Source organism: Nothoprocta perdicaria, unplaced genomic scaffold (genome assembly GCF_003342845.1).
Source record: "Nothoprocta perdicaria isolate Ctin4 unplaced genomic scaffold, notPer1 scaffold_15, whole genome shotgun sequence".
Taxonomy (NCBI): domain Eukaryota; kingdom Metazoa; phylum Chordata; class Aves; order Tinamiformes; family Tinamidae; genus Nothoprocta; species Nothoprocta perdicaria.
The window spans coordinates 6,018,740-6,090,585 of NW_020454649.1; the positions used below are offsets into that span (position 1 = coordinate 6,018,740).

At 38.2% G+C, this 71,846-nt stretch overlaps 2 protein-coding genes, 2 long non-coding RNA genes and 1 other non-coding gene across 6 annotated transcripts; 2 read left to right on the plus strand and 3 right to left on the minus strand.

The window, feature by feature from the left end:
* The first annotated feature begins 13,081 nt into the window (after positions 1-13,081).
* Positions 13,082-32,792, plus strand: CTR9 (CTR9 homolog, Paf1/RNA polymerase II complex component). Its single transcript, XM_026034690.1, has 25 exons — positions 13,082-13,160; positions 14,958-15,056; positions 15,839-16,078; positions 16,619-16,736; positions 17,358-17,447; positions 18,753-18,901; positions 20,991-21,098; positions 21,492-21,599; positions 21,723-21,959; positions 22,704-22,793; positions 22,896-23,024; positions 23,131-23,314; positions 24,293-24,381; positions 24,648-24,833; positions 24,998-25,085; positions 25,341-25,489; positions 26,094-26,210; positions 26,392-26,537; positions 27,926-27,997; positions 29,127-29,262; positions 29,765-29,911; positions 30,348-30,505; positions 30,773-30,869; positions 31,176-31,288; positions 31,953-32,792. The coding sequence occupies exons 1-25, from the start codon at positions 13,116-13,118 to the stop codon at positions 32,359-32,361; spliced, it is 3,504 nt and encodes a 1,167-aa protein (XP_025890475.1). The 5' UTR covers positions 13,082-13,115; the 3' UTR covers positions 32,362-32,792.
* Positions 32,793-42,626: 9,834 nt separating this feature from the next.
* Positions 42,627-53,379, minus strand: EIF4G2 (eukaryotic translation initiation factor 4 gamma 2; the record flags this gene model as incomplete). The annotated part of the gene is made up of 20 exons (XM_026034784.1): positions 42,627-45,184; positions 45,507-45,628; positions 45,816-46,027; positions 46,372-46,576; positions 46,715-46,973; positions 47,297-47,512; positions 47,597-47,701; positions 47,990-48,115; positions 48,909-49,022; positions 49,454-49,614; positions 49,705-49,846; positions 50,107-50,205; positions 50,287-50,370; positions 50,685-50,795; positions 51,174-51,325; positions 51,407-51,473; positions 51,571-51,702; positions 52,327-52,429; positions 52,723-52,848; positions 53,285-53,379. Coding segments are annotated over 20 exons (2,697 nt in total), but the record flags the coding sequence as incomplete, so codon positions are not given.
* LOC112943603 lies at positions 48,709-48,867 on the minus strand. The gene has a single exon (XR_003248636.1). It is a non-coding gene; the product is annotated as a small nucleolar RNA SNORD97 (small nucleolar RNA).
* Positions 53,380-53,497: 118 nt separating the features above from the next.
* LOC112943511 lies at positions 53,498-55,495 on the minus strand. Its single transcript, XR_003248605.1, has 2 exons — positions 55,253-55,495; positions 53,498-53,603 (listed from the first exon to the last, which is right to left on the minus strand). It is a non-coding gene; the product is annotated as an uncharacterized LOC112943511 (long non-coding RNA).
* Positions 55,496-58,110: 2,615 nt separating this feature from the next.
* Positions 58,111-59,925, plus strand: LOC112943471. 2 transcript variants are annotated; one of them, XR_003248597.1, is made up of 2 exons: positions 58,111-58,196; positions 59,900-59,913. It is a non-coding gene; the product is annotated as an uncharacterized LOC112943471 (long non-coding RNA). The 2 variants fall into 2 exon arrangements; XR_003248598.1 differs by lacking the exon at positions 58,111-58,196 and adding an exon at positions 59,315-59,383 and having other exon boundaries at positions 59,900-59,925.
* Positions 59,926-71,846: the final 11,921 nt, after the last annotated feature.

The window sequence follows — 71,846 nt, forward strand, 5'->3', positions numbered from 1 at the left end:
AAAGAGCTCAAGTCTTCCTTGAAATCTGCTACAGAAGCATACGGATTATTTCAAAGTGTCACAAACCACAGCTCTAGAGAGGAAAGTAAAAAATAAACAATATCCTCTCTACTCACTCATCCCTTTAGAATGGTAACAGAATATAACAGAACACATACCGAGCCAAAGTACAACCATTCAGCCTCATGCTGCAACATTTGCACAGTTGCAACAAGAGTTGCAACTACACTTGATTGTATTAATATTAAAAACATGACACATCTGTCTCTAAATTGCCATGAAGCTGAAAAAAGCTTGTCATGTAAAAGCAGGCAATGATATTCAGTAATCTTTCAGAATATACCAAAGTAATCTTAACCAAGTACAATACTGCTCGACAGTCATGAGGACAACATGTTAAAAGTACTGATTTCAGGTGGCAGAAACACCAAAAAAAAGGAGGTTGCACAGAGAATTTGTAGTATCTTACATGCTTGTCTCTGGTCAATTGGAATAATTTGATCAAGGGCATAACTAAAATAAGTTTTTTGTATATTTAGTACCCAACTCTGAAAGCACTAGATACACACTCTATTTGCAGTGTAACAAGTATAATTCAGCTAATTTCCCACATAATTCCACAAAAGTATCTCAGTCCTTTTCCGCTATTGGATGTTACAATGCTTGGCCTTTCATTCCTTTCTACCATGTACATTAAACTTTCACTGCAAGGAGGATTGTCAGCGAGGGAGTTAAACATGCTATTACTATGATATTCACCACTGTACCTTATGAGCTTGAGTGACAATTTAAACAAAGGCCATTCAACTCCCACATTATTAAGTTCAGTCAATCCCTTATCTCCCTTCTGAGCTATGTTTACTGCATGAGATGCAAGCTGTCAATAGTGACCCTTCCCACATCAAGACTGTTGAGACGTTTTGACTTCTGTATCACTTAAAATTCAGGTATTAGTCTCAGTCAGGATTCAGTGGTCTCTGTCAGTACTCAAATTAGACTGTATTTATGTCATAAGCAGCTCTTCTAAACATTCCCTTTTTAACACCTTGCTGGGCCTCAAGTCTTCTGGTTCATACACTCTTTGAAACCAACCACAGAAATGCGTTGTAATTCTTGCCATTCTCCCCTGAATAACTTATAGATGCTTTTTAACTACCTGTGTGATTATAGCTGATATTGTTGATCTCCCTGTTTGATATAAAAACAGTTAACACCAAATAGAAAACATCTAAAGATTTTCTACATCATAAGTTTAATTGACCAAAAGAGATTTTCAGCACTTCAAAAGGCATTTCAGATTTTTTAAAAAATAAACTAATAATTTGAGTTTCTGTTCTCACTTTATATTATCCTTACATAACAAATATTCCCATCCACCGGCTCAGAGTTCTTTGACAGTAACTGAAGTATATTATCTATTTGCTTGCATTTGTCTCCAACTTCTACAGTATGGAGACACCATGATAGTATCACGAAGTGCAGACTTGTGCAGCTCCAGGAACAAGAGGCACTGGGGAAGCACAGTACAGATACACAAGCTGGGCCCACCCAAGCTGTGCAGGCCTTGAAGCAGCATAGCTATATTTATACAACATCATATAAACCCTGCTAAAGTTCTGATCACAGCCAGAAAACGCACCATACCCAGGCTCTGCCTGGTGCTGATAGCAGAGCAGTACTAGCCTTGTCTGCATTTACCTAAGGCCCCAATAGCACTTCCCAGTTTTCACCGATTTCTGCATAAACTGATATTTTCTGTTGCAGGACTTGTTCAGGATCCTGTTGCAGGACAATAGCTTAAACGATTGTTTGGATCACTGCCAGCAATCCAGCTACTAAAGTAGTCAGGCAGTCAGTCAGAAAGATCTTTTTCAAAAGCTCCATCACATAAATACACATCTATGTCTGCTATGAACCACATGTTTATTTCTCAGCATCCTATAAATTAATGCTGTCTTGCTATCTTAGTCTATTTACCAAATTCAAAAATGAAAATTCAGAATGAATACATTAAGCACTATTATATAGAGTATTATTCAATCCCAGAATAAGAGGTTATTAATTTCATTTAAAAATTAGATATAATGTTGCCTAAATTCAAATCACAGATGGTAGACAAGCAAGCATTTAAATAGCAGTATTAAAACACTCAAGCATTCATTCTTTGCTTATAAAAGGCAGTTTTGATCTTCTGTGAAATTTACTGCAGTAGGCTGAAAAGGCTTGCAAGCAGCACTATTATGTTAAAGGTTTGGGCCTCTATAGAAACTAAGACCTCTTCCTCCCAGTCCCAAAAGTAATTTCAGTTACAGGAATAGGAACTTCTCTCTGAGTAAAAAACATCTCCCTCAGGAATATTAAAAACAATTTATGTTATGGCTGATCTGCAGTCTTCCAGTAGCTTAGCTGCTCCTAACTCTCAACTCTCTTAAAAAAATCCCTTAATATGATACTTCAAACTTACAAAACAAACTACATATTCTTTCTTCCCAGTAATAAATCCATTCACTCCAAAGTCTTGCATTCTATGTAGAATGTATCAGCAGTTCTAAGCTAACACTTATTTTCATAATGAAGTATCACTGTAATTCTTTGTTGCTAATATGGAACTGTTAATAACTATTGTCAGCATCATTCTGCTACACAGATCCCAGTTCAGCTATTCTATTACATCCTCATCAACAGAAATAACCACACCAGGATGGAACTCTAGGCTGGACTTGACAATTTTAGCTAAACAGCTTTCAGTCCTGATAAATTCTGTTTAGAAAAGACTGCAGAGCTATATAAATTGAAAGAATATGCTCCATCCTACAAAACACAGTCTACCAAATTAACCTTAATAAAACATAGTGATTTGGAGAAGCATCAAATCTTAATGATTATGACCACAAATGTAATATAGTACTTCTTGAAAGAAAATCATGGGAGAGCAATATTCTTTTTTTAAATTCTTCTCACTATTTCAAGTCTCCAACAAGGGCTCAGAAAAAAATTAACATATTGGCAAGAAAATACTACAGAATATATTAAAAGAATTCACAACAGTATAACAATAAAACTTTACTATAGATATAACCATGCTGATCAATCCTGCCTTATAGAGATAACAGACAAGATATATAGAAGAATATCTAGAAATTCTAGTCCTATTAATAAAGTTCCCAAGAACATAAAACAGTGCTACTTAACCTGTTGTCTGACTTGGCAAAAATTTTTCCTAATAGCAGTCAGTAAAATAACCATGAGCCTATACTTCAGCATCGACTACTGTTTCTATCTGGTTTCACCAGTGGATGTAGCAGGGACTTGGAAGGAAAATTAACCTGACCCAAATTGAAAATTCAGAGACATTCCTATTCAGAGAACTTCCTATTCATACCTCAACACTGCCCTCTGCTGATACTTGCACTGCTTAATTATTTGCACAGAAAAACTGTAAGGGACTTTTGCATAAGGCACAAATATGTGCTCTCTTCCTGAAAATGAAGAAAGACTAACCAAAAGAAGTTCTCGCTGTCATCAGTATATTAGGTTGAATGGCTAGGCTTATGGCAGAAGACATGTTAAGTTGAGAAGGTGAATATTTGTGCTCAAAGTAGGTCTCTTCTACCTCCCAGGCCAAGTTTAAACAGCTTTAGCTATGGAGCTCTGGACCAGTCCTATTCTGAGTTAATAAAAGCTCCATAGCTTTTCTCAGCCTTCCTTGCTACAATAACTGGCCTATGCAGGTCCCTAGTAAGCACATTTCCCCAGTGCTTACTAGAGTCCAGTCCTTCAAGTGGTCTGCCAAAGATTTGACATGTTGATGAATGTGTGTTCTAATTTGCTTTTCCTTTCCCTCTTTTGTATTCCTACAGTACCTCAATGGTCCTTAAGAGATCACATAACTGAATTATATTGTCTAGCTAATTAGTAAAAATACTGTATTACATATCACAATCACTGGCCTTTCCTGAAGGACAGTGATACCTTTTTTTAATTAGAATTAATACATATTAAGAGGAATGTTTGCAGAAGCTGCTTCTATCATTTATATATGTGTAAATTTAAAGGTTTCAGGGTTTTCAGCACTCCTATTACAACATATAAGAGCCTTTCATGATGCAGCATCAGTTTATAAAGGACAATAAATTCCAGTGTGACATATATATTACCTTAAAGAAAGGGATCAGACAGGCTATGTACTGACAAGTAGAACATAACAATCAAATTTTAACATGGGAAATTGAAGCTAAGTTTTCAGGAAAGCCTTAGCAGCAAAGAAAGTTAAGAAAGAAAATGGATCACTATGAGGAATGAAGAATTTTCTTCATTAGAGGTTTTCAGACAAATTAACAAAACATCTAAAAGCCAGATGATACTCCACATACACAGGCTTTGCACAAAATGACACAAATTAGAAGCTAAGAAAAAAATACACTATAAAAAGAGCCCTCAGTGCTGTTTCAGGGCTCTCCTTTAACATTAAATATATCTGTGCATGAGAATCTACAGATATACCTGGTCCTTCAGACTTTAATCTCATAGGTGTTGGATGTACTGTTTCTAACAATTTCCTGAAAAGCCTGGTTCACCAAAATTGTGTTATGTTTGACTGACAGAAAGCATTTATGCATATGCAATATTTAACTACAGACTAATTCTGTGTGCTTCTCAAGTTCTGTTTCCAGAACACTATGAACACCCATATATGTCTTGACATGGCAAAGCAATCTGCCAGATAAAAACGGAAGCCATCTCATAGCTAGCAAGATGATGGTCAGAAGGCATAACTAGTGGAAGTGGCATCTTAAATTTAAAAAATCTGATCTGAATGCATTTGTAGTCACTTGACTGATATAAATAAACTTTTACTCATCCTTACTGAGGCAACATAGTTCTGGGAGTTTCTTTCCTGGCTCCTGAATCAACAGAATTCTTGACGAAGTTCCAGCAGCAGCTCTATTAATGGTGATGATGTGCAAGCTGGAAAGCATACAGCTTGACTTTACATCCCAGGTTGAGCTTGCAGATAGAAACACTTTTTTTATTTATAGACATACTGCAACATGAAGGGCAACTCTAGTGGCAGAGGACTTGGTGATGGTAGTGCCCTTTGGCAAGTAAAAAAAAATCATATCAGCTTGAGGCAGAACTCCATACACCGTATTTTGAGAAGCCTCTTTCAATCTTGTCACTAGTCGGGTCTTACTCATTTAGAGAAAGACAGACACTGTCCTACCAACAATACTCAAAACAAGAATGCTCTGGCAGTTCATGGTAGTCTTTCTACTCTGGTAACTTGCAAGCTAAAGCCTAAACTCTTTAACAACATGCACTGTTAACATTGTCCAAAATCTGTATTATCCTGATAAATCAGAAAATGCTAAATTAAAGGTGAATTTTGAAAAGAGGGAAAGGGATACATGACAATATAAAAGTCTACATTATTTTCCCGTGGGAAATCTGCCCGTGCAAAGTTACAGTTCACATTAACTGTTTAATAGTAATGTAAAGCAAATAGCTATTGCTGCTTACACAGCAGTGTTATTCACTTGCCATATGGCATAAGAATTTGAACAAGAAACACCCTCAGAACAATGTATGGAAATAAGCCCTAAATGTTATAGCGAGCTAGTGCTAAATATTCCCTACATCTTAAAATAAGCTTGCTTCTGGCTGATAAAAGGTACTGGTTCCCCTCCAATCTGATACCTTATTTCAAAAAGGTTGTTAGATACACGGCTAGTCAAGCTACAAATCAATGGCTATACTTATATGCATCAAGTTAACAGTAAACTTAAGCTACATGCTGATAGGAGATATGAAAATAGTCTTCAAGTATGCCATCTATCCACACTCTCAAATAACTGAACAAAATGTTCCTGGCCTTCTGAGAAAAACGTAGAAGTAAACATATGAAGTACAGAAATGCAGAATTGACACTTCTTAAAGTAAATAGTTCACTACTAGTCACACATTGCACTACTGAACTGAAACTTTAATAATTGACTCAGATTTTTCTATCCATAATATAAAAAGATAAAAAACTTACCATTATTAATAGGCACAGAAAATATTATTATAGAACCATTAGCATCAACTTCAAGTTCACCATTTCCTCTTGGAATGAATTACACTACACAAAATATACCTACTGCACAGCTTAGGAGTTCTAGTAGAATAGCTTCCATGTTGAGAAAGGAAGAAACAAAAAAAACTCAAAACCTTGATCTCCCCTCCCCAAGCCTACAGTTATTAATGTGTCTAGCAAGAATTAACAGCTTCAATTCAATACATGAGCAAAAGATGTTAACAAGGCAGGTTACAAAAGGAAGAAACAGGTTATATGAAAATAAGATGCAAGCACAGAAAGTAGATCTTGATAAAAATCTTAATACAACTAATGCTGTAATTTGGACTAATTAGTTTTCAATCTGTAGCTTTTTAAAATAATCTTTTATTAAGAAAAACATTCACGGAGATCTAAGTTTGTTAATAAGAAAACAAACTAAAAAATGAGCTTCTTCAAGTTTATTATTCTTTTACCTTTCCCCCCAAAAGTGCGTTCTTCCTTATGTTTTATTGGCATTAGAAATTCTTTGAACTTTACCTTGTAAAATACACTTTTGTTCAGTCCTCAATTACATAGCTTACTGTCTCCTCAATTTAGGAGAAATTTGGAACAATGCAGATATTAAGTAGCCTATAAAAGTTTAGGGCCCCATTCTACAAGGTTTCTTGTCTTGAAAAAATCCTCCTTGGCATTTACGATTAGGTAAATTGATCATTAAGAGAGTGTGGAATCAGCTTTAAGTGCTTTACATGTTAACTCATAAAGATTAAGAGAACAGATTTCAAAATAAATCAACAATGAACCTAAACTTTCAAACTAGAATCTTATAAACAGTTAGATATCAAGAATATTTAGCCAGACAGTAACTGCAAAGCATTTTAAAACAGTAAAGTCTTGTTACTATCTGGCATACCTTAAGCTTGACAATACAAACACAGGACAGATCTTCAACTTTGTCACTGACAATAGTTTTAAAAAAAATCTTATTTTTTCAACTCTAGAAAATGATTTAGGAAAATAAATCATTCCACAACATTCATGATATGCCACTTTTTTCTTCTCTCATACTGACATAGGGTTTTATTCTTGATGTCTTCAAAACCCACCAAAAAGACTATAATTTCATAAGTTCTGCATGTTACAAAAGAAATTGATATAAGCACTTCAGCTAAAAACAAAAAACAAAATAAACAAAAATAATACACACACAATGATTGGGGGCTATTTGCAGCCACAGGATATTGAACAGATCATTAAGACTGTATTTTGCAGAGTGCTCTGTCCCAGGGAAAAAAAAAGAGGGCATTGCTCTGTGTAAGCACTGCCATTTTAAGTGCTTAAAATCAACAGTGAAAATGGATGGATAGAAAAGAAGATGAAAACATACACAGAAGGGAAACACGTCAACGAAAATAGTACAGATGTTAGGAACAAGAATGTGTTTTTTCTATTTATAACCTATTTACAGAAGTTAATAGGTAGCTTACATTACTTTGTTATATTACATGATATTATCATGTTAATGAAGTGGACATAAAAACAACTAACCACAGGAAACAGAGGAAGATTTCTAGACATATGCCCAAAAGCTTTCTTCAGGCTGATTCTCAGGCTTCATCCTTTCCAAGAATTTCAGCACAAGTGTTCACTGTTATTTTTGGAACTGACTTCTTTGCTCAAGTACTTGCTTCTATAATTTGTTTTCCTTTCCTTAAGCTTTCTGTTAAAAAGTCTAGTTACTTCCTTCCCTGCCCTAAACATGCACAAAACTCAGGGAATGTTTTAACAGTGACACAAAGCGAGGTGAAAAGAGAGATAGACATTATCCACCTAGTATCATCCAGTTTTTCAAAAGTTACAATTACAGGACCAGACAACATGGCTTTCAACACATTCTTAAGTCTCAAGAATTCTTAACTTCAATTACAAATATACATTAGCATTCTCTAAGTCAAGAAGCCTTACCTAGAAAAAAGCCTTTTTAAATTAGTCCATTAAAAAAACTAAGCCAACTTCTTTAAGTTTTCTATCTCCTGCTTTCCCTTCCGCACTTTCCCCYCCCCCCCCCCAAAAAAAAAATTTTATAATAAATAAGCAGGTCTTGTAACATTAATAGAAGATGATGGAGATAAGGCACACATTCCTATTTTAAGTTGGCTAAAAAAATCTTTGTTTAAACCTTAGGTCATGTTGATTTCAACTTAGAAAATTAATTTCAAATCCTCTATCAAGACTGAAAAAACTTCATAACAGAACTATTTAACAGAAAAAAAAGAACAAAGAAGAAAAAGACAGTAAAGTCTCTTCCTCCTCACCACTTCTACAAAAGAATCTCTTGCTCTGCTAATATCAAAATTTTTTTTAAAAAAGAGATTACCCAAATTCTTGAAATTAATCACAAATAAGTCAGAAAAAAGCATTCCTTTATGTACAACCTTGATAAGATTTTTAAGACACCAGCACTCCCTCATGAACAATCTATACTATCAATAATACTTTATTTTCATATCAAAGCTCCAGTTTTACCTGACATCTTTACAGTCTTTCCTATACACCCTTTACAGATCATACACTATTGAGTATGCTAGTCACTCCTGACATATACTTTAAATTACCAATTTTACAAGGTAACTCCTGAGAAAGCCTTCCCCAAAAACAAACAAAAAACTTGGCTAAACATATTCTTATGTATTAGATAACTATTACTACAATAGATCTATCATTCAACAAAATACTGTTTATTAATCACCCTACCATCAGGATGAACATATTTTTTAGCAAGTATATAAGCTATTTTTAATAGAGATAAAGTAGTCTTAAATAAAGCATTAGCATAAAACAGGAATACACATTTATTCTTACACTTTTGCATAATAAACATTCTACTCTAGTGAAAAAAAACTTAAAAGTGAAAAGATAATTCAGCATATGCTTAAAGCAACTTATTTTTACCACTGCACAATTTCAGCACTAATAAAATAAAACCTTTTAACTCCTTACCATAGCATCCTTCAGATAAGCTATCAACTCAAAAAAATCCAGAACAATTAACCAACCTACCAGGCAAATTTAAAACATATAAAATATCCACTAACCTAGACACTTATCCACCCTACAACATACAGCATCCTACAGAACTAGGACACCACAGTCCCAACATCCAAAATCAAATTAGGGCTCCTGAGTGCACTAATAAGTGGTAATGGCCCTGATGGGCATCACCTGGACCCTACCCACAAGCCCTTGTGCACCAGCCCAGGATCCTATTTAAGCTCAACCTGAAGCCTCTGCTTCTTTTTGGGTTGTGCCTGCCTTGCAGATGATATCAAGCTGGGTGGAGTGGCTGATACTCAAGAGGGCCGTGCTGCCATCCAGAGGGACCTGGACAGGCTGGAAAGTTGGGCAGAGAGGAACCTCATGAGGTTCAATAAGGACAAGTGCAGGGCCCTGCACCTGGGGAGGAAAAACCCTAGGCTTCAGGACAGAGTAGGGGTTGCCCTGCTGGAAAGCACCTCCACAGAGAGGGACCTGGGAGTTCTGGTTGACACCAAGTTAACCATGAGTGAGCAGTGTGCCCTCGTGGCCAAGAAGGCCAATGGGATCCTGGTCTGCATCAGGAGGAGTGTTGCCAGCAGGTCAAGGGAGGTGATTCTGCCCCTCTACTCAGCTCTGGTGAGGCCGCACCTGGAGTACTGTGTGCAGTTCTGGGCACCCCAGTATAGGAGGGATGTGGAACTTCTTGAGAGGGTCCAGAGAAGAGCAACCAAGATGATTAAGAGAACGGAACATCTCTCATATGAAGAGAGGCTGAGTGAGCTGGGCCTGTTTTCTCTGGAGAAGAGAAGGCTGAGAGGGGATCTGATTAATGTGTGTAAGTTCAGGAAGGGAGAATGTGGGGAGGAAGGGGACAGGCTGTTTTCACTGGTGGCCAGTGACAGGACAAGGGGTAATGGCCATAAGCTGGAGCACAGAAAGTTCTGTCTTCAGGTGAGGAGCAACTTCTTTACTGTTAGGGTGAGAGAGCAGTGGAACAGGCTGCCCAGGGAGGTTGTGAGGTCTCCTTCTCTGGAGGGGTCTTCAAAACCCGCCTGGATGCCGCCCTGTGCCACATGCTCTAGGTGTGCCCGCTTGAGCAGGAAGGTTGGACTAGATCTCTAGAGGTCCCTTCCAACCTTGAATATTCTGTGATTCTGTGCCCCTTTGGTTGTAGGTTGTATTGATGTGATTTCATAGCCCCACCTCAGTTCTTCAGCCTTCTGGGTTTCTTACAGATTGCTGGGCTGCGGTTGCCCCAGTTGACCATCACTGGACCTGATCCTGCCTCACTGATTTGTGTGCCTGGCTTGATCTTAGATCTGCTTCATCACTCAGGACATGGACTTCTGGTCAGAGTTGGCAGCCACCTTGTCTTGGGTATGGTGGGGCTGTCCTGGCATGGTGGGGGAGGTTCTCAGTAACCTCCTCCTTGGGGAACAGCGTGCCCTTACTTCTCTCTGACCCATAGCACTAAGCTTTACTCAACACTGTGTGAGAGCACTTTAAAAAAAAAAAAAAAACCTAATTGACTACTGAAGTGATGGGTTGCTCCATTAGAATGTATTTAGTTGTTACTTAAAAGTTTTCTAACTCTATTGCTATTATTTTCATTTCATCTAACCAAAAGCAAAGAAATATTCTTCTTAAAAATGTATTGCTCTGACTGCCCCCATGTTTTAAGTGAGGGCTTATTTATTTGAGCATGTGCCCCTCAACTATAAGGAGTGATGTACTTGTTCAGGCAAGTAGAGGCCTTTATTCTTTTATTTAAGTAGCTCAATTTTTAAGCTGAGCTTTTATTTCTGAAAAAAAGCTTATAAAAAGAGGTGCCTACACAATTTTTTAGCCAAGAAACAAAAAAGCATAATGAAAGGAAGCTTTAAATTGTTATTTTTAGGGGTTGAATAATGTATCAAAAATAGGGTTTTTTTAAGTTCTTATCAGTGTACATTTTAATAACCTTTTACATTCTAAGTTTTAAAGTAGCAATTTAAATTTTCATGATTAGTTCTAATGAAAGAAAACTGAAGTGCACCAAGAAAAAACAAGCCATATTTTCTGGAATCTTCCTAAGTACTTAATATGTGCTTTTTTCAGTGAAACAGCATTTTACACATTGAACATTTTACACATTCTATAAAACTCGAAGTGATGTTTTCTTACTATGTGTATACAGCTTGCTGAGTAGTAGTGTGATAATAATTGTCAACAACTTACCTAAATTAGTATTTAACAGATATGCACTTAGTTTGAAGGATGTTTGAAGAGAGATGTTTTCCTTCTTTAACTTCAGGTTTCATGTTTTTAAGGCTAAGTGTTTCTTTTAATCTGGCTTTGCCATACATATGCAATGATTGATTATTTCTGCAAGCAAAAAAGAATTTCAAAATTAGTCTTTTGAGACTTGCAACATTCTTTTCACAAGAAAAAAAAAATTTACTACAAATATTAATTGGTGAATAGAAGAGTAAGGAGTGGACTCTTGGAGTATCCTAGTCCCAATTGCTTCACCATTAATTATAATGATCTAACAAGTAGTTTATTTGTAGAAAATTGGCCTATAACTGAGAAAGGCCTGAGAACTCAATTAGCATATAATTCTGCATAACTATGGAATTTTAACAAAAAAAAACACAATTATTTTTCCTTACTCATTTCTTGTCAAGTATGCTTTTTCATTTCTTCTGTTTTGTTGTAATCCACTTTACAACAGCATGAAAAGATCTCCTTAAGCAGTATCTAAGGCAAACACCTACTCAAAGATCTGTGTGAATTTATGTTCAGAATTGCTGCATTAATCAGTTATCAAAAGTTGAGATTTGGAATGTTAATCTAACAAATATTGCTAGGTTTTAGAACAGAACATATGGCATTGCAAATAAGTCCTTGCTACTATAATAGTCTTAGGGTAATTATTAATTACATTTTAAATTAAATTTAGCATTTAAATACTTGTGACATTTTTGTGGCAGATTGTCTATAAGACAGTCATATTTGCTTTAGGGTTCAAAAGCTGTTGAAGCAATATGTTGTTTTTTATCTTTTTGGTAAATATCTGTAGGTGGAGCTTGTGGTCTTATTTTTATCCTTTGTGCAGCTTGAGAAATAATGAGTGGTTTATGTTGCTATGTGTACCATGTTTTATACAAATACATGAAGGCATCTAGAGTTATAATTGAGGGGAGTAAATTTAAGAACTCAATTCTGTAAATACTTGGACATCTCTGTGCAGTTCTCTGATAGCCCTGACCCACAGAAAAGATTCACGATTACCGTCCAGGTTCTGTATTCAGAAATTTTTACCAGAGAAGGATCACAGCCTTATTTGTGATTTAAAGGTGTGTGTGGGGGGGAAGTCCACACAATATAAAAAGTAGCTGGCCAAACTGTTAGTAAACAGCTGTATGCATGTGTTATCACACCATCCAGTGCTAGTTATATACATATTCAAATTTATAGGTTGCTTTTTCCACAGAAATTTCCTTCCCCCTTGCTCACACTTGAGTAGGTTCATCTGGAAATGGGGGCTTTTGCTGAGAGGCAGGGCCTGTGAGCAGACAGCTAACTTCTGTGTATCAGTGCCTACATGACTGTGCTATAGCTGTTATTCTGTGGCATTTTTTTCTGCATAGGGATGTGTATATCTTCTGCAGCCGAGTGTGATACCGGCTGTGTGGCTATGGCCCGTTGCCAGCTCCACCGCGCGCCCCCCCGCTGCGGTGACCGTTGGTGTTTGAACCAACGGCCGGGGCGCAGCAGCTCCCTCCTGTCGGCCGTGGGGAGGGGCGCGCCGCCCCTCCCTCAGGGGGCGCGCGCGGCGCCGGCGTTGCCGCGGCAACAGCGCCGCGAGGCGCCTGCGCACGCGCGGGGCTCGCGCCGCCTCGCCATTGGCTGGACGCGCCAGCGCGTCCGCGAGCACGTCCGGGTCAGGCGGCGCGTGCGGGGGGAAGTGGGAGCGCGCGCGGCGGCCGTTGAGGGCAGCGGCGGCAGCTCGGCGGGCAGCGCCGACGGCGTCGCCATCATGTCGCGGGGCTCAATCGAGATCCCGCTCCGGGACACCGACGAGGCGAGTAGGGGCGCGGTCTGGTTGGGGGGAGGGGGGCGCTGTGCCGTGCAGCCGTTTGTCGCCGCTCCTCGTTCCGGTGGGGGGATGGCGGCGCTGTCCCGTCCCCGGCGGAGCCGCGGGCAGCGGCGTCTCGCTGTGGGCGGCGGGAGCGCAGCGCGGCTGCTGCCGCCGGGGCCGCGCGGGACCTGCCCACCCCCTGCGTGTTTTCCTGCGTGTGCCGGTTCCCAAGCCGTATGTCCTTCCGTCACCCTGTTGGTTGGCGCAGTAAAGTTGATGAAAAACTGCGGCTTTAGCGGTGTGGCATTTCTTACCAGGTTAAAGTAGCTGGCATAAGGTAGAATTAAGGAGTTTTAAGTTGGCAGTTCATACGGCAGAGTTCCAAGTTAGATTACCACACAACACATACTGTCTCAAAACCTAAGTAAAGTGTTGAAATGTGGCACTTCTGTGGGCTGGATAAGGTCTTTAGTGGTCATCTGTGTTAGCTACTTCACCAAGAAGTTTCAGTAAAACTGTTAAAAGTTTTAGATCTTAAAGGTACTAGTACGTTGTGCAGTCTGTTGGTGGCACATAGGAGGACTTTTCTCTGTGACAGGGACTTTTCCTAAATTTCATCATGAGTAAATGAAATTGTTACTGTTCTTCAAGTTACAGGTAGTAGCATTTGAGTTCTGAAGTCCTGGATGCATACCTAAAAATTACTGTGAAAATAAAATTCACAATTTACTTCTTCCATCTTTGTGAACTTTCACAATTTTTTTTGTCTTGACAGTGTTAGATATAACACCACTTTCTGTCAGACAGGATGTACTATGCAGGACATTTGAGCTAAGAGTAACAATATTGACAGAAGTATTTGCCCTAATGTGCTCTAAGTGTTAGATAAGTGTTTCATAGTCACACTAAGTCCTTATAAACTGGATTACTGTAGTCCAGTCGTTGGAGTAAAAGTCTCTGCACTGATAACTGGGAGAGCTGTCAAGGTGCAGGTGGATCCCTTCCTCGCTTTAAAATTGACTACCAATAACCTAGGTAGCCATTATCAAAGGCAGCGTCACTGAGTAGCAAGTGAACAAATTGTGTCCTCAACTATCCTAACCAGCTGGGGTGGTTGGTAATATCTGCTCTTTTTTTTTTCCACGTTCTGCATGTTGGAAGGGTAGATTGACAAGTATAATACTTGCAAAGTAATGATTGCAGGGTGAAAGTTGTTGACATCGTTCGCTCATGATGACTGTGGTGACTAATGTTTGGAAATTTAGTTCACTCTTCAGGGTGTTTGTCACCCTGTTAATTCTGTGTTAATTCTATGTTAATAACCTGTTAATTCTCTTGGGTACAAAGATGGTTTGACAAATAACCTGAAGGCTCTAAGATCAGTCTTGGATATTGATTTCCTGGTACAATCAGATTCTTCAAGCAATTACGTATCCCAGATCTGTGTTACCTGTAGGAAATGTTATAGAGTCTCAGTAGCTCTTGAAGCAGCACATGTCCAGTTAAGCTGGCTAATTGATTATTAGTAAAACTGCACACATTTTGAGACAAAAGTTTTTGGTGAAAGAAGTTAAATACCATCCGTATTTATTCTGCCTCAACTGGTAAACATTGTGTTATCTTTGTTTATGATATTTGTGAAAGACTGTTTTGTGCAATAAATCAAATCTTCTCTTCCTTCATTGTCAACAGCCTTATTTAAACTCAAAGGATTATGCATGTTTTGTGCTCTGAGGTATCCAGCATGCTTTGAGCTCCATGGTAAATAACACAAAAAGAAATCTCTTTGTTTGGTTTTAGGTTATTGAGCTCGACTTCGATCAGTTACCTGAAGGGGATGAAGTTATAAGTATACTGAAACAGGAACATACTCAACTACACATATGGATCGCCTTGGCAGTTAGTATATGTTCAAATAATCATTTTTTCCTACCTTTTGTGATCAGAAATAATTGAATTCTGAGCTGGAACTTAATTAGGTTGTTAGGTCACTGATTCTGGGTCAGATATTTCTTGTCCTGTGTAGCATTCAAAGTACCTTATATGTTTTTAGCATTTTAAATACAACTGGTTTATAAAATTTAGACTTGTCAGATTGTTATTTATGGTTATATAGTATTACTGTTCTCTTTTTATTGATGTTTTAAGTACCTTAAGACATTATGCTGCTTTTCAGCCAAGAGATCCTTTTTTTTATAGATCTTTTTTCATTGTTAGCTTAGAGTGCTAAATGTGTTTTCAGTTCTGAATGTATAATATTGTTCGATATTTATTGTTGTTTATAGTAATTTTAGATTTTTTTTTGCTTATGTGGATTGCATGAATTGCAGTCCATACAGTTCATGCATACTCATGCATGAATTGCATGGACACCAAATCATTGCATGAATTAAGATTTGTTGCTCTAGCAGGTAGCTTCTTTGGTCTCATTTAGCAGCAGCTGAATAATCAGAGGCTACTGTTTTTTTTTTTTGACTAAGAGTAGCAGATTATATGTAGAAATAATAAGCTGGGACAATGATAGAAAGTTATTTATATCAGAGCTTGTATTAGAATCCCTTCATCTAATCATCCTTGAATTTATGTCCTTTTTGGAAGGAGAAACTATTTTACATTTCAACTATCAACTTGGTGTGTTAGGTATTTCATGCAATATGTCTATGAAAACTGTGTTTTTATAGCTGGAATACTACAAACAAGGGAAAACAGAAGATTTTGTGAAGCTCTTGGAAGCTGCACGCATAGATGGTAACTTGGACTATAGAGACCATGAAAAAGATCAGATGACATGTCTGGATACTCTGGCAGCATATTATGTGCAGCAGGCTCGGAAGGAGAAGAACAAAGACAACAAAAAGGAGCTTATCACACAAGCTACCTTGTTGTATACTATGGCTGACAAAATTATCATGTATGATCAGGTAAAAATCAAATATATGTACTTGTATTTGTATGTAATATTTGTACTTGTAAATTACTTACCAATTTAAAAAACCCTTTAATTTCCACATATTTTATTTTCAATCAACCAATATGTTGTTTTCAACATTTTTTTTCCTAAAGAAGGCAAGTATTTTATTGGTAAGAGGGCGAAAAGAAATGGCTGGAGCTTCAAAGTCTGGCCATGTAGTGTATGTTAAGTAAATTTTGTGAGTGCCTGAAATGTGTGCATTGCCACGAGAAGAATATAATTATATCTAGCTGGAAACACCTGATATGAATATGTTGGTGTCATTTTATAGTTACTGGAGGATTGGGTGGGGAGAGGACGAGGAGATTTGTTACTCTTGCTAGATAGCATGTAAACTTTAGAAATAACTTCTTATTTTTGTTTCCTGCTGCAAGAGAAGTAAATTTATCAGAGAAAGCATTCTAGCATAGACAGTTAATCTTTCCTGTGGTCTAACATTTATATTTTACAAAGATTAGTACAGTGGAAATACTTCTTTTCCTCCTTCTAGAATCATTTGTTGGGAAGAGCCTGTTTCTGTCTGCTAGAAGGTGATAAGATGGACCAAGCTGATGCACAGTTCCATTTTGTGCTCAACCAATCTCCAAATAATATTCCAGCCCTTCTCGGTACGAATTATGAGTATTTATGCTTAAAAAAAAAAAAAGAAAAGACAAAAGAAAACTCCAAAAGAATTGAATCTGGAAATAAATGATGTTTAAAACAGGGTGCATATATAAATAGAGGGATGAACGAGGCAAATGTGTCTGTTTTGGGCCAGAAATGTATAACATTGCTTAGATAATTCTTTAGATTCAGGAAGTATGTGTAGGGAGAAAGTTAGGGCAACTTAGAGTTCTAGCCAACATATTCCAACATGTGCAAACTTAATTCACCTAACTGCTTTCCTGATGATGACCAGTGAAGCTAGACACTCTAAGGTGAGGAATTTCATTAGTGAAGGGTCAGAAGTCCAAACACCACTGGTTTTTCCTGTGGCCAGAACAGAAAGAGTTGATTCTATTCCAAAAAGTAGGAAAATGTAAATTTAATGTATTCCTCTGATTTTTTTTGGTATGCTTGACTTCATCAGAGATACCAAGGTATTTGTAACTGTCTGAATTTTCAACGTTCTTATTTTAATAGTAACTTCTGAAAATCAGTACAGCACAAATCCACAAAGTAATGCTCATCACCTTCTAGTTCATAACCATTTTTTGTATTTGTTTGTAATATGTATATTATAACAGGTAAAGCGTGCATTTCTTTCAACAAGAAAGATTATAGAGGAGCCCTTGCCTACTACAAGAAAGCACTGCGCACCAATCCAGGATGCCCAGGTAAGACAGAAAGCATTTGCTAGTGGATCTTCGCAGTTTTATATAGGTATAGAGATGATCTTCGTAATTCAAATACCTCAAGGTTGTTTTTTTCTTGTTGTTGGTGTTTTTTTGTAGTCTACATCTGTCACAGAATAAATCCCTAGGAGGGTTCAGAAATCTGACTTGGAGTAGTTTTTAAGTGTCCGCAGTGGTTGCATTTGAGAAAACGCTATACATTTTTTTCTCATTCTTATGTTTTAAAGTGATTACAGTGAATTTAGAAGCTCTATAGAAAAGAAATTAAAATGGGATGGGAATTAAAAATGCTGTTCAAGAATGTTGCAGAACCTATCTGTGAGGTTTGGAGTAAGAGTTTTAAAAAAATCTATATCATATTGCAATAACAATATGTTTCAAGAGTTAAGATGTAGAATTCTACCTGTACTCCATGATATAAGTTTACATTCTGTTATATGCTTTCTATCAATGCCAAAATTGGAAATCCATCAGTGATGACTGTAGATGCTAGGCACATTATTAAAAATATAGTAGTAGTACTCAGGATACTTCTTTAAGTACCATAAGTACTCTGAAGTCTCTGGAGAGTTGTGGTATACTTTACCATAATCTCTCTGAAAAATAATTTGACAAAGTTAATTTCGTATTCTGCAGTTCTGTAGATTCATTGCTGCAGAAATGAATTTAGAAATGCAAGATTAAAAAAAAATTAATTCAACCTTGCCTGCTACCTACATGCACACATGAAAATGATGTATAAAAAATGTCTATGTATTCCTAGTCTGCAGGCAGCCTGAAAGAGCAATATAATGTGAATTCTTTGGATTAGCTCATTTGTGCAGGATCATCATGCAAATTAGAAGATAAATGGAATCAGTTGATCTCTTAAGGAGAAATGACAAACTGACTTGTTTATCTGCCTGTTTTCTGAAGATTTACTAGTGTCAGCTGATCTTACCTGCCTGAGAAATGTTCAGATCTTTCTTAATGATTTTTAATGCCTTTCTCTATTTTTGAATATGTTTTTGTGAAGATAATATTCTGTTTGTTTGACATCAGAGTCTTTCAAAGATACAGACCACTGTTTTGGATTGCAAGAAGAAATAAGATTACTATTACTGCTAAGGTTAGATCTGTTGCCAAGTGTGTGAGCCTGCTTTTAAAAGCAGCAAATTGTTATATGGCTTTACAGACTTTGAAGAAGTATTAAAAGACACTGTCTCCGCATTAGTTGATGTCCAGAATGTAAAACAGTCATAAAATTGAAAAATTTGGGATTCTGAATGATGTCATCTTGTTCTCTAGCTGAGGTTCGATTAGGCATGGGCCACTGCTTCGTGAAACTGAACAAGCTGGAAAAAGCTCGCTTGGCGTTCAGCAGGGCTCTGGAGCTAAATTCAAAATGCGTAGGGGCTTTGGTTGGACTGGCTGTTCTGGAACTCAATAATAAAGAGGTGGGTCTGACTTAACTAGAAGCCATACTCACTTCGCTTTCTCTGTATCTTAAAAGACGATTTTTTAATGCTTTGAGAAGTACTTCAACTTCTAAAAGGGGTAATTAAATCATTTCAAAGAGTGTCATTATTGAATGATATTGTAGATATACACTTAAGATGTGAGCAGAACACAGTGAATAACTTTCCCCATTGTTATTAAAAACCTTTAACTATCTTGTGTTTTGAGATGCTGTGTACAGAAAACTAATGCTTAAGTTAACTTTTAATTAAAATACTATAAACCCTTGCTCAGATGTGTGAATGCATTTTCTGTCATTTAAAAAAAATCTTACTTTGATTTTGCAGAGCAGTGTATATAACCAGCCTTGCTTAGTCTTTTGTGATTCTTTGAAGGTGGCTGTGTCAGTTTGAACTCAGGGTGCCCAGAAAGCCCTCAATACCTGGAGACCTCACTTGCATTGGCAGGTCTATTGCAGAGCTTCAGGAATTTTTGGAAAGAGCATCACAGTAGAAGTAAGGGCAAGATAAAAGAAATAGTCTCAGGAGATGAATCCTGAGCTCTTAGGGCTTTACAGAATATAACTTCTGTAATTGTGTGAAAGCTTGTATTCAAACAACCTTGTCATGTGTGTCACTTTGTTCTTGCCTGTTCTTTATTTTACTGACCTTAGCTGGGTTGATGAAGTTACAGTAAGGTAGTGATCCTGCCTCCCAGATGCGTATCACTGCATAGCATGGAGTAGTTTATTTGGAGTCATAAGATCTGAGCTAGTGAATTTGAGCTAGCTCGAGAAGTTATCAGGATGGAGAGGAATGTTAAAGGTCCCCACCTTTGGTGGGGGTGGCGGGTGACTTCTTAGATTACATTACAACTGTATTGCTAAAATGTCAAATGTGTTGCTGTCTAGAGAAAACATAACTATCTGAGACATTCTTTACTAACAAAGTATCTTAAAAACTACTTAAAATTTACAAAATCATGTGCTTAAACTTTTTAGGCTTGCATAAATAATTTGGGCAAATTGAGTGTGAGTTTTCTTTCCTAAACCTGCAGAATCTGCAGAATCTGAAGTCAGATCTTAATAAATATTTCAGAGGAAGCTAATGAAACACGTTAATTTCTTTTTCCTGACTTTTTTAACGCCTTCAAGTAATTTCAAGGGATGAGCTCTTTCAGCATCTCTTGCCTTTGGCAGTTAGGCTAATGATAAGTGAATCAATATTGTTAAAATAGCTTTGGAGAAATGGTGCCTTTTAAAAGTGAAATTATCTTTTTAGCTGCCTGAAAGAATGCCTTATGTCTCTGGTGTCGCAACATTATAAATCCTAATCTGTTCAGTAAGATACTTTTCTTCTGGTAATATAAAGCCAAGCACAGGTGTTACATATTACTAGATAATGATTTTTGGTGGCAATGTTGAGAAATAAATACAGATTTAAGATGACTTAGGATAAAAATCTCATGTGTGTCCCAAAGAGCACTTTCTGTATCAGTTACAGATTTGAAATTAAGTCTAATCTAGTCATGGAAAGCTTCCTTCAAGCTGGAAATTGTTCAGAAGAAAATAATTAGATGTAATAATTTTCCTATGTAAACACAGCAAACCTGCGTTATTTTTTATAAATTAAGTTCTGGGAATTTGCGATTAAATTTTTGAATTTCTTGATTAAAATTTCAACGTGAGGAAGTCTCACCTCTCTGAATTAATCAAGTAAATGGAGGAAGCCTAAGCCAAACAAAACTTAAGGATATGGAATAGTAGAGGAAGACTTTGTACATTGTTAGCCTTCCTTTTTTATTATGATTAATAATGTGATAAATATCGAAAGACACAAGGCAAAGCATTTATTTTTTTTCTCTCAGAAAGTCCTTGTCTGCTCTGTGTGGTGGCTTAATCTCCTATTTTCCATCTGTATGAATCATGCAGGGGAAAAAAAAATGTTGCTGAAAACACTTTTTTTTTCTGTGAATCTAGCAAGGACTTTGTCAGAGTTCCTGCAGCTACCTGGACTGAAGAATAGCTCTGAAGATACTAATTAATACAGCTGTTAAGATATTGCTGATCTCTGTTAATCTTTTATCTAGGCTGATTCCATCAAAAATGGTGTCCAACTCCTTTCTAGGGCTTACACAATTGACCCCAGCAATCCAATGGTGCTGAATCACTTGGCTAATCACTTCTTCTTTAAGAAGGTAAGAGACCTGGAATATTTTGTCAAATATTTGACAGCCTTTCAGCAACAAGGTGCTGCTGTTAGATTTGGTCTTGTTTTGTCAGGCAAAATGGTGTATTATATAGAACTACTAGTATAGCTGATCTTTCCCAAGAAAGGCAAGAAAAGACACTTAATTTTTAATTCAAGCTCACTTGGGAGTTCTGAGGGGTTTCTCCCCCTCACCTCAGGTTTTAAAATCTAGTACAGAGAAAAGAATGGTAACAAAGGGTATTTGTTGGCATTTGGTCCATGATATAACTAAAGCTTTCAACCTACACACAATGTATTAAAAATATAAAGAGCTATTAGTGGTTTTTTTGCCATATATAAGGTGAAGTCATTCAAACTCCATGTACCTTTTGTTATTCAGGATTATGGTAAAGTTCAACACTTGGCTCTTCATGCTTTCCATAATACAGAAGTTGAAGCAATGCAGGCAGAGAGTTGTTACCAGCTGGCAAGGTCTTTTCATGTACAGGTAAGAAGTTTTCATAAAAGCCTCCTTTGAAAATATACTTTAAAATTCTGTGTTACAAAAGTGCTTACAGCTGTTAACTATGCAAACAGTAATACTGCCTTTTCTTTCTTCCTTCTTAATTAGGAAGATTATGATCAAGCTTTCCAATATTATTATCAGGCCACTCAGTTTGCCTCATCCTCTTTTGTACTTCCATTTTTTGGATTGGGTCAAATGTACATTTATCGAGGGGACAAGGAGAATGCATCACAGTGCTTTGAAAAAGTTTTGAAAGCTTATCCTAATAATTACGAGACTATGAAAATCCTTGGCTCCCTTTATGCAGCTTCAGAAGACCAGGAGAAACGGGATATTGCAAAGGTGAGAAGTCTCGCAGCATCTTATGGCAACATCCAAGAATAGTACTCCTCGAGGTCTAGCTGTACCATAAGATGCATAAAATCCAGGGTGTGACTTTAAATACAGAGTTGCTTTTACATTGAGATTATTTAATATTGGCCGTTGTCAGAGACAGTGCTCTTATCTGTGGAGAGTTACAACTTCTGATCAGTTCTAGGGCTATTGCTAGTCTGCAAATAAAGGAAATTCAGGAAGTTAGAGGAGCTCCAGCCTCACATTTGTATTATGCACTGTGAAAAGGGAAGCATTCTTTCTGTATATTTACAAATTCTGAGAGAATGACAAGTTAACTAGTGATTTTCTAAATACACTTATGAGTTTAAATCTGGAAGAACAGTTTTGCTTTTTTGCAGTTTTGTGTGTGTGCATTTGTTTTTAATGAAAAATCTTTTACTCTAATGTTGGATGAGTACAACAGATCTTGGATATCACTGTTGCAACTTTCTGCTTTAGTATATAGTATTTTATGCTTCCCTAAAATATTAAGCCTATATTGCGTTCTGTAGAAGATATTATTGTGAGGGAAACTAAACTAATACATTTTTTGTGACTATGTTTTAGTCTTGTGGATATTGAAGGTGATTTTGCTTTTGCAGAAGACAATATGATGAATCTTTTTAATGTTCAAGCCATCATTCTTTCTTTCAAGGTTTGTTTTAAGAATTCGTGCATTAAGAGGTGCAATTATTTTCTGCTATTTCTCAGGGTCATTTGAAGAAAGTCACAGAGCAATATCCAGATGATGTAGAAGCATGGATTGAACTAGCACAAATTCTAGAACAGACTGATATACAGGTATTATTAATATGCAGTGTGTGTGATTTGTATGTGTGCATTTACTTAGAGTACATAGAATTCTTCCACTTTCTTCCATCAACATGCTTTTTCTTTGTAAAGGGGGCTCTGTCAGCCTATGGAACAGCCACACGCATTCTGCAAGAGAAGGTGCAGGCTGACGTCCCACCTGAGATTTTGAATAATGTGGGTGCTCTGCACTTCAGACTCGGAAACCTAGGAGAAGCCAAGGTATGCAGGTTTTCAGAGTCTAAATTGAGTTGCTTGATCACCCAAAAATTTTCCTTTAAGAATATTCAGGAGTGCTTTATTCCTTTTTTTTCTTTTTATACTTTAGAAATATTTTTTGGCATCCCTGGATCGTGCAAAAGCAGAAGCTGAACATGATGAGCATTATTACAATGCTATCTCTGTAACAACGTCCTATAACCTTGCCAGACTATATGAGGCGATGTGTGAATTTCATGAAGCGGAAAAGCTGTATAAAAACATTTTAAGAGAACATCCTAATTACGTTGATTGTAAGAAGTATTTGGTATTTTAGTTCAATAGTCCTCCTTAAAATACCAAAAATCTTCCTATTAAGAGTGTTTTCTGGTCTGTTTATCTGTCTTCACTTTTTGTAGTAGTGTAGAGGCCTCTCTGCCCACCCTCCGTTTTCTTTTATATTCTAGGCTTCAGCCTCCAAAGTATTGATGATTCCTACTCTACTCCAAACTCCAGATAAACTGTCTTATCTATACTTGTATCCCCTTTTTCTCCTTTGCCCTGCACCCCTCACCACAGCCTTACCACCTTGCACCTCAGGTGCAGTCAAGGGCACCCCATTAATATACACAGCCTCTCTATGACTTTACCTGGCTGCAGAAATAGAAAAAGAGATGTTTTGGGAAAACAGCTTTATCTTAGACCTTGGCCTTGTTTCAGGGAAGAGTAACTGTTGAGGGGTGTTGGTGAAGCTGCTAGGGCACATCCTTTTTTAAGGGAGGGATTTGTGGGGAGCATGAGGCACAGTGGTTCTTCCTCACTCTGTTCTGTTCTTCCTCTTGCCCTCAAGCTGCTGACCTGTAATACATGCTGCAAAGGAGAGGAGGTAGCCCTTGCTCAGCAAGCTGCAGCACGCAGAGCAGGCCCCAACTAACTATAGCCTTTGTCCTGCTTGTCTACAATGGCCGTTTGCTCAGGCTAACTGATAGTAACTTATGGAACTGATGTATCCTTCTTTCTCTGAGATTTTTCAGTTGTCTGTAACTTAGGAAGCCAGCTAAAAACATTTAAATTGCAAATCACTGTGGATGGAACTTCCTCTTTACATCCTGTGTCTCATAGTGAATAGAATAGAAAACATGTCTTATAGCTGGCTGTCCTCCTGAGCAGATCAAGAAAAAGATTGCTTTTGAAATTAATGCATGGTCTACTTTTCTTTTTTATCTCTCCCTTCTTGTTTGAGGTGACTTTAAACTGACCTCTCTCTTTTTTCTTCTCCTCTCTCATTCAAGGCTACTTGCGCCTGGGAGCTATGGCTAGAGATAAAGGAAATTTTTATGAAGCTTCTGATTGGTTTAAAGAAGCACTTCAGATAAATCAGGTTTGTAACATGTTAGGTGTTTTAACTTAAAAATGCCAACTTACACTTTCACTTTTATTAACCTTATGTTGTGGTTTATTTTGTTTGTTCAGATCAACTAGTGAAGAGAATAGTATTGTAATCTTGTTTTTTGTATCTTGGTACTTCAAATTTATTTTTAGAAAACCAAAACAGCAACTCCCACACATGCACACAACACTTTATACTTGAAAAAGTAACCTTGCAAGGGGAAACCACTTTATAACTTACAGTGAATTTCTGTGCAGGATCATCCAGATGCTTGGTCTCTAATTGGTAATCTTCATTTGGCTAAACAAGAGTGGGGTCCAGGACAGAAGAAATTTGAGAGAATATTGAAACAACCTTCTACACAAAATGATACTTACTCCATGCTGGCTCTTGGAAATGTCTGGTTGCAGACTCTGCATCAACCTACAAGAGACAGAGAAAAGGTAATGTGCATCTCTGTGCAGTGTGTATAGCTTTGTGGTGTACTGTCATCTACTGAATACAGTTTTTATATTGCCTGTTTGACATGTTAGTCCATAAAAATGCCAAGTAGATCTTGTAATTACCCCATTGCAGAAATGATCTATTGTTCTATTTCTTGCTGTAGGAAAAGCGACATCAAGACCGTGCATTAGCAATCTACAAGCAAGTACTCAGAAATGATCCAAAGAATTTGTATGCTGCCAATGGCATAGGTGAGTATTAGGCTCTGATTTTTCTTATGTCAGAGGTTGTGATATTCTCATGTTTTGTATTTTAGTACAGAGTGTTGCTTTTTTGCTGTACCTGTATGCTAGTTAGTGAAGCAGATAAAGCAGTAGTTTTAATAGAACAGCGATGCTGCTCTATGAAATGAGGCTCTTGATCCAGGCAGCATTTTATTTCCTGTGGTAGGAGTGCATAGTAAACGAACCTGCAGGTTTACACTGTCTATATTACTTTCCCCTCAGGTGCTGTCTTGGCACATAAAGGATATTTCCGTGAAGCTCGTGATGTTTTTGCCCAAGTGAGAGAGGCAACAGCAGATATCAGTGACGTTTGGCTGAATTTGGCACACATCTATGTAGAACAGAAGCAGTACATCAGTGCTGTGCAGATGGTAACCTCTCTAAATTGAACTGTATAATATGTTGAGTTCTGTATGTTTCTCTGCTGTCATTGTCAGCTGCTAAGATTCTGAATAATACTTCACTAGTTCCTAGTGTCTTTCTAGTTTAGTATTAGCTGTCAGGTCTGAATTTAGAAGCAAGCTATCAAATCCAGATAAAGAGTAACAAAGCACCTACCAGCGTATGCACTTAGGTTCTGTACATTGAGTTACTTAAAATGTTGGGGTTTTTTGTTTGTTTTCGTAATTAGTTGCATCCAGTTTCATACTGTAGAGAATAGTGTCTTAAAATGAGTCTTTCCTGGTGATTTTGTTATACTAGATGGCACATACAAGGTATCCTCTTGTATCTTATTAGCCTTTTGGAGCCAATTTTTAGGGGGGAAAAAAAACGCATACTCGCATTGGGATTGCAGAAATTATTTTTTTAATCAATGAAAAGGAATACGGAGACATCCGTGTTGAATGGTGCACTTGTTTAAAAAACAGAAAGCATGTTAGCAGTAATGCTTTCCAGGGGTAGAAGAATTTGCTTCAGTTAGCTATGGAAAATAACTACTCATTGTCACTTCTTAATTTGATTTCTCCATTTCAGTATGAAAACTGCCTCAGAAAGTTTTATAAGCATCAAAATACAGAAGTGTTGCTGTATTTGGCACGGGCCCTCTTCAAATGTGGCAAATTACAGGAATGCAAGCAAACTTTGTTAAAGGTATGAATATATAGCATCATATATTACAGAATACAATTACTGTAAGTTGATGCATGTTTGAGTGTCTCTATAATATTCTAATTGAAACAATTGTGCTTTACTGCCTGTAGGTCACGTCAGTATACCTGTATGGGGACATTCTTGTCTATCTTTAGAATGTGCCTTTTTTTTTTTTTAACAGGCCAGGCATGTAGCACCAAGTGATACAGTCCTTATGTTTAATGTGGCTTTAGTGCTGCAAAGACTAGCTACCTCTGTCCTAAAAGATGAAAAGAGCAATCTAAAGGAGGTGCTTAATGCTGTGAAAGAACTGGAGCTAGCTCACAGGTAAAGCTATCTTATTTCTAATCATTATATTTCTAGTGTTTCCTTACAATTGTGCAATATAAGTCAAATTCTGGTTAGGAGAGTGATTGTCTTCTATGAAACAGGGTGCTTAATTCTAAAATTACTAATGGTATAACTAGGACTTCCCTCACAAAATATTCAGGCCTTTCTTCAGAGCTAGTTTTATTTGTAAGTGGCCCTTATGTATTTGTTAAAGATTTCTGCGTTATTATGTCCAAGATGCGCTACTTCTTGGAAGATCTTAGTTGGAGAAAATGCTGTAAATACTCTCTTAATCTAAATTGCTCATTTTTGTGAAATTTTCTTCAAAAACAGTTATAGATTTTTACAGTTGGATCTCAAAATCAAATCTGCTAATTTTGTGTACAAGTCTAGTTGGTGACTAATTATCCTTGCAAACTAACTGTGCTCTCAAATAGGCAGCAAAGACCAAGCACTCTTTTAACTTCAGAACAGAAGTTTGTTCTTAACCTTCTTCACATCTGTTAGTTCCCTAAAAAAACAAAGCATTGTCTTTTGTGGAAAGAAAATACTGTTGTGCTTTCAAGTCCTGTACTATCCCACTCCTAGGTAAGGTTGATGTAGTTGATGCTTGCTTATGTTTTCCGAGCTCAGCTCATTCAGAATAGATGTTGTCTTTCAGATGTTTATAGTGACAGGGATTATGTGGCCTGATACCAACCAGCTCTTCATTTTCTTTGGTATTTGTAATTGAGCAATACTTAATTGTACTATTGACCAAAATATATCCTCTGTACAAAAGTTTTTAAGTTCCTTTTTTCCAGCAACAACAACAACAAAAACCTTTCGTACAAGTGAGCACTTCACAAACCTAAATTCTTTTGCTAAACCTCTGTTTCTGAGCCTCATAACTCCTGGTTATGAGGATTGCCGTATATGGAAGCGGTCTAATGATTCTGTTTTCTAGGAAATAGGAGTTGTTTAGTACAGTAGCACTTGTACAAAACTCTTTTGCAAAGGATGCACTGAAATCTACTCAATTAGATTTATTTTGTTTAATTTGAACTGTTAAACTATGCAAAATTTAAGTGTGTTTGACCAAGCATCTGTGTAGCCAGTAGTCTGTTTGATCCACCGTTGGTTCTTGTGGTGCTTAATTATAACTGTTAAACTATTACGACATGCTTAAACTGGTCTTTATAATTGATATTCTCTTATATTGGATTAAATCAGGATAAAATCTCTGAATTTTAGAATCTCTGATGTTTTAGATTTTTTTCTGGGTTATTGCTCTTCTGTTGAGTTTTGGAGGACTGTTTAACTCAGATAAAAAATAAGGCAGAACTATAGCAAATACTTGGATAATACCATTTCTACTTTGTTTTCTGTTGTTGTTTTATCACCAGGTACTTCAGTTACTTAAGTAAAGTAGGTGACAAAATGAGATTTGATTTGGCACTTGCTGCTACAGAAGCCAGGTAAAAATCATTCATATTTCAAGTGGAGTGTATTGAGTGTTTTTGTTTATTTGTTTTTTTCCAGAATAAAACTGAACTCTAAAACTTTAGCCATTAATTTCTAACAGCAATAGAAATCCAGGTGTAGGATTACTCCTCGTTACATATTCACTCTTTTTGTGCATTTACTTTCTAAAATTTTTGTTTAGTCTAAAACTCAAAGTAAGCAAAACTTAAGCTGCTTTAATAGCACATTATCAGTTAAAGAGAACGAGGCAGAGTTTATTTAAAGCGTTTTTTTAGTTTTTGCTGTTTTGGCTTTAAAGATAAAATCTAAAGTTTTGCTGAGATTTGAGGTAGCTCATAGGGGACTAAAGAAGATCAATTATCTGCAATTGGAAAAAAAATTATGCAGAGTCCAGTCTGCTTTAATGGTTAACATGGAGTAACATGCTCATATGCAGACCTGTTGAAATAAGTTTTCTTGTGAACGTATCTTCTTCCTAGATTTTTTTGTATTTTTTGATATGTATTCATTTATTTATAGCACATTCTTAAATTTCTAATAGGGATACCTGCTGACAATAACACACTATATATCTTAAATGATTATCAATAAAACTACTTTTATGCTTGGTATAAAAAGAAATGTCATCATAATATTAACTTATAAAAGGTAATTGAAAGCATCTCTAGCTTTAATATTTTTTGAGATTTTAGTGCCTTATGCAATCTTAGCTCATATGTGGACAGATTTCTTTGAAATAATTGCCTTTCTGGATAGGATTTCTAGTAAGTTTTGATTGAGTTGTCCCTATTGACTGTATTTCTGAAGCTGCTTGGATGAGCTGAGATAAAACTTTACATGTGTACATGTGTAACTTTTTTATGTGTATGAATTAGCTAAATGTTGAGTGAAACAATGTTCAGGAAAAAAAATGTATATTGTAATTTAAAGATAAATTACTAGCTTGCTAGAAGTTCCTATAGTTTTTTCAAGAATTGGTAGTATTTTAATTGTACTATTTCAGGTAGGCTGTTTTTGTCCCTGATACACAAATGTGTTGATGGAATGCATGCCCTTTAGAAAATTGTTTCTTGTGGTATGTGCCTGTCATCTTCATTTCCTTGAAAACCCTGAATCTTGCAGGCAATGCTCTGACTTACTGAGCCAGGCCCAGTATCATGTGGCTCGGGCACGCAAGCAGGATGAAGAGGAGCGAGAACTGCGGGCCAAGCAAGAGCAAGAAAAGGAGCTGCTTCGCCAAAAGCTCCTCAAAGAACAGGTTTTGCTCTGTTAAATTCTGTGTATTTCGTGGTTATTCATGAAGTGTGTGTGTGTCCTTATTGTTCTGTAACAGTATCTAATATTACTCGTAAAATATCTAGAAGTCTTTTTTTAGGATATATGAAGTGCTTGCAGAAGATGTTATGGCTAACAGGAAATATGCATTCTTTCTTTTTTTTTCTTTTTTTTCTCCTTTTAATGGGATAAAAGGATAAAATGGCTGTCCCTTGCAGATCTGCCTTCAGATGTCTGTACTTGCAGGCTGGGGGAGAAAGCACTTAGTGCAACAGAGCACAGTTCTTCAGGGTTTTTTTTTGTCTTTTTCAGCATAAACTGGTAGAAAACTTCCATAGTTTTCTAAGCAGTGGGTGTTCTGCTCTAACACACTTCCAAAAGTAGATTTTACCATCTCTTGTCAACACGTAATTTAGATGCCTGGAATGACAATCTTAGAGACAATATAAATGCATTAGTAAAGGTTAGTTTTCTCTCTGTCTCAGGAAGAGAAGCGCCTAAGAGAAAAAGAAGAACAGAAGAAACTTCTGGAACAAAGAGCTCAATACGTGGAGAAGACCAAAAACATTCTAATGTTCACTGGTGAAGTAGAAGGATCAAAGGAGAAAAAGCGTGGAGGTGGTGGAGGAAGGGTAGAAGAAATCACTATTATTTTGCTATTCCTTCTCCCTGCCTTCATTTTCGTATTTGTGATGTTATCTTTGACAGTAATGTAATCTGTTAATCCAAGCCCCTCGGCTCTGCTTCGTTAAATCACACAGATGTGATACTCAAACATAAAAATTGAAGCTAACCTTTACAGATTCCAAATGAGGTGACATTATCACAATCTCTTTTGTTCAGTTTTTCAAATAAGGAGATTATTTTCTTATGTTCAGATTTGGAATTGGTGTTTTGATATCAGTCTAGAGATTCTGGGAAAATTGCCATGGCAGTGGTTGGTGTTTTCATGTTTTTTAAAATGTGCTAAGATAATTTTTTTTTGAACTTGTTTTCTGGTGGCTTTGACTGGAATATGAATAACAGACTCTATTGTGGAATAAATTAAAGTTGATTTCTTTATTACAGCGTTCCAAGAAAGGAACAGGGGAATTTGATGAGTTTGTCAATGATGACAGTGATGAAGATCTACCCATGTCTAGAAAGAAAAAGAAGAGAAAGGGCAGTGGAAGTGAGCAAGAAGGGGAAGAAGAGGAAGGAGAGAGAAAGAAGAAGAAGAGAAGGAGGTAACTGATATATTAGACTTTCCAGAGAAATAATATGGCTTTTTTCCCCATGAAATCTTTCATAAGAGCTTAAAAAATGAGCAGTTGATAAGGTCACATAAATAAGTGACCTTAATAATATGTACATATGAATAAATATTAAATAACCCCTATGTAAGAAGTGAATGAATAGTACTTGTTCAACTGGAGATTTCATGGGATAATGATAAATGTTAAGTCTTTTGCAAGGATCTGCTTTACATGCTATAAACTATGACTCTGTTTAAGACCCCAGAAAGCAGATGAGGGGAGTGATGATGAAGAGCATGAAAACGGTCCAAGACCTAAAAAACGACGTCCACCCAAAGCTGAGAAGAAGAAGGCTGTAAGTTAATCACTGAACAATGGCTTGGTGATTTTCCAAATGTGTATTTCTTACCTCATCATTTCACTGTTGAAGAGAGATTGATCTTGAAAGTTATAACAAAGCTTCCTTTAGCAAATGGCCTTTGGGCTTATTTTTGTCCTCCCCTATTGCTATAGTTGTTTTAAGGATAACAAGTATGTTTCTAAAATCATACAGAATAAGTAATATAGAGTGTTATATTTTTGAAATTTAAAGCAACTGTTAGAAGCGTGCCTGGTTTTCTGCTTCTGTCCCTACCTTTGTGATTTCTTTTTTCCATTACAGCCCAAACCTGAGCGTCTGCCTCCTTCAATGAAAGGAAAGATCAAGTCAAAAGCCATAATTTCATCTAGTGATGATTCTTCTGATGAGGATAAACTCAAAATTGCTGATGATGGGTATGATCTGTTTTTGAACTTTGTCTATACTAAAGTGTCAGTACACACATGGAAGAGAAACTATGGTGTTGTCTTAATCTTCTTCATAGTTCTGAAAGCGTAAATGATCTTGGTGCCCAGTCTAAATAGAATTATTTTTAAGTATATGAAGCAACTGTCATGTTAATGCAATATTAAGTATTTACTCGTTAAAAAATTTAAAAACTTACATATGCTGCAACTTTCTCAACTTTCAAAACATATGATTTTTTTCTCTAAATATTTAACTTGTTGTTAAAGATTCAGCATTTGCTGTAACGTGAAATACTGTGCCACAGAAACAAAATATGAACTTCTGGAGTCTCCAGTCATTTTTGTATCCTCCTGGTGTTGCTTGAGCCTAAAGCTTTTCCCTCTTGTTACTAGAGATAAAGTTCCTGGGTTAAACAAGGTTACTATGCCAGCTTTATGTGCTTACTCCTATATTCTGTCTTTTCTTTCACCTAATACTGCATATGCCTAGTCTTGCCTATCCAGTCTGGCCAAATTATTCTAGTTAGCATTCTCATTTGATTTGGCCAGCATTTCCCTAATGTTGGTGTCTCTCTTCAGTAAACGAGAAGTCATTTTTTAATATAGGATGCTTCTTTTCTTTTTTTCCTTTCTTTTATTTCCCTGTCTCCAGGCATGCCAGGGTTAGCAACAGTGACTCAGATGATGGAGACCAGCAGCACAGCAAACGCATCATTTCCGACAGCGATTCCGAACACAGGAACAAATCCGGTAGCGAGGCAGGCAGCCCGAGGAGGTCCAGTGTCCGCCCATCCGACGAGGAGTCTGACAGCGACAGGTCAGGCAGGAAAAGGAGGCGGTCGGATTCCGAGCAGTCGGACAACGAGTCTGTGCAGTCGGGGAGAAGCCGCTCTGGCGGCTCAGAAAACGAATCCCGCCCGGCTTCCCGCAGTGCCGACTCGGACAGGGATTCGGAGCGGGCATCTGACAATGAGGGCTCTGGCAGGGGCTCGGGCAATGAATCTGAGCCGGAAGGATCCAACAACGATGGGTCTGAAGGTGGCTCGGATGACAGTGATTAGGTCTAAATTACGGAACATCTTTTTAAAATGTTCTTGTAAATATACTTCCGGTATAGGGAAAATCCAATTTTTATATTTGAAAACTGTGATCTAAAAACAAAATAATGTTTTAGTAAACTGTTGTGAAACCTTCCTGTGATTCTTTCTCTTAGTAACTGATGGGTGTTTCTAAGTTGACCTAGGGTATAGTCTAAAATTGAAACTGCTGTAGACAAAGAACAGAGAGCCTGTGCTATCTATAATCAGCATACCAAGGATAGAATGCATGTAAAACTGTGGAACATTATATCCCTGTTTAGATGGTTCCAGTGTGGCTAAAATTGTGTGTTCTGCATTCATACCTTCAAAAAAAATCAAAACAAAAAATGTATTACTAAATGGTACAGAAAGCTTTGGATATTTATATTAGTCTGAATAAAGATCAGTAGGGAGGTGCGTTTTTTTTTTTTAAGAATAGATTTACCAAGATGTATCTCCCTATGTTTTCAAGACTGTTCTTTTTCCTCTGTTGTTGTGGTAAATCAGGTATGAAGATGCAGATATTAAAGAACTTGTAACAAAACAGATGTAGATAAAATATTTAAATTGGCAGGCAAAAAAGGGGGAGAACTCAATATTATTTGATTAAAGCTGCCAATATCACAATAAACTATTACTGCTCTTTTGCTTTGAGTGATTTATTTTACCCCTTGTAATATATAAGCAGAAAACCTGAAGTTAAATTTGACAAAGGGCTGTGTTTTGAGCAAGTAATTTTAACTTGCTTTTTAGTTTTGTATGTGTCTTGCATTCTGCAGTCATGAACTTAAGCGGTTGCTGGTTTCTGTTACAGACTTGAATGGAAATCTGGATTCTCATTACAGTGTCTTTCCTTGAAGTTGTGGGAAACTAGTCTTTTGCATCAGTCTGAAAGAGCTTTGATTTTTCAGGCTTGAAATTGAGTCCAGTGTAAGCTTAACATTTGCTCAGAGATTACAGAGCCCTGGCTAGTTTGTTGCAACTGCTGTTTGATAGAATGTATAGCCAAAACGATGCTATTTTGCTTTTAAAAAGGTCTAGATACTCCTGATACTAACTGCAAGATGTTTCCCATGCTGCTATTTCTGGTTTGTTGTGAGCTTTAGCCACTTTCTTTGTGTATGTTTTGTCATATGTTTATAGGCTGTTGGTAACCATAGCAGACAAAGTAGAATGTGAAACAGTTGAAACATCTTTTTCCTGGCTCAGTTTGGTATTAGCGTGCGTAGGAGCTTTACCTACAACTTACATGCTTGGTAACAGCAAGAGTAGAAGGAGAGAGCAGTATGTATTAAAGCAAACCTGATGCTGCAGTTGTCGTGTTGCTGACAACATTACAGGCATGTGGGTAGGAGCTTTGCCACGCAGCAAGGCTGTAACTGAGGTGGGTTTGGAAGCGTGTGCCTGAGGATCATGTGTTGCAGGGCAAGGATGCTTTTGCCAAGGAGAGGGTCACGAGCTGGCTGCTCATCCCTGTTAGAAGGCAAGGGCAGCAGCAGCTAGAGGAGCTGTACGGCCTCCTGGTGCTGAACTGCTGCTTCACTTATGGGGCTGTCAGGGGCCAAGCACAAGAAAGTGAATGCAACTGAAGCAAGGTCACAGCAGCAAGGTGAAACATGGAGCACTGGCACATGTGAGAGCTGCCGGGTTTCACAGTAGGAAAGAAAACGTATAGCACTTAAGAGAATAGCAGCCCTTATATGTGATCTTAGAAGTTTTCTTCTCCTTAAAATACATCTTCAGTGTCATGCCCTCTGTAACATGATAGTAAAGGCTATCTTCCTTAACACACGAATGTAATTATGAAGATCTTAATGCTATATATATATTTATTTATAAAAATAAAATCTTTTTCTGTAGGTAGGAGTTACATCTCCAGAAAAAGGTCTTTGACTGAAAGGATCTTCTAGGCTAACTTTCAACTATAGAGTCGGGTGCTTACTCACTGAAGTAAACGGGGCTTCTGTATATGTGTTATCTGAGAAAGAAGAATATTTTTCACCTTGTAAAACTCACTGTTTTTTCACCCACAGTCAAGATAGATTTTGGCTTGAAGAGGTGCTTGAAATGTGTCCTCTACAAACTGCAAACCTGAACAACCTCTGCAATCAGCAAAAAGATAAGGAGAGACAACCTTTTGATTTCTCTTTCCTTTGGTTTAAAAGAAAGAAGGGCAAATGGGAGAACTTAGATTATATAAAACATCGTATCTCTCTGTAATTGGAGATAAAGCTGTGTTTTAGCTTAATCCTTATTTTCTAATGCTTGTTTTTGAAAGTTCAGTGGGGAATAATGTTGTGCTCATCCTCTCTTGACTGCATTCCTTCCCTTCTGAAGCTGGCAGTTGGTGTGTAGCTATTACATTCCTTTATTTATGGCAGTAACTTATTCCAGAACAAAATGCTTAGAATTAGAATTCTCATTCTGCACTGCTACAGGAGAAAGGCAGGTGTTTTCTTCCTAGTTCCTGTAGTGCTTCCCCTGATGAACTGCATGGCTGTATGTAAGAAATGTAGCATTTTACTCTTCTCAAATGTGCCCCTGTATTTTCTGGGCAATGCAGTGAGGAGCTGTTCCTGTTGACGAGTGGTTGATAGTGTCTGTCTTGATCCTAGAACTAACAGACTAGGCCCTTCACAGAACAAATGCTTGAAGTGTAATTGAATAAGGTGGCTGAACTATTGTATATTTTAAATCTACACTCTGTGAAGTTCTGAAAACCTGAAGTACTTGTGCCTGCCTGTGCCAGCCTCCACACTGCCCTCCTTGGGTGAAAAAACAGCAGACTCCAGGTGTGTGGGGGGGCTACAGCTGGTCAAGCAGGGGACTTGCAGCTGCTGGAGCAGGTTCTCAGCAGCCTGCAGAAGTCAGCCCTTCTTTTTACCCTCTTTGCTTTTTGTTTGAGCTGCTGTGGGCCTGGATAGCTTCTTACTGATGTTGTACCACACCTAAAATAACAGGATCAGACTTACTTGGATCTCTAGCAATTACCTAAGGTAGATATTTATTACAGCTGTCATCGTTATGGTGGCTGTTGTTTCTAATAATAATGCAGTAAAAAAGAGTATTATTTTGCAAAATTTGATTGTATTGTCTGTAACCATTTTATTTTGTCTTAAATCGGATGGAAACCATGTGTTGTCACTGATGCGGCAAAAACCATCCCGGATCAACAAAAATAGAAGAATACAAGTGGGGTCAGTGCCTCTCAATCAGATTCCCACCCTGACTCAAACCCTTTGTATGAGTCTCTCCTTATCCATTCCACAGCCAGTTGGCTATAGGACATGACAGACTCCTGTAATTCAGCCTCAATAGACCTTTTTTGGTCTGATTTACAAGATTCTTGGAGCATGGATTAAATTTTACTTGAATATAAGATGACAAGCTTTCTTGCTTAATTACAGCTTATCGTGTCCAAGCACATTACTGCTGGTGTGCATCTGTCTAGCTGCTTTCTCCTCTTTCATAGTAGATAGGGTGGTGAAAGTGCCTTAGTTTTTCATTTTTGTTTTCTTAAATGACTTAATTTCAAAAGAGAAGAATATAATTTCACTATTGATAAGGTTGAAATCCTGGCCAGTACTATGGCTTGCAAACAAATTAGACACAGAATTGTCAACTTACTACAGAATTAAACCTTTACTGCTAATACTCCATTTGATTACTTCATCTTCAGGTCGAAGACCTAGGTTTTGGGCTAGGATTAATTTTATTTTGTTCCTGTGCTAAACAAGTTGCTCCAGAGCTGGTCTGTGCTAACAGAATGCCTTCTATAGGTAATTAACCAGTACCTCCTGGAGAGCTTCAGCACAGGCTGTGGTCATGGTTGCACAGTCACTGGAAGGCAAATAACCACATGCATTTGTTTTGTTTGTGGAAATATCCCAGCCTTTTTTTTTTTTGTTATAAATTGAAAATTAGCGGCTTGTAAGCCACTGACAGTAGCTTACTTGAAAGCGGGCAAGTAGGCTACGTAAATCTCCATTTTCTGCAGCAGTGGCACCCACAGTGTGAGAGTTGCTTAGGAGTTCTCTCCTAAAAGGGTTTGAGTCAGGCCTGAGCGACCCACGCAGCAGGGGACATGACAGCCAGGTGCTTATACAGAGTTAGGACATGTTGTATGTCAGTGTTATACACCCAGGGGAATTAGATGCTTTTCATTTCTCTTAGTCTAGATGGCTTCTACAACCCATGGAGGGAGACAGGCGTCTTCTGGAGAGCCTCGCTATCCCCCAACGACCACCTCGTACACGGATGGAATGAATTGCTTTCTGAGGTACCTGTTTCAGACATTAACTTCGTGATTCATTTGAGTTAGTTTTCAATTACAAACTTGAGTCATTTTCTGCCTCTCCTCCACCAGCAAACAATAATTGAGTAGGATCAGAAAGTTTATGCAAGTCTTGATCATGTTCTCTAAAATGAAATTTTCCAAGAACAGTCCTATATACAGATGGTATCTGGCTCCCATTTCCTTTTGTATGTTGGATTTTATAAAACTTTTTTCCCAAAATGTTTTTTAGATCCAGTGGTTCAGTAAATGTCAAACACAAGTTTTTCTTTGAGCCTCAAGTTTTAAACTTCAGAATTGCTTCTTGTGCATCTGTGGGGGCAACCAGCAAACTAGTAGTCAGGGAAATGAAGCTGGAACTCTGGAAAAAGTTAAGCTCTGGAAAGCTGGAAGTTTGGGGGTAAGTTAGCTCTCCACAGTTAGTAGATGTATTGAAATCACTAGTATCTCAGGTTGATATTTAAGATTTAGTCACTTTAAAGCACAATAAAATAGACTGTGCTCAAAGATGAATTTCTTTCTAGAATGTAATGCCAATTTCTCAGCTGCTGGTTATGTATTTTGTTGCGTTACCTGGATTTAATTCTTATTTTTTAACTAGCTGCTTTACCAGGGCTTAACTCTTATTATTTGGAGTGTTTCCATACCTAAAGATCAAATCCCAAGCTCGTAGATGTCACAGGTAACAAGACTTTCCTGAATTTATAGTGTTGTTAGAGGTAGTCTGTTTATAACTATGAGAGGAAAAGGATCAGCTTGTATCAGTGAAGCTTGTTCATAAGAGCAAACAGCATTAACTTTGCATGCAGCTCCTTGTGGGGCAATGTGTAGAATATTAAAGCAGTGGCGTGTTGAGCAGCTTCCTGCGAGGATGGGGCTTTTTCAGCCCTTCATGATGACTCCTATGGATTTTTTTATTGACAAAAAACTTAGTTAGGGTCTCTGACAGAAAAGCAGACTTTAATAGGTTTCATACTATTCATGTATTTCCTCCTGTTTTATCATCTTTTATCCTATCTAAATAATTCATAGTACTGAAAGGAGGTGATAGTATAAATGTATCTATTCTATAGGTGGAAAACTGTGTCAGTTGATGGAAACTTTCATTACAGCCAGGAAATAAATTATTGGGTACTTATCTAATGAATAATCACCATACTCACACCCTCTTCAAAGCAGGCATACCTGTCACTAAGCTTTTACTAATTTTTAAGTAACTAAGAAGTGTAGTACATCTATCTTAGCACTCATTCTTTGTCATATATTTGACACTTCCTTCGGAAAATTGGGGTTACTTTTCTCCGTATGAAACAATTTGAGCGAAAAGCCTGTGTTTTTCATATTGGCTCCTTGCCAGACCTGTTCTAAGATGCCCAGAATGCCAGCTGTAACGCTGAGCACAGCTCCTGTTGTCCTGTTCCATCCGTATGGGAGAAGGGTGACGTTGTGCTTCTACTATTAATTGGAATCTGATACATTAACTCATCAAGCACTGCAAGCCTTAAATAATTGAGTGACTGGGTAGTACTTGTCTGCCAGATGACAAGGAACACGAATGTGTGTGTGTGCACACGTGCACATGTATAAATAAAAAAAATATCATGCCCCAAGTATCCTCCTCTGCTTTGTGCATGTCCCATAGCCAAGCTGGGGGCTGCCCACGCTTGGTCCTTTATGTCTTCACAGGGGAGATCAACTCTTCCGAATGAGCAGCTGCAAATTACTTCTCCAGCCTTGTAGGAAGTCAGATTGTTACTGAATCCTAAGGGCAATGCACACACAGCCATCTGCAAAGATAATTTCCTCAGAAACTTAGTTTCCCAAGTCAAAGAACTTGGAGTTAACATTTCTCCCACATTTTAAATGATCAGTTTCATATATTCTCAAATACCTGATCACAGGCTGCAGCAGTGGTGCAGGTCCCACAGGTGACAGGGTAGTTGTTGGACTGCTTTCTGATGAAGCAGCATATCAGAAGCGTGAGGGTTGGAGCAGAGAGTGGATGTTACAGCCAATAAAGATTAGTAAAACAATCTTTCTGAAGTAGCATTACCCTTTTTTATATATTCACACTTTCAAGAACAAAATTCTAATTAACTTGTTTTAGAGGGTCAACTTGATTTGCATTTTATGTAAACTTCAGGGAAAAAAGCAGGCCTGATTCCTTCTTTTTCAGAAACAAGCAGAGAGTTCTAACAGGTCAGTATATAGACCTTCACATGGAAGGTGTTGAACTGCTTAAAGATAAAATGCCTCAAAGAAAAAAGAGAGTATAGAGTGTAGCTGAGCTATTCAGTAAGAGAACAGAAACCGGAATCTTAAGTAACCATGTATAATATTGCACAAGCTCTCTTTGTGCCTCGTTGCCAGCACCAAGGCTCCAAGACCAAGGAGTGTCTTTGAGCCCAAGTTTCAGGTTCTGGGAGCCCAAGGGAAAGGCTGTAATAGGGAGCTGAAGGAGTTAAAACCTGTATTTTTATTATTCTTCAGAAGTACTCTGCTCAGCAATAGGAGGAAAGGCTCATGGCACAAAAATTCTAGCTTCACAACCTAATCCTCAAATGAATCAGACTGAGACTCCCGCTAATATAACATCGGAGAGTAACTGAGGTTAGGGAAATGCTGCCAGTAACTAGCATTCTTCCTGGCCAACCAGGTCTCCAATCATTGCCAGCCAGCAAAAATATAAGTGGCCACAGAACCAAGCGAGTGACGGAGTCACAAGATGATGTAGGAAGTGGCCAGTCACATTGATTTTGTACTGTAGCATCTGACAAAGTAGTGACTAAAATATATTGAAAAATACATACTTTCAGAGATCTTAGTAAAGAAATAAAGATGGAAACTATGCAACAAATGATGCACTTGTAACCCTTTCAGCTGAATTCCTTACTTCAACTGCCTACAGTAAATATATGTAATACAGTGCCTCTTTGTTGTAAATCCATCAGTGTTGAAAAAATGTTCTATTCAATGCTGGTAAGAGGAGGAAAATAAATAAGTTTATTTTACCTAAGAAATAAGTAGCCCTAAGAGTGGACACCAGCTGAACTAAAACTAAACTGCAACTGTCAACTTGTTAACTACTCAATGTAGTATTACTTAAAATTTGTTAAAATCTGCAGTATTAGCATCTAAAATGATAAATTTGGTTACATTAGTTCTGTAAACTTCATCTTCTGCATACTTAGCCTAAACCATTCTCTTTCTCCCTTCACAACTTGATTCCTTTGGATAGTTTCTTAGGAATGAAATTGTGAGAATACTTCAAATATCAAATACTTCAATGCTTTCAACACTGCTAATGTAAACAAGTTATATAAGATAGCTCTTGTTATAAACTTCAACATAGTTTAAGATAAAATCACTGTCAGACAGTCGCTTTTCTCATTCTATGTACTTACACCCTGTTGTAATGCTGTTGTCATGGCTGCTTTCGTCAACTGAATAAAAATAGCATTTCAGTTGTCCCTGGGATCTGTTAAAAGGAAGTAGAGGTGCACTTGGTCTATAAAATTAATTCAGCTTAGCTTGGGTCACTTAACTGCTTACAGCACAAACCACACCATCCATCTCTCATCATCACTGCTTCCATGCTCTTCAGGACTTAAGGAACTCCTCCTGTCTAATGCGCTTCATTATACATTCATGGTCCTTCAAAAGTGAAGTAATACTGAGATAAGACAATAAAGTGAATGGCAATCAAGGGAGACAGACTACAGCTTGTTTTTATTTCATTAGACAACTGAAGTTCTCCCTTATTGCTCATTTTGCAGTAATGGCTTATTATAGTTTTGCAAATAAATGCAGGAAAAAACTTCAGAAATCTTTAATCTATTATTCTCCTTTAAATTATTAGTTTTAGTTCTATTAAAACATAACATCTGCAACTGTGGATTTATTATGTAATTCTCCCACTACATTCAACAGCTTAACCATACTTAATATGATACTTAATACCGATACTTAATCAGCTGTGTGGATCTCTCTTTTGTTTTTCAGGATAGGTAACAGAAGTCAGAAGGACAAAAGAATAATTACCAGGTTCAAATTTTGGCTAAGCAGACTTTGCCACTGAAATACAAGAATCTGTGTTTCTCAGTACAGGCAGGAAACTGGAAGTTTTTGGCAGTTTCTGTCTGCTGACATCCAAGATAAAAAGGAACAGAGATTAAAAAGTCATAAGAGTGTTTCCTTTTGTCAGATATCTATATAAACTTTACACAGGTGCAGTTCAACTGTTTAAGATATTCTACCACCACCATCTCCTACTTTCCTTTCCATATTAGTTGAGGTTAGAATAGCGTAATGTTTCTGGCTTCTACATTTGTTTGTATTCCATTCCAAACAACCAACTCACCCTTAATAATAGTTTTTGAAAATTACTGTGGACAGCCCTAGTCACCTACATAAACTGGCAACCATCAGGCTGTTCCTCCAGCCCTTCTTTGCAGTCAGGAGAGGGTGCAGCTCTTATTCCATTCCTTCCCAAACTCAGCTATTACTGTAAGTTATTATCACAGACTTGTACTTCAGACCTAGTTTAAGAATTTACAGACTATCCAGGCATTTTATTCACTGCTCTGTAAAGAAAGTACGTAAATCTAGGTAAGTGTGCAGGTGGAGGCTTCCCTCTTGCCAAAGGCAGGTCAGCAAGTCATTCTTCCTCAGGAATTTCATTCCAACAAAGCTTCCCTCCCCCTTTCTTCTCCCCCAACCCCCAGGCTCCTTCCTGCAATTTTTAAGGAAAACAATGCCTATACAAAATTATAAAGTAGGTGAAGATCTTTGGTTTTTGGAAACTTTGAGCAGAACCCTCTCTTCAAATACCCCTTTTTAGCTTATATAATTGCCAAAGACTGGTGCTGTGTGAAGTGGACAGCACCCAAGGAAACAAACACCAAAGCCTTCTCTTCTCCCCCCCCCCCCCCCCGCCCCATTTTAAATACTATTACAATAAACAGTAGCCTAGCTTACTATGTTGTTAAAAGTTCTTGAAAAGGTAGAGATTATACAAGTCACAACTGTGCACTCACTCATTAACAAGTTAAAAGCTTTCTGGAAAAGTACTACCATACCAGCTTGACCAGTTTAAATGCCATCTTCACTACTTCACTAAGAAGTGTGCTATGCACCTCTGACATACTGAAGTGGATTTCCAGTGACCAGTAATTAGGAGATAGTTTACAGTACAGAAAGTAAGCTTCATGACTATGACATGTTTGAAAATTTTAATGTATTTTCTGATCCTCAGGTGATTGTAATGTTAACACCTACTGTTTAACAGAATCTTTAATACTTAAAAAAATCATTATCATTGATAAGATGTACACTGGTTGAATTGGGACAACAATTTTACTCTATTTAAAATGGTTCTGCTTACAGTTAAAACATAACACAATGGGTAGTTAAAAACACCACACAAAAGTTAGAGCAATCCTTATCCCCTTTTTACTGGTTGGTTTCACTGACCAGAAACTACTGCAATTAGCGAAGGAAACTACTGAAAATAAGAACAGAACAAATTAAGGAGTTTTTCCTTCCTTAGCTTTTTCAGGGTACACACCTCAGATTTTTATTGGTTTTAGAGCCATTATGTCAGTTTCCAGAGACCAGGTCTCCCACATAAACTGCATATTGATTTTACATGACTTTGATGGACAGCAGCTTCACAAGTTAGTGGCGCATTCTACTGTATATTCCCTATTTCACATTTTCAAATCCACACGTAAGAATTTTGGTATGCATGGTGTCTTGTTTAAAGTATTCCACTCTAGCCAAAGTGTATGTTATCCACTCTAAACTCAGGATCAGGTACAAGCAAGCCAAAAAGCAAAGCCTTCATGCAGAGAGCTGGTTATATAAGCTTCTAGTAATTGCAGCTAAGACTGGGCAAGGACACAAGCTTCATCCTACACCTCAGACCTCCTGGAGATGGCAGCTAAGTGTGCACAAGCCAGGCTTCTCCAAAGCCCAGATACAAGTCAGGGACTGGTTCTGTTCTCCAATAGTAGCTTTGTGATTTGTCTAACAATCTTGTTCCACTTGCACATCGTATTCTACTAATGTCTTCTACTCTCACCTCTACTGCACCCTTTAATTAGTACTCTATTTTCATGAGCTGATCTCCCCTCTGCTTTGCAGCACTTGGCCTCGAGGAGAACTGTGCATCCAGTAGCCTCCACCTGAAAGTGGAGCACAGCACTTTAACAAAATGCACCACTCAACACATTCAGATCAAAAAAACCCAACACAGCTCCTGAAATACAACCCGCTCTTAAAAATTAATGTTAAGTCGTGCAATAATAAATCTTACTGATCTATTCTCACAAAAAAGTAAGGACAAAAGAATTTCTAAGTAGCTGGAGCATTATTTACTTTCCAGAGGTAAATATGGTATTTGCTGAGCCTTAGCAAGTAGAGCGGTCATCTATTTAGGAAATTTATTTTAAGAATTAAGATGAAAACAAGGGTGAACTGCTCTAAGTGTTGCTGATGTAGGATATATCAGTTGCATTCCTTGACAGCTAAGAGAGGCAGCACAGAGTAACCTTCAGCTTTTGTGAAAACTAACAAAGACATTGGGGGGGGAGGGTAAAGGAAAAGATATTCCACTAAAATTTTTCTGAGGCCTCCCACCATCCACTAGAGCTTCCCTGTTAGAGAAGAATTGCTACTGTATCAGCAGCATTACATCCTAGCATACAGACCCACACCCTCAGCTAGATGTCACAGCAGCAGATTAGCACATAATTTAATAGGTTCAAGAACCACTTAATAACCTGGGGATATAATTTCTGAAATTACTTGGTAGCAGTAACACAGCAACATCCGTTGGGCCTGCAGAGAAACAACATAACAGCTCAGGGGTTGGCTTGGGACAGTTTTCAAAGACACTCACAAATTCACCTTATAGCTACAGAGTCCTCTAGCCGCCTACCACCCCCAGGAAGCCTTTTTTCCACACTGAATTAACAGTGGCAGAGGCCAGAGTCCCAGCTGCACATTCACAGCACTTTAAGTTACTTAAGTGCAAACTACTCCTCCCTCAAAGCAAGCTCTTTCCCTGATCAAGCGGTTTCTCTTGAGTTTTTTCAGACCATTTCCAGTTCTAGACAGAAAGTTTCAGTACAGAAACCATGTTACTGTTACAAACACACAACATTCCCTCTCAGTTTAATTAATATCAGCAAGTAGGACAGAGAAACAAAGCATTTCATTAGGGACTAGGCTCTAGGGAACAAGGTTTTTAACTGACGGTATTTCAAAGCCATACAGTGCAACTCCATTATCCTGTTCAACTTTTGTCAAATTGACTATTTGAGAAGCAGGCAGCTAATGGCACTCAGTGCCAGTTAAGCAGCACACCTGTAACCCAGGGGAAGTTTCAAGCAACCACACTGATTACAGAAAAAATAATTAAATTGAAGTGCACCAGCCCATACAACCTTCTTGCTACTATTTCTCCAACAGAATTGCCAAGCAGTTTTCTTCCCACCATAGTAAGTCTACAATCTCTAATCTTGCCTGTGACCTTGTTTAGAATTTATTTCTATACTGCACAAATCTGATATTAGAAGAATCTTAAACTGGTCCCAGGACAAGTTAACTCCTACTAATGTTTCCTTCAGCAAGCAGACTAGTTGCTAACGCTTTTCACTGGGAGACATTCAGAAACAAGTCAAGTATCACAATGTTTATTGATAAGATACAAGTATATAAAATCAGGGCATGAACATGTCTTGATAAATTAAGTAGACTTAATTTCAATACTATAATAGAGGGACCAATTCAAATTTCTTACCATTTTATGTTTCACACCCACAAAAACCTCTTCCAAAGGGCACTAAACCATCTTTCCAAGCTGATCATTTTTTGTGCAAGTAAACTGTTTCTTTTTTAAAAGACTTGTGCACTTGCCCAGGCTCAAAGATATTAAAACCTAGCACATAAAGCCCATTACTAGAGGTAGAAATACAGGCAATATACTATTACGGCAACAACCATCGATTACAGTTAAGGATTCTCTGTAACAACCAAATGGATAATCAAATATTGCAACAACTCAAGTATTACACTGAGCAAAGTGCATTTCTACAGTATTCAGTGTTGCTATTCAGTTTTCTAACTTAAAAACAGCCTATGATAACTGGCAGCAAAGACGATCCTTGCAATAGACTGCTCCTGCTCGAGAACTTATGATGTAATTATTGCATGCTGCTAATACACTGTTACCTAAACATTAAAGATACTCTAAAATATTTTTATTGTAGACTATTTAAAGACATACTACAAAAACCTTTTGCAGAGGATATCCTACTGACAAACGTCTGCTTTAAATATTGTGAAACATTACAGCGGAATGAATTTTCGCAGTGGTTAGGTCAAATGCAGTTACATCATAGCAACAGTATGTTTGCACAATTTAAGGCTTTGGCTGGTTCTTTAGTCAGCTTCTTCTTCAGATTCTTCTTCTTCAGCAGTTTCCAGCCAGGTTAGCCATTGGTTTACCTGCAGTTACATAACACCAGTTTAAGCTCAGTTTAAAATTGTTTCAGCTATATTTCATATTAGCAAAATTGCAGTTTGTGCTACATATACGCTCTAGCAATGACTCCCAATGCAGAAGAAAAACAACTTGCCTTACTTCTTCCTGGCAAAATACTCAATATAGTTTTATTAATAAGTCATAGAATCATTATGGTGGCGAGTGGACGTTCAAGGTAAGAGTCCAACCAGTCTTTACAGAACATTTTGAATAGTGATCTCTGCCACACTGAAGTGTCTACGGACTACATAGTTTGCTTTCTACTCAAAAGGTAAGCACACTTACCTGGAATAAAGCTTTGCCTTTCCCTGGAAACTCTTGAGTAATATCTTCTTTCCATGCCAAAAAGGCTTCTTCTTCAATGATCTCCATATCATAGAAATGAACAAAGAAGCGTAGTAACATGCCTATGAAAAGAGTTCCATTTCAGTATTCCATCAGCTTTAGAAAAATCTAGCTACATTACACGTTTTAGCTAATATATTAGCATCTCCTGTATGTGCCAAAGCAGCACTGTAAGCTTAGTACTGTGTTTTACTGAGTGAGCCTCCCCCATGTCCCCATACCCCACCAATGAAACTGTTAAGTGCTCACCTTTTGGGAAGTTGTTGTTGTAGCAGTGAACCTGAAGTGCATATAAAGCACTCACTTGCAGATCAACATGGTCATGGAGGAACTTCTGCATTACCGGCTTGAAGGACAGAAGCAGTTGTTTTTCCTGCTCTAGCTGCTCTTTAGAAGGAGCAGATGAAGAATCTGATTCGTCACTAGGTGGGTTTACTTCACTAGAAATATACTGCAGGAAACTGGGGGTGGAGGGAATAGGGAGGAGTAAGAGAGAGAGGGGAAAAAGGAGAAGAGCTAAAAACCTTGTGGAACAACTGGTATGTTGCATCCCATTTAGATAGGATATAAATGCTCCCTCAGTATTTTTTCTTTTCCAAAAGCTTCTTGAGTGAAGCTGAGAGACTTGCACCTCCCCATTAACAGCCACAGTACTGGGCTGTTACCCATCTACAACAGGTTTCATCCCAGTATAAGTCTATACAATCTTGCTCTGCATAAAACTGCATTTCAGCCTTTTAAAATGGTATTACTTCTTATGTTGTAGTTTAAGTAATTTGTGCCTGAGCCACACCAAGTTTCTTACCTGGTCATCAATATATTCACAAATCCTTTATCTACATGAAGTTTGGGTGAAATGTTATCTTTAATCCACTTATAGATGGCTTGAGGGGATGGATCCAACTTTATTTGTTTTAGCAGTTCCTTCTCCAGTTTCAGAAGCGGGAATAAGAAGCTAAGTCCCTTCCCTTCTAAAATCTCCAGCATGCGGTCCTTGTTCTGGTCAATTTCTGAAGAATAAATTAAAATTCAAGTCAAACATGCTCAAGCATCACTGTCAACTGAAACCTAGAAGGTCTGACTGCTAAACTCTAAATTGCATGCACAAAAGTTCAGACTGCTGTACAAAGCCATGTAGTAACTCTTACCTGGTAACATTTTCTGCATATTCACTTTGCTTTGTTGGAACAATTCTGTTAGCCATTCACGATCTTGTAACTTGGCTAACTGTTGAAGGCAAAGCAGGAAGAGAGGGAAATGGGTGCCACTTTCCAGCGGTTGAGCCAGTTCGGAAATGCTCACCAGTTCTGAAATAATAGCACGGGCTGCAAACTGTGCTAAGTAAGATTTCACCAATGGGATGTCCACCTCCAGTTTGGGGCACTGGTCCAATACATTTTGGAATGCCTGAGAAACAGTAAATGCATCAGATTAGCATACCAAGGAACTACTCATGTCGAGTGATATTCTCCCTATATTTGACGGTGCTTTTTGGATGAATTATTTGTCAACAGTTTCTGAAAGTCCAAGCTAAACAGTTCTTCCTTGATCACTTATGCTCCTCACAGCATTATTATGCTGCTTCCACCTCCTTAAATTAACAGACCTTGAAACATTTTCAAAAAAAAGTATCCTCAGAGCTTTACAATTAGGGCTGCCTTTATTCAAAGAAAATATTATGAACAACAGACTGACAAAGATTTTAATACAATGTTAGTTGACTGTGTTACCTGCATGAAGTTGTCACTTGTGGCTATTCCTTCTTGTTTGAGCAGACTGATCAGAGTACTAGCTTTTTCTCTGTCTTCATCTGATCGATCTAGGGACTGAATGACTACTTTGCTCAGCATCTCAGGAATGAAGTGTTTTGGAGCTCTCATTTCTCTCACAGTATTGACAGCATCATTTGCATTTCCATTGTTCAGATATTCAGTCACAACAGCTTCCTGGAAAAAGGAAAAAAGACCCCAAGACTGACTTACTTGTTCTCAAGAGCATACAAAGCATCTAGACACATGGTAGAAACTTACAGTTTGTTTAAGCAGCTCCTCTTTAGAAGGAGGTGGTTTTTTGGTGGTCTTTGCAGGCTTTTCTTGAATAAGTGGTGGATTTGTTTTGAGTCCAAGTTGAGGAGGCTAAAAGACAGAGTTCTGTAAGTTTCTTAGCAGTATATACCTCTAAGATTTCAAAGATATTTCAACTTAGCTGCCTAGATTTCAACAATCTGCCTACATACTCAGATTTACTGTCGTACCTTCATGCTTTACCACCCTCCCACACACACAGACACACTACGCATGTTTCTCCCTACACATACACACACAATGTCCCCCCCAACACACACAAAGAATGGGATCAGATTTTGTCCATATGCAAGAAATAAGCATAGTCAACAATACAATAATGTGTAATTTATAGTTTACCTGTCCCAAAGGTGGTGTCTGAGTGCGTGGTGGTTGTGCACTGGGAGGAATCATAGTTATCTGGGGCTGAAGCTTTGGCACTTGGTTTTTATTCATTAGAAAAGACTGAGCAGGTCTCAGGCTAATCTGTAAACAAACAGAAAAACCTCAAACTGTTTTTCATTATTCTGGCAAAGATTACAGAGCCATGGACTCACACCAACTGCTCCTACTAAACCACATATTTTCAGATTCTACAGTGTTTACAGCCAAGTCCAGGCTAAACCACAGAGGTACTGAAAGGCGCCCCCAAAAGTGCAACGAATTGCAATTTGCTCCAAGTTACTGATTAAATTCAGTCTACATCAAGATCCAGAATTGCTCATTTTAGATGCAGTATGTTAGAGACCCAAGAAGATACATAAGATTTGTTTACTGACATGTTTCATTGCTAAGATAAAGCTCTACCAATTGCTCAGAAATTAAAATACAGAAGTTCACTAACACCTACTCAAAACAATGAGGTTTACTCTGCACCTGAAATTGTGCCTTTCTGACAGTTTGGGTGAAGGGGGTAGGGGGAAAGTTTTTGAACCTGGTCCAGTACTTCAGGCTTTCTAGAGTTTAGGAATCTCTGAAGCTTCAGTTAAATGTATTGTTATCAATATGATGCATGGGAACTGATGTCAGAGTAGTGTTCTTGGGGAAGCGTGGAGGGGAGAAAGGGATACCCCAAGAAATTGCCCTCATATCTCAGTCTTGCTCACAGGACGCTGGATACCCTAAGGAAAGGGAAAAGAGAAGGTGAAAGAAGGGACAAAGAAGGAGAAGTAGGAGGAGGAGAAAGAGTTCCAGCATTAGTCCTCATAATAACGCGTCTTGCTATAATCATTGGGCAATATTGAGAATAGGCTTTAAGTAATGTAGGCATGTAATGTACCTCATCTGCATTAAGCTGTCCTTTCTTAGAAAACCGAGGTGGCATATCCTTCGACTGTCCTTGTTGCTGGGATAAGAGTCCCTGATTCTGGTTATGGTAGAGCTGGCTTTGCCCCTATTTCAGAAAGGGAGATATAGAGAAAGAAGTGCAGATGACGGAGTGGCGTACATCATATGTTAAGTAGTTCCAGAGGGACCAGAGGAACAAAGACTCTATTTGCCAGGAAGGGAGAAAGAAGGAGCAGGGGTGGTGGGAAAGTAGCATCTATCCCTAAACAGGACTACCTTTTAAATAAAACACACCATTCTGACCCACCAAAGTCACATGCACCTTTTCTTGCAGTAAAAAAAAGGTGTCTTCCCTGCACCTCTTGCACAATTTAAGAAATTGTTGAGAATTTTTTTTTCGTATCAGCTGAGCATCAGTTCTTATCAGAACCAAATTTGAGGAAGTTTTTCAATGCAAGCAGACTACAATCCATAACATACGCATCTGTAGAAGAGCTTCTACGTACTTCAGAGTCATTCTATTGACAGTGTCCTTACCTGACTTTTCAGAAAAGATTTGCCTAGGTCTCCAAACTGGGATTGAGCAGAAGGCATGAGGTGACCCCCATGGCCGTTGAAAAGCTGATTTGAACGATGGCGTCCCATGGTGGGTGAAAATCTATCCTGAATAACCCCTGGACCAGTACCAATTCCGCTACCTATAAAGATGACAAAAAGCAGTTTTAGTTCTTGGCTGTTCAGCACAGTACAGCTGGGGGCATTACATCAGCATTGTAGCTTCAGTATACCTGGCATTTGTCCAAACATATCAGCAAGCCCTCCAAGTGGGTCCCTGTCAAGTTTCATCCTGGGTGGCATGAACGGTCCCTCCAGAAAGAAGTCGCTTCTCATCCCTTGAGACATAGGAGCAGGAATAAAGACTCCCAGATCCTTTAAAACAGGAATTAATAGTTTGGGTCAATTCAAAGTAACATATCCTCAAATGCAGATGTTTGGACTGTGTCCTAAGTCCAAGTTATATTAATTTTTAACTATTTACTACATCTCAATTTACATACTGCCACAAGAACAGAACTAGTTACATGTAGAAGTACAGAGAACAGGCTGTGACGTGGATTCACTAGAACAAGAACTCACAACAAGGCTTAAACAGAAACAAAGCTCCATTATTTAAAAAAAAAAATATTTACTTTTACTGCATCTTGACGGATTTGATTGATAGTCTTTGGTCCATTGTCAAGAAAAGCTTTGCGAGGAACCCAGTTGTGTTCTCTCAACTCCACAGTATCCTTTAAGAAAGGCAGTATAATTAAAAAAGGATTCAAGAAACACTTAGAAAACAAAAGTAGTTGAAAATTTTATCTCCATACCTGCAGCAGGAAACGAATCCTTGCTGGCAATTCCTTACTTGACATCAAGGAGCGCATACGGGCAAAGTACTGATCCATTAAGGACTGCGGGAGGGGAAAAAAGACAAAACAAATGATGCTCTTGCATCATGAGTAGCACCGTAAGACACTGTCACATCTGAAACACTGAAAATTATAATGAATAGACTGCCCTCAAAAAAACAAGTCTGTAAGACACCTCCTCCACTGATCTTTTGTGCTATGAAGAAATTTGATGCAGGAACAGTAGTTGGCCCTTTCTAGCTCTTCAAAAAATTGTATTTGGGATTTAAGAACAGAATACAGAAAGCACAGCAAACTAAAACAATAGGTTTAAACTACTTGAAGTAAATGTATCAGATACGCAGATATGAACATACCTTGGCTTTTGCATGGTCTAATCTAGGTCCCACTGTCCTCATTATCTGACAGAGGCACTCCAAATCCTCCCCCATATCTTTGAGCTGGACTCTCTTCTTCTTTTCCAAAAGCTAGAAATTAAGAGGAAATCAGGTACTTTAATAGAGTTTCATACCTGAAGATTAGTCCTATAGAAACACGTTATCACGTCAGTAATCTTACTGATGACAACAGACTTATGATAAACCATTAAATCTCTAGTGCTTAATTTTCAAGTCTGTTGTACTTTAAGTACCTGTAATATTTTTGTCTGGCCACAGTACATCTTCACTTGAAGACAACATCCATGGCTTAAAATAGTACTTTATCAGACCATTTTAAGCAGTTTGTTTTGTTTTTCAGATCAGAAGCATCTTGCAAAAAGCTTATCAAGATGCCTAATATAAGTATTTGCGATTTCTAGTTTCAATTTTTTCCCCCTCTCCTTTCTGGAAAATCTGAATACTTACTGTTTTGATGCACTTATGAAGGATAGATTCATGAATAAGATCAAGCTTGCCAAGTTCTCCAATGAATTTGATGTTCCCCAGCATCTTAATCTTGGCAATGGCTCTCTGTTCCTCCTCCTCGGGGAGGAGGGGACCATCATGCTTATCATAGACTGAAAAATAAAAAAGCCTGTTAAACGTGCCTGTGAAAACAGGAAAAGCAGGTTGTACACTGAAGTGGTTTTAAAACTTACTATCAACATTTCTGGTTCGGTTTTCAAATTCATCTTGAAGTTTAGATATTAAGAGGCGTCTGAAGGTCTGAACAAAAAGAAAACAAAGACAAAAGCAGCAAATCAGTACAACTATCCATGTTAACAGAATTGTTTCAGGTTGAAAGAGAAAGTAGAACACTTACTGTGCTTTGCTTCTGTCCTGGATGACTCTCTGCTGATGGGCCATCAAAGTTGGGTGCATCTTCTGCCAGTCGCAGACATAGTTGAGCATACAGTGAGCTATACTTGGGCTCTTCAAGGGCTTTGTCTACGATCTAAAAGAAGGTTGTTTCATTAACGCAGTGAAAAATACCATTCTATATGAACAATTTTTTTTTCCTATTCTGTTATTTCAATACAGAAATAAAGGGTTTTCAGAAGCAACACATCTGTCAAAATTCTTAACATGCTGCATGATGCAGGATAAAAAGCTCCTCTGAGTTACCGAAGAGCTATAACTTTTAATCAATGAAAAGAACAGTTTAAATTGACTACCACAGCATCCAAGACCAATAATCAAACCAAACTGATCTCAGAAAATAAAGTTACAATTATAACCTGTATATGAAGAGATCAGTGGTTGTTTTCAAAAAAAAAGTGGATGGGAACAGAAGAAAAATAAAAACTAAATGTTCCAAGAAAGAGAAAAAAAAAATCATGTTGACTAATGCAACGTTTAAAAGTGTTTCTCCTTTCCCCCCCATATACTCCACTTATACAGCAAAAAATACTGATATTCTGCTATTTGTTTGGATCAGACATTGAATAAGCTACTAGATTTCAGTGCCCCACACAAAAATAGCAAACCTCTACTCTATGAGCATATAAAGAGAACTATAATAAAGCTGAAAACAAACAAAATCCACACATGCACCTCAGAACACACAGAGCCAGCTTACCAGCAGTATGACCCCTTTTAGGATGAGCTTAGACTCTACACCCACATTGAGGAGCTCAAGGCATAGCTTGTCAAACTTTTCAGGAGTAAGCTTATTTAGTATGCTAAATAAACAAGAAAGAAACAGTGCATTACAAATCTTGCAAATATGACAGAAGTACTTTTAGTTAGGACTTTTTTTTAACCAACTATAGAAATAAAAGGCTGCATTTAAAGTGTTATCTTGCAGAAAATGAATCCCCTCAAAAAAAGAAAAAAACAAAAGGCTTAAGGTGCACACCAAGTGTTTGCTACTGCAGGCCCAACAGTGTCTTGTTCCAACTCACTCGAAAGAAAGGAACTCCCTTCACGTTTTCCTCTCATATTCATAAAGGAAATGAATCCACAGAGAGCTTACCCTCTTACTTTCCTGAAGATTGCATCATGTCGTTCTTTGTCATTTGCGGAGTCGTCATCTCGTCTAGTGCTTCGTGAAGGAATCCATTTCTGAGCGTTTTGCCCTGGGGTTTTCCCCAGGAACTCGCTGTAAAGTTTTGAAAACAGTTTGCTTAAACCACCAAGCTATTTCAAGAACTGTCATTTTTCACCTTTCAGTACTGTGTTGCACTAATTCCATTACTACTTTTGGAAACATCACATTTGGAAACACTGCCTTGACAACAATGAAACATCAATTACACAGCAAAATATTCACTGAACAGTTAGAGAAAAAAGCCTAGCACACACACAAAAACAAAATCCTCTTTAAAGCTCAGAAAATAAATGCTCAAATCAAGAACCCTGTACAACTAACACCATTACAGAAAAAAAAATTGGATAGCCCAAGTTAATTTATTCTTATTACCAACTTAGGAAGCATTTTTTTTTTGTATGAATGTAATGAAATGAACATATCTTGAACTCAAGATTTACTATGATGCAGTCTCTCTCAAGAGTGTATTATTAAAAGATTAAAATACCTGTTGCTGGCAGTCTTGGGATAGTGCTGAGGCGCACCCCTACCACCTCCTCCGCCCGAAGAAGCACTGTTAAAACAATCAGGGATTTTTGCATAAGTTCAAAATCACAGCATTATCAATTACGTGTCATTATTGATCTAATAACTTATAACTTAATAAAGACAGTTTCCACTATCAAATGAGAATCAAACCTAGAAAGCCCTAGTACCTGAAACGAGAAGCACCCCCTTCTGCAATCGCACTCTCCACTTTGGCGGCTTGACAACGAAGAATCTTCAAAAGAATAAAATTAAATTGACGGGGTGGGGAAAAACAAAACCTAGAAAGACAAATCAAGTATTCATATTACAGACGTTTAACTAGCAACTGGAGCATTTCACTTAAAGCATTTACCCATAAATACAGACACAACAAATACTTGTTAGAGAAAGAAGCTGATATCAAATATTCAATTTAAAAGAACATTCTTGTTTAATACTCCGGATACCAGAAGAAAGGCCAAATCAATCATCACTACCATATTTTTCCAAAGCTTTAAAGAGGTGGAGGAGAGGAGAACAAATAGACTAAGACCAAGAAAAGCCTTAACAAGCTTTCTCCTATGTCAATCCCTAGATGGTAGAATGTTGCATTCAGCAACATTTCCATTATTTTTCATGGCCAACTATTTCTGTGCTTGCACAGAGTAACAAAATTAATCTTCCACTGATATACTTAATTACAACATTTAGCACACTATCGATTTGAAGGTGAAGAGCATCAAAATACAAAGCGTTAGCTTAATACAGTGGAAAGGTCGTACTGTCCATGAGAAACAAGCAGTTACGCTACTACAATTACATAAGAGAAACAATTCCTCCGCACTCTGGGTTTATCTTGCACGATGATTAAGGGGGAAAAAAAAAAGGCAATCCGTGCAGCAGCGTCATGAAAAAACAGGTACAGCGCCAAAGTCGCCAGAGGTTTTAAGGGCGGCTGCGCTCCGAGGCGCCATGAGGGCCGCCGCCATCTCGCGGCCGCCGCGGCCCTCCGCGCCGCCAGCCCACGCCGCGGCGGCGGGAGCGCCGCGGGCACGAGGAGCGGCGCCCAACATGGCGGCGGCCGCCGCCGCCGAACAAAAGGGCTGCGGGAGCGGGCGGAGCGCAGCGGCGCCCCCCGCCGGGCGCAGCCGCTCCGCTGCCGCATGCGGCCGCCGCCGCCCCCCCCTTCCTCCGCGCCGGGCGCCGCCCGTCTCCAGGCTCAGCCGCCGCCAGGGGCCCGGCCGCCTCTTTGTTCTCTCGCCGGGCTCCGCTCCGCCGCCCGCGACGGCTCGCCGGGGAAGGCAAACGGCGGCCGGCGCCTCCGCGCGGCAGCGGGCGAAGAGGGCGGGCGCCTGCCGGCGGGGAGGCGGCTCTGCTCCCCCCTGCCTCTCACGAGGCACAGGAAAAGGCCATAAAAATAATTAAAAAGGTAAAAATAATTAAAAAAAAACTACCCTCGCCCACCACCCTGAGATAAAGAGGTGCAGTCCCTCTCTCCGGGCAATGTGGATCCCGAAGGAGGGGGCCGCAGGCGGCCTCGTGTCCCCAACTGACTCCCCGAGAAGCCTCAGGGGCGCCCTTGGAGGCGACCCACGGCGGATCCGCCGTTCCCCCGGGAGGATCTGCGAAGCGGCCCTAACGGTCGCCGTTTTCCTCGCCGCCCATCAGCGGTTCCAACCGCGAACGCCGCTGCCTGGGGGCTGCAACCGCCTTTGCCCGCTCTGCTCCGCGGGCGCCGTGATCCGAGTCCAGGCAGCGGCAGCCGCCATCGACTCGAGCCGCCATTTTGTGCGGCAGAAAGCAAGAAGCCGGCGATAAAATGGCGGACACTTCGGGGAGCCGCCATTTTAAGCAGCGGCTGCAGTGCTACCGCTCTCCCTCTCCTCCTTCCCTCCCCTCCGACAACCGACAGCCCCGGAGCGGTCAACTCCGGCCGCAACGTCCTCACCTTCCCTAAGGCCTTGTCAGCTTCCCCGGGTCCCGGCAGCTATAAGGGCAGGGGAAAAGGCAAGGGGAGGGGGAAGGGGAAGGGAGCCGGGGAGCGGGGCTGGGGAGGGGAAGGGGGGAGCGCGCGAGGCAGGGCGAGTCTCCGAGTCACCACGGCAGGAGCAGCGGCCTCCCAGCGCTTCCCTCCGCCACCTCCATAGAGAGCCGACCCGCCGCCGCGTCTAACGCGCACGGAGGCCGCTCCACTAACTTTATTGCCCTTCCCGCAACCTACCCCGCTCCCTCCAACCGCCGCCAATCGTCGCTGAGGGCTCCGCCCGTCCCGCCAATCGCCGCCGAAGAAAGGGGTGGTGCTAACGCAGAAGTGGGAGGAGGGACGGCGCAAGGTTGGTTGAGCGGTACCACCGCCGCAGTGCAGCAATCGTATTCACGAAAGCGGTTACGCCATGTGGCTGGCGAGAGAACCTAAGGGGGAAGGGAAACCTGCGCAAGCGGCGTATTCAGTCAGCAGGGACAGCTTGGCTGCGTCTTTGCTGCGCTGTTTGTTCCTGTGCTTCAACGGTTACAGAGCCCCAGTTCTAGAGGCCCAAAGTTATTCTGTGTGAGTTGCAGTTGATTCTAGCACGTTCACAGCGAGGACATCTTTAAATATATGTGTGTGTAGTGTGTTTTTTTTTTTTAACTGAGATTTTACTTCCCTGTGACCACGTTTCAGATGTGGTTGGGGCTGTGGTAAAATGTTATCTGACTGCAGACTGCGGCCCTGGGCTTGCAATCAGATCCGAAGGAAGAGGCTTGCCATTTGAGATCCCAGAGCACGGTTCTGTGGATCCGATTTCAGGTTTGCTTTCTGCCTTTGGAAGCGATCGGTGTTTCTGCATGTGCTTTTAGCTGTGAACTCTCCTATCTGTGGCTGGGCACCTGCAAACACAACCAGGCTGCCTGAACCTAAGCGCCATTTCTAGGTGTTTGTTGTGGTAAACAAAGCAGCTGGTGCTGGGGTGTTTTTTATTACTTTTTTTTTTTTTTTTTTCCTCCAGTTAAAGAAAACTGAAGGTGGAAATTTGAGTCATGGAACACTTCCCAGGAGTTAACGGCTATGAAATTTAAGGGTTGTGTCCCAGTCCTGGATTGTGACTGAGGGAGCAACTACATGGCTTTTCTAAAGAATTAGCTATATTTATCTTAGGTATGACAAGACAAAAAAAAACAACCAACTAAACAAGAGCAAAGTAAATCTGACAACAGATCCCCACAAACATCCACATCTGCTTTGTTCACACGTATACACCTTCCACTTTCGGTTCTCATGACTCATAACTCAGATGGCTGCGAGAAAGTGGTACATATGCTAACTCTTGAACTGATCAGTTGGCAAAGTTAAACAAATGGTATTACAGACCTTGCAGTTTCCCAGAGCCAGTCTCATTCCTCATGCTTTCAACACAATGTGTCACTATGTCCCAGAAGTTATATAAGGCCTAACGGGTGCTTTCCTATACAACTTCTTATTTTTTTTTATCTAGGATGAAATTTATTCAAGGTGGGTTTGCCTATCTCATACACATAAGCATTGAAGAGAGTTACCTATCAGTTAAGTAGTAAGCAGAATTTACTTAGATGTATGGAAAATCATGAACAAACTCTGGGAGTAAGTTCTGAGCATACACTTTGAGAACCCCATTGCAATCAGTGGAATTCAGTTTGAAAGAAGAGATGTAACAAAAATGCGAACGCAAAAATGCACAGATGTAACAAAAATGTGAACAAGATTTAGAGCAATATTAAAACCAGATTATATTTTTCAAATAAATATTCTGAAAATGGTAATAAAAATACTTTTAAGCTTTAAAAACTGTCATGAAAACAAGGTTTTGTTTTGCTTTTGATGGCAGAATGTTTTCCTGCGGCGTTCCCTGGATAAGTATTTCCAGTCCAGGATATGCAGAGACCCCCACAAATGAAAATAACGGAGAATTTCTCTCATAAACTTGTTTTGGAAGAGGATGGAAAACCTTCAAAGCATGGTAAGTGCATATTAACAGACTAAAATATCACCGTTTATTTGCTTATTTTGGAGTACACTATAAATATTTATGACTATAGCAGCAGAAAAAAATAAACTAGATTTGTTTGATAAGAAAGTGATAGCAAATTATCATTGTTTTACTAAAATTGTGATTGTTTGTTCAGGTCTCAGTCCTGGAAACATGTGTGCTAGGTTTAAGTCTCATTCAGATCAGCAGGATATATACTATTTCATAGTTCACAGTGCTTTGGCAGGTGGGAACCTGAGAGGTTCTTGCCATTGGCTTTCTTTCACATCTGTGCCACTCATTGCCCGCTTCATACACTACCTTGCACAGGAGATGAAGGCAATGAATAATAGCACAAAGGACAAAAAAAAAAAAAAAAGGCCTTATACCTCTTACGTCTTAAATTTCATAAATTAATAAGGAAGACACACTCCTTGACTCCATGAAAAAAACAGTTCAGTAGCTGTCAGTTTCATTAGCAACTTTCACCCATTATTAGCCTTACCTCACTTATTCTCCATTAAATTTTTTTGCACTGTATATTCTCGCTTTCTGCCTGCCGTTTATCTTAAACATAAGTGATGCTTTAATTCAAAGCACCTGGATTACTATTGACATAGTGATGTTTCTGGATTTCAGTCTGAAATCTGTGTCTGAAATCTGTATAATTTCAGACTGTGCACTGTCTGATATTATTACGCAATTTATATGTACACTGTCACTAGTAATGCAGAGGAGAGAGTATGTCTTTAAAGAAATGCAATGAGAAACCTTCTGTGTTGCAGGCTGCATGGCACAGAACCAGAGGCAGCATCTGACTGAGAGGAAAGGGAGTGTCTCTTGCCGTGCATGTGGTCTACCTCAGATCCCAGTACGGCTGCTGTCATCTACCAACACAACCCACAAAAGGTAGAGAAGGAGCTTTCCAAAACTGCCAAGTTCCTTGCTCCTGTCAAGTTTGCATCACCTCGGTTTATCCTCTGTAGTAGATTGCCTTGCAATGATTACAGAGCTGAGTGCTGCCGGGTGGAGATTGTAGCCTGAGTCCTGATAACAGGGTAGCTGCAGCAGTGTGGTACTGTGCCATCTCCAGGCAACACCGGATCTCACCACTGTGCTCATGTTGCTGTACTGGTTCTGGGTCTGGCCAGGCTGGCTTTTAGTCAGAGTGCCCCACTATGTAGTATAGATGTAGTATGAGCCGAAGCATACATATAGAGAATTAGTATGGCATAGCTATTTTATTGAAAATTCACTCCCTGTTTTGTGCCTGTTTTCCTATTATGGCTGCTTTCATATCAAGCTGCTTTTCTGTTTTCCTTTTCCTCTGACCCTAACTCTTCTCCAAGATGATTTATAGTTACTGATCCAGTAATGAAGAAGCTAGCACCAGCATTTTAACCAAATATATACTTTTTCTTACAATAAAAGTCTGTCCGAAGCACACCTTTCATGTAGAAGGATGGATAAGAAACAAAGTAATCTATTTTTTTCATTTTTAAATAACTTATTTTCTGTGCTTCTACTGAAAGGGAATGCAGTGACACTTGGAAAACACATTTATCTGGTGCTGATGCACTGTTGCTGTTATTTGATTTGTGTTTGAGAAAAATGCACCAACACATGTAATACAGTGCTTAGATTGTACAGTATGGCAGAGATGAACTTGAGGTGCTTTATAAAGCATCATGGTTATTCCCTATAGTATTATATTTTGAAACTTACTGGCATATATTTCTTTTTTGAAAGCATCTTCTGTGATGACCTTTAGTGATATAGTTAAATACTTATCACTGGTAAATACTATCACTTATCATATAGTTAAATACTTATCAGAGGTAATAGCATTTAAATCCTTCTGAAACAGTGCTGCAGTTTAGTTTTCTAACCCCTGAAGTGGGAAGTCACTTCTCCACTTTTCTTTTTTTTTTTTTTTTTTTTGGAAAATAATTGCTAGTAGGTTTAAGTGGATCTTGGGACTATTAAAACCAGTGATTTTGCTTTGATCCAGTTGTCTTTGGAAATGCTGTTCTGTATACTTTAACTCAGCCTCTGGAATTCCTGCTGCTCGGAACCAGATCTTCATAGTCTGTCAGGTATATTTGAAGAATTTTTCTTCATAATTCTCTGTTTCAGGCCCCAGAAACTCGCTAGTCTTTCTTGAGTCTAACAGTCTAGTAGTTAAAATTGTCTGGATTCTCATGGTTGTTCTCTGTAAGAAATTTTGGAAAGATACTTAGGGTGTGAACTTATATGAGCCAGTGAAAACTAGCTGTAGACTACTAAGGTGTCAAAGATACTGATACTCTGTCTGTAAATGTTTATTCAGGCAACTAAAGAATGTGAGGCAATGTCTATAACAGTCCAGCTTGCTTTGCTTTCACAGTCCTGTTTAGAATGATGACTATTCAGAGCCAATATAATTCTTCTAATGGAAAAGTGTTATAATATTCAAAGACAAAAGTTGCATGTGTTCGTGTGTGTTGACAGAATGGTCTGGGAAAAAAATAGCAACTGCCTCCTCAGGAGGTCTAGTTCAAAGAAACATGTAAGCTACAAAATTCTTATGTCCTCTAGTGTTTCAAAGTGACAGGTTTGTCCATGCTTTGCAGGATCCGCATAGACTGCTGTTCTGTTTCTGACATCAGCTAGCACCAGCTTTAAAATCAGGTAAGATGGCATTGTAATTTATCATTTTCGTTAATTGTAAAGGAGAGAACATTTCTTTCTCTTAATAATTGCCAGTTAATCTTTAAATTACCTAAAAATATTTATCATTTGTACATTTATTAGTTATTACTGTTATAATTTTCTCTTTTGATGTCTAAATTTGACATCAGATTTATGCACCTGAAATACCATGTTACAATGAGTTTTATAATTTAGTTGTAAAATGTTCAAAAAGTAATAATCCTTGTATCAGATTTAAAATGTGTTGCCTTAATTCTATTCTAATTTGTTTGCTTAAGTGGTTTTATGGTAGTTTACTTATCATAAACAACGAAGTAGCTGATAAATGATGGCTCATTGAGCTGAAAGAGTGTGTGTCCTGTATTGCACAGCATAATTCCATTATTTATAGAAATACATTGTTGCTGAATACTGAATTGTAGGTAGGAAGTTACTATTAATAAAATGCTACATTTTGTGCTACAAATGTATATATATATATTTTTTTGTGATACACCAAAAATGCTGTGTCACAGCTTGTTTGTGGAGGTGTATCTAGGCAGTGCTAGGAATACCACACAGAGCATATATATACTATCAGTTGCTTGTAGGGAAGATTTTTTGTAGGATATGTTTAGCTACTTTTTGCTATTTACATTTCCTTTGACAGAAATGTAGCATGACTTCTTACAAATTAAATTGGTGTATATATATAATAGTTATCAGTAAATGTTTAACATTAGTACAGTTTACAATAATGACAGACAATGGCATTAATGTTCTATTAAGTTTCTATAAGGACTAGATTTTCTCCAAACTCCATCTGGCCTAGGACAAAGAAAATCTGTATAGCATTTTTAGTCATCAAGAAGAAGTAAATACACAGGAAATCAGTTTTTATAACTAATGGTTATGGATGTAGGTTAACCTTTTTGAAGTCAACGAAATCCTTCTGTTTTACATAGTTAGCTATGAGAGAACTTCAAGATCTTCCCATGCAATAATAAAAATGATTATTACTTGCTGTATGTATCACTTGCATTTTTAAATAGGTTCAAGAATATTAGACCGCTAGCTTACAGTAGACAGCATTTTCATTGCTTGACCTGTGGTTCCATGTGTTATATACAGACTGCTATATTAAAATTATATCCAGCTTATGTTAAAATTGTGTTTTATTTCTGTAGAATATTTTCTTATTGGATTTTTTAATTCTTTAATCTATTTAAAGTAAATGCATCTGCTCATTGAAATAACATTTTCCCCCTGTTTCAATGAAATGGTTCGGGTTCTGAAAGCATTGAAAGAAGGTCCTTTTCCCATTCAGATGAAAACTGTTGCTTATATCCCATGTGAGAAGATAAAAGAACTAAAAGTATTGCAAGAATGGGACCCAAACCAGGTCCCACATTTGAACACCCACAAATGTTAAGAAAGAACTAGATCATATACTGAACCTAGCTTTTATTAACTAGCTGATATTTCTGTCTTCATGTGGAATGGACTTATGGTATATAGCAAATTTTACTTAAAAAAACACGGTGCTATTTCTCTGTATTCTCTCCTGTGCAATTTTGAGTAAAAAAAAAGGTCTGAAAAGAGATGATTATGAAGAGTTGATTCCGTAGCCATTTCTGAGCCAGTGCAATGTTGTATTAGAAATGAATTTCACTCAGCACCTTATCCGTATTATATAATTTACTGACTGTCATCCACTCATTTATTGACTTTATTGAATCATCAAATGCAGCAGCACTCAGAGAAGTATATGAGAGTAAAATGACAGGGTATTTGCTTGCTTGCTTAAAGTGAAGCTGTTTCAAACAACCCAACTCTGATTTTTAATGTAGGTCTATTACAAGATAGCCATTTTATTACTCCTTTTTATCCTTTTAACAAAAATAGTAAAGCATTGGAAAACAAGTTACAAAAAGCAGTTTTTGTATGTGAACAATTTCCTCTATTGTGATAGTGGGTCTCTTTCCAGGGTTTCACAGGCTTTATAGGGTTTCACAAGATACAAGCCTTTATTGAGACTGAGGTATTTCAACAAAAAAACCCATCCTTGTTCGTACTTCAAAATTTCATCAGTCGTGAAGCAGATGATCCTTCTTGCTTTTCAAGGTGTCGTCTAATTGATGTGTTTGAGATAAGAATCAGAAAAAAACTAAGTCTTCAGGGTTCTTTGAAAATGCAGAGTGTCATTACAATATTTATGTTTCCAGATGTGAATTCATATCCAGAATATTCTCTGTTTATTACAGCTGCCTAAATTTCATCTCATAGGTAATTTTTAGCAAACTCTGTAAATTTTGTTAAGAAGTATTGTTTTCTTTGGGCCTTCGTCAGCTCTCCACGGAAAGAGAAAAAGCACTTCAATATATGTAATTGAGGCCAGTAAGATCTCAGAATCAATGAACTCCAGGATTCAAATGGTGCTTTTGCAGCAAGAAATTTTGCTGCATTGTCAATGAAAAAACTTCTCATCTTAGAAATCTCACTCCTCAGTCTTGCTAGAGCTGATATTAAAAGGGTTGTCAACGATGTTTCAAACCGTTCTTTCCTTTTACAAGAAGCTGTCACTACTGCTGTCCCTTCTCAGAATTGCTGTCACTCAGCACTTGAAGGGGCATCACTAGTAGCTGCAACTAGGGTCGTCTGGCAGAATCCCTTTCTGAGAATGCTGCTGGCCTCCTTTAGATGTTGATGATCTAGACTCTTATGATGCCTCTTCCACTGTATGATATTATAACCTAGTGACTAACAGATGTATCATTGAATAGGTAACAGATGTGATAGTTGTTTCTTCTGTTCAGTCTGTTATAGTACTGTATTTACTTGCATGGAGTGGTTTTTTGTAAGAGGAAGAGTTCACAGAAATTCACTTAAAAGGACAACACCTTGTCTCGCAGCCAGGATATGCCTGAGGGATGATACACAACACAGAGAGGGATGGATGTTTCCTGCTTACAATGAGAGAGCAGAGCCCTTCTGCTTTTACCTCAATTTCAAGTATGGATTCTTAAGACTGTGAACACAGATCTCCAAATCTGCAAGCAAAAGCACATAGTGTATACGTATCAACTAGAATGGCTTTTTTGTTACTCATTTGAAGAATTTGTGTAGAGCTTGTAATTACTATTTTTTGAAAGGGATTTTAGAAATAGGTAATGAATGCAAGGTTTGTGGAGTGGATCGTAATGAAAGGCAAAAGGGAAGATCGCTTAAAGCAGTGCACACCATACTGACCTCTAATTGAAGAAAGAGGGGCATTACTGGCTTGTTGTATGATGCAGTGAGTGGAATTTAAATTGCTTGATGGACTTTAATATTAGCCCAAAATAAAACAATATTTTGTGAGATGTGGCATATATGTGTATTATAATATTTTATCAGAGTTATTAGAGTATACTTGAGTATTTGCTGGTGAATAGTTTTGGTAAAAAGACACAGAAAATTGTAAAACAGGAATGTAAAAAGCTGACATGTCTTAAATGAGAATCTTCTTTGTGCCTTTTCCACACTAGAGAAACCGTAAGGAGCCAGGATTTCTGGGCCTTGGTTGGGATTGTAAACTATTTTGGTTTCCTGCACAGCATGAAGCATTAGAGACTGTCAAACACAAGATAACCTGTTACATACCCAGTAAGATAATAGTGTCTTCTTATGCAGGGACAACTAACTCAGCAGTGGTTCTTAATGCTAATTAAATTTTTCTATTTGCAGTTGATAAATATTATCAATTAGTATCTGACAATTTCTTTTTATAAGAAAGTTACTGATTAAATTACTCTGGTATTCTACCTTTTTTGTCAAGTTCTTCAGGTTCCACTGCAAGTTATTGGCAAGTGAATGGAAGATTTATCCTGCATCTGAATTTCAGTATGTTAAATGTTCAGTATGAATCAATCACTGAATGTGTCAGCTCAACATGAGGCAAAATAGATTTGTTAGCAAGTGTCATATGTAAATATGTTTATAAATACTCCTTGCAATTCAAAGTAGATTGTTTTGCAATTGGTAGCAGCTCTCGAATGGTTTTAAACTGATAGTGATGTGGAGATATGAAACTGGGTTGTGGAGTACATGACTTTCATAATGAATCAAGACTTCAAACTTCATACTTTTTTTGTGAAATGGCAAAAGCAATTAACATAAATGAGATCAATGCTCGAATTCCAGAAGCATGTTACAGTCAAATTAATAGCTTCAGCTATTATTTCTTATGATATAGGAAAAAAAGTAAAACTTGAATTGTGTATTTCTGGTAGTAGGATAGGTGCAAATATCACCGTGTTGTCCCAAACAAGGGAAATAGAGGAAGGAGATTATTTCTCACTTAGAGGTTTCTACTGAACTTGTTCCTTTTGGGAAAATCTGTGAAATCACTGTTAGTAACCCAGGGACAAGTCTGTGTGCCCAGTTCCTTTACATTTTTTTTTTTTCAATTAGGTTTTTTATATTGGCCACATGGATTTCCTTAATGACAGATATTTTGAGAATCTGCAATAGAGATGGCTCACTGCACTTTTTGCACATCTCAGAATTGTAGATGTGTGCAAGAGGTTTAGGAATAACTTATTTCATCCCAGCCCATCTATTTCCTATTGACAGATCCTCATAAACAGAAAGTATTCTTTGAGGGATATGTACCAATAAATAGTGTATTCTTTGAGGGATATGTACCAATAAATAGTATTGCCTCCTAGTTCCTTTAACATATAGCTGATATGGTAGTTGATACAACTATTAGAGATACGTAAATTAGTATATTACAGAAAATACTATAATGAAAGTACTATAATTTAAGTTTCAATAAATTAATGCAGGCTGATATTTTTACTGTGGTTTATATGTCAAAATCCTCACTTGCATGTCCTTCATTTTATCTGCTTGTGTCTTCTTATATATTTGTGTAATTTCAATCACTTTAAATTCCTATTGCATGAAGATCTTTTATGTAGTAAATCTAATTTATTTGCTGTTTAAGAGTATTTTATACTCCCATAACAAGGACAAAGGAGTCACAGTAAAAGAACAAATCAAAATCTAGTTAATTAGTCTATGTAGTAATCCTACAGTTGGGAAAAAGAAACTAAAAATTATCCCTAAATTAAATCGAGAGACATGTAAGAAGTAGGTTGTGTAGGTCTAGATGGAGAACATAAGCTGCTTCTGATACTGAAACTTATAGCACTGTGTTACGATGTGTAAATGTACCTTTGGCTTTTGTTAGGACTGCCTTTGTTCTAAGCAATTTAATCCATAACCAAAATGAGCTAGGCTGCCTTCACTTTCTGTGTAGTAAGTATGTTTACACAAGGTGGCAGTTCGCAGTGAGTACCGTGCTGTAAATTCAGGCTAATTTTATTGTGCATTTACTTCCTTGTGTAGAGAAACTCTGAATATGTCACACAGGAAATCTGTGGAATTACCTTAGGTTTATGCTGGTAAATGAGTGAATTCTGATGACTGCTTCTATCACAGGCAGATTGATCAAGTACTGATAAGCAACAGCTCCTATAGCAGCAAATCTTGTGAAGCAGTGTCAGAAAGACTTTGTTAAAGGAGTATGCTTTAAAGAACATTGAAAGGGCAGAAAGAATTGCTACATGTCTTATTTCAAATTTAAATAATTCATGGGTAGCACATTTCAAGCCTACGCTGCTTGTAATTCTGAAATCCCATCCAGTGGTCTCTCTTTTTCCATTTTGAAATATAGACTAATCTATTCTAATTTAGACTATAGAGGAAAAAGATCAATGTAAGTACAGCTCCAAGAAGGAAGTATTTCTACTCTGTGCTTGGCTTGTAGCTTTCTAGCTATCCTTAGCTTGTGACCATCCCCTTCTACTTCTTAAATATTGAAAAAAAAGAAGAAAAAACACAAAAGCACACTTATAATATTTTAAGTCCTGAAAAATGAGACCATAGAAACATATGAAAAGGCAACAATGAAAATTTAAAACTCCATGTAAATAAAACCCAATGTAGTCTTTTGCCCCTCCATGAGTGCAGTAAATGTTCCAGTACAATCATACTGTATTTTCCAAGTGGAGGAATGCTCAGCCATTTTAGTTTTTTAAACTCCTTCTCTATTATACATAGCTTGCCAACCCTGTTCAGGTGGGTTGGTAGTTAGACAAAGCAATTCAAAAACAGATACATTAGCCAAAATAAAATCAGATTTTCTGCTAAAAGGAAGGAAAAAATGAAAAGTATTGTCAGACTGACAAATCTCTAATTTAGGTGTTGTTTCTGTGTCACATATTTTCTGAATAGATTTCACTGGATAGAATTGACCTTTTTTTCTGGCCTTGCATTTCCCGTTCTTAAATAGCCTATGTGCCCTTTTTTGTATATTAGATTCATTAAATAATTATATTCCATTCTCTAATCAGTATTTGTTAGCTTCCAGGAGTCAGATCTTATTGCTAGGCAACTAAACAAAACCTCTCCATATTTGTATTAAGCATTTTGTTGTATAAGTCCTATACTTATATATATACACAGCTACAAATCTACCTAAATACAGATGTAAACGCCAAATATAAGCATACTGCATATATTATTCAGTTCATCTTGAAACTAAGTTATCAACAGTCAAAACAGATTGGAAACAAGCACTGTTGCTTTGTTCCTCCCTTTTTAGAAACATTTCTGTCACATTCAACTAGTTTTAAGGACAGCCTTGCTGCTGAGAATTACTTTTATCTCCTGGGCTTTTAGAAGAGCTATTTATGTATTATCCACCACAATCTATCTTTCTACATCAGGATGTTCAGTATTTTTATTAATGCCTTTGAAACATATTGATTGCTATTATTCTCTGCAAGTATTCCGACGTGATCTTGTGACAGATCAGTTAGTTTCAAAAGCAACTGCAAATAGCACGGAAAACATAATAATTCTGCACTTTTAATAAAGCTTGTATATTTAATACTTTAATTACTTCAAATCTACCATCTTGATCTTTGATTGCATTTCCAGTGCTACCCAGATTATTTTGCTGCCCTACTAAAATCGTATTCTGTTACTAATGATTTATATTTCTTTTCTTAATGCGATTTTGCAACTAGTTTCACTATTCTGCCTTGAAGAAGGCTTCTAAGTCACCATGCTTTTTGAACTAGTTTAATTTTTAGCCAATTCATGTCATACATTCAACATATGTCTTCATATACATTTTAGGCGAGTCTCGATTTTAGAATGATGAAACAAAATGTTCAAAGCAAGGCTCATTTCAGAGGTTCCTCAGGCCTTTCTGCAGTTCTGGAAATCTCCACAGAGGTTTTCATGGCCTTGCTCCAGTAGCACTTACCCTCTCTCATAGTGAAGGACTTTTTCTCTCTTGCATGGTCAGAATTGTTTTTTATAGTTGCACTGTTTCCTTCGGGAAACTATGTCCTTTTGTCTTCTAATTGTTCTCTGCCTGATAGTATATGACTGCATTTTGTTTTGTTTGTTTTTCTAGTTACAAAGAGTCCCTAGAAATGAGACAGTTGCCTGAATTCCAGCTCATGTCCTATGCTCCTATCCCCTAGCCAGAGGCCAATACAAACTGGACTCCTTCCAGTTTGTCTGTATCTCTCTTATAGCTGACTACCAAAGCGTCTTGCAGGAATCCTGTGCCCAGAATTGTAGATGTGGCCTTGCAGTGCTGAGCAGAGGAGAATAATCATTTCTCCAGTGCTTCCCCTGCACTTGTGCTGATGCAGCTCGGTATGTTGTTACCCTTAATCACTGCAGAAGTGCATTCGTGACTGATGTTCAGCTTGCCTTCTCCCACGACCCTGCCTCCCTTTCTGTGCTAGGGTTTAGGGGCTTCTGTCTGGGGTCTGGGGCTTCGGGTGCTTCAAGATGCCCAAACACCATAACAGAACCAACATGGGGGAGGTGTGACCCTTACAGATACGGATTGATTGGGAAGATTATTGTCATGACCCATTAGTCATATCACCCCCTGGATAATCACTTAAGTTAGCTGGCTGAATTACTTGGCCAGTCTTCTAAGTAAAAGCTCTGGAGAGAACATGTCCCTTCTAGTACCTGGTTTAGGCTGTGTTTTACACAGCCTTACACCTTAAAGCGTTTTCTGACCCTAGGTATCTACAGAAGGGGCTTATGTCCATGTAACTGGCTTAGTTAGATACACTTGAAGTTGGACAGTATAAAAGAAGGAATTGAAGTGATCCATAATCTGTTCTAATTTTGGTTTTGCTGTCATTAAAGTTTTGCCGTCCTTCCTGTTGAGATCAGATATAGATTGGTAACTGACTCATGTTAGAAAATACAGCATTTAAAAATAGAAATGATCACATGCTGTGGGTGATCCCATGCAACGGGGCTTCAGGTGGAGGTAGAAATTAAACCCTGTTTTCAGCCTTCCAGTCACAGCACTGCTGTTAGGGGCTTCAGGTGGAGGTAGAATTTAAACCCTGTTTTCAGCCTTCCAGTCACAGCACTGCTGTTATTTGTGTTTCCCACACACAATCACAGCTTTTCGCACCTCCTCAATGTCACTTACCGTATTTAGGAGTTGAGGCAATCTGGTAAGTAACCCTGAGATGGAGAAAAGCTGTAAGACTGCACTGTACTAGATAGGTTAGTGGTCCTGTTAACTGTGGCAATGCAGTGGGAGATCGGAGAGGAGATGTTCCAGTCTTGTCCTCCCAGAAGTGCTAACAGACGTGCAGGATTATACAGGGAGAAACATCATTGTATTCCTGGGATGAAGGAAGCAGAGGCAGGTGGGGTCCTGCAGACATTCCCGGCTTGTTGGTGGCTGTGATCGCACACTGTTCCTCCATCCAATCTGCACGACAGTCTCTGGTCGTGGTGTATTTGTGGCTGAGTGCACTTAGGTGTGTGAGTACAGCAAGGAGGCAAACTGTAGTAGGGAGTAAAGAACATAGAGTAATAACAGGGAGTTTCTCCCTGCATCTCCAATAATCCTAAATCAAAGAAAACACTTATCTCACACTTAGAGATCTCTGCGAGTATTAGCCTCTGGTTGAACTGCAAAAAAAAGATGACAGCCAGTGCCAGTTTTGGTGGTGGATTGTTTCAGAGATTTAACGTCGTGTGTATTTCATATAAGCTACTGAATAGCTTTCAGTTTAAAGACAGGCTCCCTTCCTCCCCTTAGGAGTCCACTAAGCTGTCCAGTATCCATAGAATAATGTTATTACATTTAGTATTGTTTGTTAAGTTATAATTTTCAGTCTAAAACCAAAATTGCTATATGGGACTGAGCTGCATCTCCTGTAAAAGTAAGAACTCTGCGTATTTTCTCTTATTGATTAAAGGTGTTTTTTTTTTTTCTCCTTTAGTGTGTGAGATTTCTGCCATAGAGGGACTACTTTTAAATAATTTAGAGATGAAAACATGAAGACAGTTATCAAATAAAAAAGACAAGAGCTGCAGTGTAAATGCTGTTTTTTATGCTGTACAACCTCCCCATTTTTTTATGACTTTAGACTGGTTCCACAAAACAAACAAACAAACAAAAAACTATTGTTTTGCATTTCTTACAGGGCAATTTTCTCACCCTGTGTCACAAATCCTCTAGTTTATAAAAGCCTGTGTCTATTTTCTGTGCGGACGAAGATTCTGGAGAGATATATTTAAAGTTCATTTATTCTCCATTTTGTTTGACACAAAACAAAGGTTAATTTAAAAATAAAAGCAAAATAGTCTAATTCTTCTAATAGAGTCCACGTGGTCTTTTTAGCCTTTCTGTATCAGTGCCTCAAAAATAGCAGAACTGCTATTAATTATGAGCTTATACCCACGATAAATGTCTTGTATTAATAGATCAGATTTCGTAGTTCTTTCTCTCTGATTTAGCTGTGCTTACGAAATTTGCATTTTTGTTACAATACTTCAACAGTTATCTAGTTTTTTTGCTAAAAATTGCTGTGAAATAAATACATAAGCTTTTAAACTTAGGTAAAATGTGTTGGAGCAGATTGTAAGCATAATGAAAGGAGCTATATAAAGTGTTTTTAGTTTAATTCATTTTTGTATATTGAGATGTTTAACATGCTAGGCTGTGATCACTGGAACTTGCAGTTTCCATCCTGAGAACTTTAGCATATTTAAAACTACCTTGCATGCCTAACTCTTATCCAAATAAAAAGATGTTTTTTCTGAATTACTCCATCAAAGGAAATGTTATTTCCATAAAAAGGAAATACATCCTGTAATGCCGTATTTGGCTCTAAAATAACCCCTCCTCTCCCCTGCCTTGTCTACATGAGGAAATTGTGTAGTACAGTAAGAGCTGATCTGTAGTTAAACTGAGGCCCAGATGTGCACACTGTATGCAGCTGGGGGGAAGGGACAGAGTCTGATTTGGACTAGCTCTGGTCTGGTGCTGTGAACTGGATGTGCAGGAGTAGCTGGAGCACATTAAGTGCTTTGGATCATGCGTCTTTCAGCTTTGTTTCATTTGAAAGGAATCCAGCTGTGCGCAGAGATCTCTGCCCTGCGAAACAAACAGAGTAAGCGGGCGTGAACAGGAGATTCCCTTGAAAAGTCTAATCCCAACCTGAAAGTAAAGACTCATGTAGGTGTGTGCTTTGTTTAGATGGTTCCAAGAGCAAGCACATTAAGCCAGACTGTCAGGAAATAATACTTTTTTTCCCTTTGCTTATGAAGGTGCCTATATTCACTGACAGTTTGGAAAACAAAAACTAATAACAACAAAAACCCAGCAGTGCATATTGTGTGTGCAAGGGTGCACAAGAATGCACAAGAATGCGAGGGAAACATGATGCAAAACAAGAGGTTACACAATGGAAGCCACTTTTGCTTAAATTAATAAGGAAAGGCAAATTTTGTGTTTCAAGAACAAAATGGAAGGTACACGGACAGAAATGGATTTTCTTTATATGTAGTTCTACTGTTTGAAAACCATCAATGTTTACCTTTCAAAGTCTCAACTAGGAGAATTGTCTGTGAATTAAAATTCCTTCTTACAATGCAGAATCTCTGAGCCTGATATATTTAAGATCTTTCATGAAATCCAATATATCACTTACTTCTACAGCATTTGTTGCAGACAATACAGTGACGGCATTGTTACTTGTATTCTTTTTAGTCATTTCTGTAAAATACTGTAAGCAGCTATGCAGAGAAATATGGCAGTTCTGTAGCAGTGATGGAACTGAAGAGGGTTATATAATTCAAACACTTGTGAAATTAATAAAATTACGGATTTCTTGCCAAGACTTGTCTTCAGAGACTGCAGTTGTTTACAGAAGCTCCAGCAGATTCCCGTGAGGGAAGATGATGTGAGGAGGCGGATTCTGCGGTCTTGCTCAGATGAAACAGGACTTGCTCTGAGCAAGGAGTGCATTAATTTCCAGGAGACAGCCTAATAATGGAATACTAAAGTACTGACAGAATTGGACCCTACATTTTTATGTTCAAACTCTGACTGAGTAGCTGATTGCACGGTGTTTTATTGCATTCATACTTGGTACTGTTCTTAGTGGAAAATAACACAGTATGTGACATACAACAGGTAAAAAGGAAAAGATGCAGGTAATTTCAGTTTTTATACAGACTTTTCACTAAGAATAGTTAATCAAATGAGCAGGGATTATGATGCATACAGAAAGTTGTTACCAATGCAACAAAAAGCCGTAGCACAAGAACAACGTTTATAAAGCTTTAAATATGTAGATTATTTGTTTTATATACGGGGAATTAATCCAGCACTGAAAACTATCATTTGCAGAAAAATATGTAAAACTAGCATTCTTTAAACACAAACCTGCTGTCCCCATTTTCTGAACCTCTTTATACAAACTGGCATTCCACGTGTGAGACTGCCATCTTCACTCAGTCGGCGTGCCTGCGGGTCAGCGGGAATTTTGCAGG

Excerpts from the sequence above, each read along its gene's own strand:
- CTR9 (XM_026034690.1), top strand. The coding sequence starts at position 13,116 with ATGTCGCGGGGCTCAATCGAGATCCCGCTCCGGGACACCGACGAG. Across the intron at positions 17,448-18,752 it reads CACCAATCCAGGATGCCCAG|CTGAGGTTCGATTAGGCATG; the intron begins GTAAGACAGAAA and ends CTTGTTCTCTAG. Across the intron at positions 21,960-22,703 it reads AGAAACGGGATATTGCAAAG|GGTCATTTGAAGAAAGTCAC; the intron begins GTGAGAAGTCTC and ends GCTATTTCTCAG.